General features: G+C 46.1%; 10 protein-coding genes and 2 non-coding genes across 12 annotated transcripts; 5 read left to right on the top strand and 7 right to left on the bottom strand.

Annotated features, from left to right (window-relative positions):
- Positions 1–6,341: 6,341 nt before the first annotated feature.
- Positions 6,342–6,614, bottom strand: F5J12DRAFT_700339 (uncharacterized protein; the record flags this gene model as incomplete). Its single annotated transcript, XM_051740496.1, has 1 exon — positions 6,342–6,614. A coding segment is annotated over one exon (273 nt), but the record flags the coding sequence as incomplete, so codon positions are not given.
- A 15,629-nt stretch (positions 6,615–22,243) lies between these two features.
- Positions 22,244–23,056, bottom strand: F5J12DRAFT_782145 (uncharacterized protein; the record flags this gene model as incomplete). Its single annotated transcript, XM_051742683.1, has 5 exons — positions 22,244–22,415; positions 22,448–22,575; positions 22,658–22,818; positions 22,840–22,882; positions 23,009–23,056. The coding sequence occupies 5 exons, from the start codon at positions 23,054–23,056 to the stop codon at positions 22,244–22,246; spliced, it is 552 nt and encodes a 183-aa protein (XP_051601249.1).
- Positions 23,057–30,526: 7,470 nt separating this feature from the next.
- On the bottom strand, positions 30,527–31,573 carry F5J12DRAFT_782144 (uncharacterized protein; the record flags this gene model as incomplete). The annotated part of the gene is made up of 4 exons (XM_051742682.1): positions 30,527–30,736; positions 30,819–30,908; positions 31,085–31,390; positions 31,433–31,573. 4 exons carry the CDS (start codon positions 31,571–31,573, stop codon positions 30,527–30,529), a joined length of 747 nt encoding a protein of 248 aa, XP_051601248.1.
- A 4,360-nt stretch (positions 31,574–35,933) lies between these two features.
- F5J12DRAFT_782143 (uncharacterized protein) lies at positions 35,934–37,214 on the bottom strand (the record flags this gene model as incomplete). The annotated part of the gene is made up of 6 exons (XM_051742681.1): positions 35,934–35,982; positions 36,100–36,205; positions 36,259–36,405; positions 36,742–36,900; positions 36,958–37,152; positions 37,178–37,214. 6 exons carry the CDS (start codon positions 37,212–37,214, stop codon positions 35,934–35,936), a joined length of 693 nt encoding a protein of 230 aa, XP_051601247.1.
- Positions 37,215–38,282: 1,068 nt separating this feature from the next.
- Positions 38,283–39,789, top strand: F5J12DRAFT_782142 (uncharacterized protein; the record flags this gene model as incomplete). Its single annotated transcript, XM_051742680.1, has 10 exons — positions 38,283–38,285; positions 38,454–38,579; positions 38,605–38,634; positions 38,717–38,735; positions 38,787–38,829; positions 38,984–39,051; positions 39,127–39,245; positions 39,288–39,311; positions 39,399–39,420; positions 39,662–39,789. 10 exons carry the CDS (start codon positions 38,283–38,285, stop codon positions 39,787–39,789), a joined length of 582 nt encoding a protein of 193 aa, XP_051601246.1.
- A 1,025-nt stretch (positions 39,790–40,814) lies between these two features.
- On the bottom strand, positions 40,815–40,887 carry F5J12DRAFT_t98. Its single transcript has one exon. It is a non-coding gene; the product is annotated as a tRNA-Phe (tRNA).
- A 393-nt stretch (positions 40,888–41,280) lies between these two features.
- Positions 41,281–41,353, bottom strand: F5J12DRAFT_t97. Its single transcript has one exon. It is a non-coding gene; the product is annotated as a tRNA-Phe (tRNA).
- Positions 41,354–42,079: 726 nt separating this feature from the next.
- F5J12DRAFT_719152 (uncharacterized protein) lies at positions 42,080–42,697 on the top strand (the record flags this gene model as incomplete). The annotated part of the gene is made up of 1 exon (XM_051741153.1): positions 42,080–42,697. One exon carries the CDS (start codon positions 42,080–42,082, stop codon positions 42,695–42,697), a length of 618 nt encoding a protein of 205 aa, XP_051601245.1.
- Positions 42,698–42,827: 130 nt separating this feature from the next.
- On the top strand, positions 42,828–43,693 carry F5J12DRAFT_719052 (uncharacterized protein; the record flags this gene model as incomplete). Its single annotated transcript, XM_051741147.1, has 2 exons — positions 42,828–43,176; positions 43,245–43,693. 2 exons carry the CDS (start codon positions 42,828–42,830, stop codon positions 43,691–43,693), a joined length of 798 nt encoding a protein of 265 aa, XP_051601244.1.
- A 17,137-nt stretch (positions 43,694–60,830) lies between these two features.
- F5J12DRAFT_935082 (uncharacterized protein) lies at positions 60,831–61,954 on the top strand (the record flags this gene model as incomplete). The annotated part of the gene is made up of 3 exons (XM_051749604.1): positions 60,831–61,183; positions 61,366–61,483; positions 61,516–61,954. Exons 1-3 carry the CDS (start codon positions 61,126–61,128, stop codon positions 61,952–61,954), a joined length of 615 nt encoding a protein of 204 aa, XP_051601243.1. The 5' UTR covers positions 60,831–61,125.
- Positions 61,955–63,083: 1,129 nt separating this feature from the next.
- F5J12DRAFT_45553 (uncharacterized protein) lies at positions 63,084–63,782 on the bottom strand. The gene is made up of 5 exons (XM_051739520.1): positions 63,780–63,782; positions 63,625–63,729; positions 63,488–63,568; positions 63,371–63,431; positions 63,084–63,328 (listed from the first exon to the last, which is right to left on the bottom strand). The coding sequence occupies exons 2-5, from the start codon at positions 63,637–63,639 to the stop codon at positions 63,198–63,200; spliced, it is 288 nt and encodes a 95-aa protein (XP_051601242.1). The 5' UTR covers positions 63,640–63,729; positions 63,780–63,782; the 3' UTR covers positions 63,084–63,197.
- A 93-nt stretch (positions 63,783–63,875) lies between these two features.
- F5J12DRAFT_891776 (uncharacterized protein) lies at positions 63,876–64,725 on the top strand (the record flags this gene model as incomplete). The annotated part of the gene is made up of 3 exons (XM_051747523.1): positions 63,876–63,994; positions 64,047–64,077; positions 64,354–64,725. 3 exons carry the CDS (start codon positions 63,876–63,878, stop codon positions 64,723–64,725), a joined length of 522 nt encoding a protein of 173 aa, XP_051601241.1.
- Positions 64,726–70,672: the final 5,947 nt, after the last annotated feature.

The raw sequence follows: 70,672 nt of genomic DNA, 5'->3' as shown, positions 1-70,672 counted from the left end.
ATCAAAGAGTTGGATGTCTGAATGTATGTTGACCTTACTGTTCAACAGTGCTTTAAGGTTGATGAACTTTCTTCAATTAGTTTATCACATTCATTGGCTGCAAGCAAAATCCATCAAAGATCATTGGGAAGAAGAGGAAGAGCTCATAATATCAGAATTTCAATGGGCTATAAGTTTCTTCAGATTTCAAGCAAAAGAATGGCATAAGATACAGATGGGAAGCAGTGCTATTGGAGCTCCTGGGGTGTGCAGTGTTATGCAGTGAGGCAGAGGATGATGTATTCAAGGTTGGCCTAAGCATGCCAAATGCAAATGGCAGGCCATGAATGTGACTGATATTCAGTTTGTTCTGGAGAAAGATTTGTAGTTAAATGTTAGCTTAATGTGAACCTGCAGTTTCCATTCCCTGCCCTTGCATTCTGCCCTGTAGCTGATGGGCAGGTCAGCAGGTACTTTGCAGGAGATGTCCAGTGGCAAGCTAGCCCATTCATTCACCTTTCACATGTTTTATTTCCATTGTGGATATGTCTGGTATGACATGAGTATGTATATTGTTTGTCTTGAAAGGCTCATGCATCCATGGGCTGAGATGAATGGCAACAAACCATTGTTGGGAAACAGAATACTCATTTCTCACTACAGAGGGTGAATTGGTCACTAGTGACTGGCTGAATGCCCTTGGTTGTATTTCCATCTGCAGAGAAATATTTATCTGCTCATTTGCCAAGCTTCCACCTATCGAAATACATTGGCTCCTGCAATAGCAGAATGCAATGTTTTCCCTGAATTGAACCTTGCAAATCTCACAATCCACTCATTTGCACATGTCCCACCTGTGGGCATACCTTGGATCCTATGTTAGCACAATGAGAATATTGCTTTGCATTTGCATCTGATGACCAATTGCTCTCAGCCTTGCATCTTGCACAGTCCACTCATTTTGAAGGGTTCCATCTATCAGGATCCATCGAATGCCATGTTAGCAGGTCAAGACAGTCCATATCAACCTTGCATATTGCCCAGGCTGCTCATTTGGAAGGGTTCCATCTATTGGGATCCATGGAATGCTGTTTTCACAGGCTGACATCTTTCTTTGCATCATTATCCTATTATTAGCCATTATCTTGTTTTGTAACTCTCAAGTGAATGCTGTAAATAGCATAGCCTGCTCATTTGCCAGGTGTCCATCTATTCAGATTCATCAGCAGGCCATATTAGCAGACTCAGATGTGTTGGCCAAATCAGACTATTAATTGCATTTGTGTCAAATGGCAGGTTGCTATTGCATATTGCACAGTCTGCTTCATTTGCAAAGGTTCTGTCTATCAGGTTCCATCAGCTCTGGTTTTAGCAGAATGAGACCATCCTGCTATCTCATTTTTTAAGTTTCAAGTTAACTATTCTATGTCAAAAAGCCATGCATTTGCTAAGCTTCCACCTATCAGGATACATTAGCAGTTGTTTTAGTAGAATGAGATTATCCTTCACAATTCTGTTGGCTGTCTAGCCATTATTGTCTTTTTCTCACTCTTAAATAAAGGTTGAATATACAATGCAGCATGAGTGGTCAATTAAAATGGAAATACAAAATGACATTGTATGTACCATGGAGGAGTAAAATGATAGATGGCCTCGTTCACCCTGCTGTCCTATCTGCCCTTGTCTCATCTGCCAGAGGCCCTAAGAGATTCAATGAGATCATCACCCAATGCTCATCCATATACCCAAATATGCAGAGCCTCTAGCTCACTAGCCATCCTGTCCAGCAGTCTGCATGGCTTTGTCCTGTTGTATTTGGAAATCATACATTCAATCCTCATAGTATTGGTGGTGGGCCTCAGCATCACAGAGTTGATGTTCCAAATCTTTCGATTTGCTCTTTGATTGTGTTGGACATTTGTGACACCTCAGTGCAATTGGGGCACAGATAGGTGATGGTGTGCTGGGAGTTGCAGTGGTTGCAAGTTGGATGGGTGCTGCTGTTGTTGATGGGTGGGTGTCTGCTTTGAAAAATTGATTAAATGTACCAGCTGCCATAGATCCCTCTACCTCCTGTGCAATGGATGGGCCAGCCTCAACAATCGAATCCACTCATACAGCAGCTGGGATTGGGCAGCAATTCCTGCATTTGAATGCAGGAATACAAATCTCTAAATAAAATTTGAGTCAGTGTAAATACATGAAATTGTGAACATACTGAGTGAAGATCCCTCAGGGATCATCTCTCCCTGGTTGGAGGGCCCAACCCCAGTGTTGATGGCTTTGGAAGCCATCAAAATGTGTTGCTTTGGGGGACATTCCTTTGGACTTTGGGATTCTTGGGCCTCCATTGTCAGGGACAGACTTCAAGCTTGCTTTTTTCCCCTGGCTCATGATGGATTCCATCGAGTTGGAGCAGCAATCCCACCTATGGCATGGCTACATCAAATTTTGCGACCATCACATGGGAAGCAGGACTTCCTGGGGTTCTTGTAGCATCAGACCTTGCGTCTGCAGCACGAGTTGCAGGAATGGGGGTTGGGGGAAGGTGTCCTTCTGGCAGCTATGGCAGTGGGACCATATGGTCCATCCGACAGTGGATGAGGCTTGCATTTTGATTGGCCTTGAGTGGGAATGTCTTCGTCATCATCAGTTTCCGCTGTTGCCTTCCTAGAGCAGGATTGATGTCTGGATTGATGGGATGTCTTTTTCATGGAAGCTTTGCACTTCTGCCTGCCTTGCACTGGTTCTTCCTTGTCATCCTCCTTCTCTGGCACCTCATCTCCACCCTCATCATCCACCTCCATCCTGTGCAAGCTATCTGATATCATTTGCTCCACCTCTGCCTCAGTCACTTTCCATTTTCCTTTGTCACTCATAGGCATTTTGGTTGCTTGAGTGGGTGGTGTTGGTGTTGGCACAACATGGGACATAGGGAGGCCCAACTGGTGGTAGTCATATTGATGCTCAACAATGTTGAGCCACTTGTGGTTGGCAACATCAGTTTCAGAAGGGGATAGGGCAGTCTTCCACTCAGGCCACAGGTGCTCAATCAAGCCAAGGTCTTCATGCCACTTTAAGAATGTGTCAATGCTGATGAGGGTCATCAGAATCTTATCCATCCTAGTGATGAGGTTGCATACAGCATCCTGAATGCATCAGTTAGTGAACAAAATGTGATGATGCTATGACACACTAGTTCATCATTTATTGCCTTGATGGCACCTCTCCACTTCACAATCTTGTCCACCTTTCCCAGCTTGCTGCTTTCTGCAATATCCTTGAAGTAAATTTGAAGGATGCAGTTGGCCACAGCATTGAGCTCAGGCAATTTCTTGAAGAGCTTGTGAGATGACAATGACAACATGTTTCTGATGACAAGATGATGGAGTAGTTTGATGGTGAGATTGGTGATGGTGATTGGAGAGTGGAAGAGTCAGAGGTTAAAGATGGACAACAAGATATGTGGATGTCACATTTTTTATCCTGCCTCTGAATGATTCCTATGGCATGATGGCAATACTGGTACAAGTCAATAATCCTGAATGCATATATGAAGCAGAAGCTCAGATAAAAATATGATGTGTTGTTCTGGAATCGCATTGCTGTTTGTTTTGCATGTTTCCTGTCTTCTCCAATGGCAGAGCCTGGCTTGCAGCTACATAGACCAGTGCCTGAGATTCCAACTAGATAGGCAAATTGTCCAATGTGAAACACAATTTATAGTGGGAAATTCAGATACTCTATAGTGTGAGAGGTTCCACTTTCTTCATTTCTTGTCTTCCTGGGCCTGTCTTATATTGTGACAGGGGGATAACCCAATATGGATAGGCCCATCCATTTGTGGTGAGCTATCTATGATATGACAGATTGGCCTGCCTTATGCAGTGCCAAGGGTTTGTAATCCTGTGATGGATGGATTGGCCCATGTTATGTTGTAACACTGGTTTTTGTTTTCCCTTACCTGCTGCCTGAGAATACCATGGATGGGCCTGTCCTTATGTAGATCCCTTTGATCTCCCTTTCTGCTGCCTGAGAATGCCTTACATGGACCGTCCTTATGTAGATAGCTTGGATCTCCCTTGCTGCTGCCTAAGAATACCATACACAAACTCATCCTTATGTTGCAACAGGGGTGCATCTTGCTAGATGGGCCCATCCATTTGTTGTGATGATATACATGATACTACTGAAGGGCCTGTCCTTATGTTGTGACACTATTAGATGATATTACTGACAGGCCCATCCATATGTTGCAACAATATAAACAATACTACTGAAGGGCCCATCCTTATGTTGTGATGCTATTAAACAGCATTACTGATGGGCCCATCTTTATGTTTCAACAGGGTACATCTTACTGGGGCCAGGCCCACCCATATGTTGTGACAATATAAATAATACTACTGATGGGCCTGTCCATACGTTGTGATGCTATACATGAGATTACTGATGGGCCTGTCTTTATGTTGTAACAATCTAAATAATATTACTGAAGGGCCTGTCCATATGTTGCAACTCTATTAAATGATATTAGTGATGGGCCCATCTTTATGTTTTGACAGGGTACATCTTGCTGGGGCCAGGCCCACCCATATGTTGTGATGCTATGCATGAGATTACTGATGGGCCCATCTTTATGTTGTGACAATATAAATAATATTACTGAAGGGCCTGTCCATATGTTGTGTCTCTATTAAATGATATTAGTGATGGGCCTGTCTTTATGTTTTGACAGGGTACATCTTACTGGGCCAGGCCCACCCATATGTTGTGACAATATGAATAATACTACTGAAGGGCCCATCCATATGTTGTGACTCTATTAAATGATATTAGTGATGGGCCCATCTTGATGTTTCAACAGGGTACATCTTACTGGGGCTGGGCCTGCCCATATGTTGTGACAATATAAATAATACTACTGAAGGGCCCGCCCATATGTTGTGATGCTATACATGAGATTACTGACAGGCCCATCTTTATGTCTTGTCAGAGGTACATCTTACTGTGGACAGGCCCATCCATATGTTGCATAATACTACTGACAGGTCCAACCTTATGTTGTGACTCTATTAAATGATACGAGTGATGGGCCTGTCTTTATGTTTCAACAGCAGGACATCTTACTGTCAACAGGCCTGTCTATATGTTGTGACATTATGAAATGACATTACTGACAGGCCTGTCTTTATGTTGCAACAGGGGTATGGCTTATTATGAATGGGCCTGTCTAGATGTTGTGACACCATAAATGATATTACTCCCAGGCCCATCCATATGTTGCCAACTTTGTGTTCTAATCATAGACAGGCCCATCCTTATGTTGTGACCCTCTCCATGTTATGATAGGCAGGCCTGCCTTGATGTTGCAACAGGGGGGTAACCTACCAGGATGGGCCCATCCATGTCTTACAGCAACTCAGTATACTTAATTGGTCATGGGCCCATCTAAAGGTTTCAACATCCTTACCCACTGTGGGCCCTCCCATATGTTGTGGTAATGCACTTACAGGCCTGTACATATGTTGCTCTCACTTTAGTCCCTCAGGCCTGTCCATGTGTACTGGCTAATCTATTTAGGCAGGCCCATCTTGGGGTCTATATGAGTGTTGGTGTTTTGGCACACAGGCTGCCCATGTGTTCTGACTAAATGTGACTACACTATGTGAGTTGGGACACTACCATCTCCTCTATGTCACCAGGAAAATCACACAGGTGTGAGAGGATGGAGACAAGGAACATGAAGCAGAGAGTATTGTCCTATTAAAGAATGAACTGTTGAGGGGCTCAAACACTAACAACACCACAAGGTATATCAGCAGTTGGTGTACAGGACTGAGAAGGTGATCCTCTAAGTGCATACTCCACATCCTGCTGGGGATGGAGTCTATGTCATGTTGGGGATTCTCCTTGTCAAGTGTGGGGATTCTCCATGTCATGTTGGAGATTACCCATGGCCTGTGGGGGTTCTCCATGTCAACTGTGGGGATTCTCCATGACCTGTGGAGATTCTCCATGTCAGGGATGGGGATTCTCCATGCCATGTTGGGGATTCTCCATGGCCCACTGGGGATTCTCCATTCCATGTTGGAGATTCTCCACATCAAAGGTGGGGATTCTCCATGGCCCACTGGGGATTTTCCATATCAAGTGTGGAGATTCTCCATGTCAAGTGTGGGGATTCTCCAAGAACTGTGGGAATTCTCCATTTCATGTTGCAGATTCTCTATTGGCCATGGGGATTCTCCAAGTCAATTGTGGGGACATGACCTATGAGGAGGAGATTCTTCATGGGCCATGGGGATCTCCATGTCAAGGGTGGCAATTCCCCATCTCATGTTGGAGATTCTCCAAATCAAGCTAGGCTTGCAGTGGTCAATGTGAAAGATCTGAATGGCATTGTGAATGAGATGATACAAGTTGACAAGCATGTAGTAGGGAGTAAGGCTGCCTATGCAAGGGACAATGGATGTCTGAAATGCATGATGATGCTGAATGAGGCAAGCATATTCTTCACCAAGCTTTGCTTTTAACTCCAGGGAGCTTTTGTCAATACCAATCTGCAGAACTCCAGCAAGGAAGCCACCCTCCTTGTCTGTAACATCAACACAGTATTTGTGCTTGAACTCCCTGCAAAATGAGGTAATGTCCAATGGTGGAAGCTGAATGGTATGCACTTTCCTTCCACACTCTGCTGCCCAACACAGACCATCATCTGCAAGACAAAGATATATGATGCTTTTGATCCTGTAGTGACCATCTGCTTGACATTGTTGTCCTCCTTCAGGTGCTCCTGCATATATCAACCAGAATGGTCATGAGCAAGGATAAATTCACACTCAACCACACTTCTGAAGGATTCTAGGTTAGTCATGCTGGGCCTGGCCTTCAAGTGGTGATGATATGCATCATCAATACCCTCCTGGATCCTCTGCTTCTTTTTTGCTATATATGCACTCAGTATCACTGTTGAATAGCACCATTTCTCACTTGCTGTGGTGCATTCAATTTTGATTGCATTAGTATGAACAATGAGCCTGGACACATTGTGAGGGGCAATGAAGGATGTATATCAGTCACAAAATCACAAAGATAAAGCAGGGGTGATTCTCCAATTTATAGACATTCAATATATGTATACAAAGTCTACTATCTCTGTCATTTTAATGGCAATTTCACTGGTGAAGAGGGCAAATAACCATTTTCAATGTCCTGAAACCATTCCTCACCCTTTGTGGATTGCTCCTCATCTGCTTCCTGCATGGAATATTCCTCTTGCAGTGCCATCTCTTCAATGGATAACAATAGGTTATTATCACCTTCTGACATCAACCCCTCCCTATCAGAGTCATAGTCTTTTAATGATCCATGTGTTTGATCCTCTGCTGCAGATATTACACTGGGATTGTTAGCAGCAGCAAGGCAACCTGCAATTTCCTCTGCTCTGGGTCTCCAAGGTCTAGATGAAATCCATGCATGTGGAATATGTCAAACCTTTGCCTCCCAATTGACATATACTTCCACAAGGTGATCCCTCAGTGATTGCAGGTGATACTTGTAAGATTTGTCTAACTATTGTGAGATGGTGACAAGACAATGACATTTGAACTCACCTGCATGTTCCACCTGGACACTCTGCCACTCCACAGAAAACCATTCCTGCAAGGCAGAACACTCTCTTGACAATCTTCTTTCTTCTTCATTACAACAATCAACTTCTAGCATGAGCCTTATTCCCTTATGCACAGCTTCATCAGCAAGCCAAGATGGGGGATTAGCACAACCCTCTGCAAGTCCCACATCCTGCCAAATATCACTGTCAACCTCCAGTTGAAAAATTCCCTTAGGAGGTATGGGGAAAGGGGAAATTGCACCAGGGGGTGCTTTCCCAAGTCATATCATACCCATAAGCTCATCACAGAGGGTGTTGTAGTTAGTGACAGTTTTGATATGGCAGGCTCTCATTGTTTTATGGATGACTTCACATGTGACTGTAAATTATTTTCTACCACAGATGTTATTGAAAATAGCAGGCAGAAAGAACACCCTCTACTCACCATTAACAGAGTTCTTGGATGACCATTCTAGCTGCTCAAATTCAAACTTGCACTAACAAAGGCACTCCCTAATTCAAACTTTCAGTGCCTGTGCATTAGTTTGGGTTTGGAACCACTTGTTGTTCCTCAGGAGATAGAGGTCAGTTTGTGCTGAGACTCCTAATGCACTTTTTTTGTCTCAAAGCCTGAGTTGCCTTTGAGAGTGAAGCTTGTGCTGCAGTAAGTTGTAAATTGAAGTCAATGATGTCATTGACACAATCATTGTGAAGATCCATTTCCAGCTGATCCACATGGCTCTGGTGGTTCTGAACAGATTTTTCCAGGGCAAGTACAAGTGCCAACTGTTCAGCACCCTTCTTCTTTGACTGCCCTATGTGTGTATGGTGAGCAACATGATGGCATACATAGGAAAAAGACTAACAAGGTAGAGGCTGAGTCTGTGAGTGCACCTGTGCAGCCCACTCCTCTTGTAGAGTCTGCATGTCAACATGCAATGCATGGAGGGCCCCCAAAGCCATTGTTTTCTTGCTTTTGCAGTGGGACCACTTTTTGTTCAGCCACTGGCCAAGAGCAGGAAAAGACTTCTTGTCAAAGTGACAAATCTGATTATCAAGAACAAATAGCCTCTGATGGTACTAAGGAGGAAATTAACATTGGAATCATATTACAGGAAAATGAATGCTTACACCAGACACTTGGAGGATAGGAATGAGCATCCTCACTGATGACTCCACTGATATGGAGTGGGAGAAGTCCACAGAGAAGGTGCACTGATGAGAGGAGACCAAGTGGAGGGAGAGGGAGTGCAAGGCAGAGTGCAAGGCCAAGTGTGAGGAGGCCAAGCAGCAGAGGGTGGAGGAGGAGCAACTGGAGGCAGAGCACAGGCAGAGGGAGCAGGAAGAGGCTCAGAGGAAGAAGGTGGCAGAGGAAGTGGCTGCAAGACAGAAGGTGGTGGTGGAGGAGGCTGAGAGAGAGCAGCAGAGGGCATTGGAAGAGAGGGCCCAGGCCGGGTGGAATGAGGCCACCCAAAGGTGTGTAGTGGACCACTGTGAGTCAGGCAGAGCTGACTCATAGTTTATTTTTTACAGGTTATGTGGTGCCATCTATGATGCCACCACTGCCCAGAGAGTCCCAGGGGCCTCTGTGGTGGTCACTGTGTTGATGCACATTAATTATATTTCTTACACTGGTAATATCTTACATAAGCACAGTCATTTTGGCACATTGTTTTTCCTTCATGCACCTCAGTCTTCTCCCAATAGAAGCCCGAGTGTCTTCTTTTGTTAGTCTGTCACTACTTGGAAACACCCCTTCAGAAGGTTATGAGCCCTGCTCAGCTCTAACCACTGCAGTTTTAATTCCAGTCACTCTCTAGTTCTACAAGGTTGTGCTAAACAATGTCAAATCCAACTCCATCTATCTCAGTTGGTCCTCAGATGGGCCCTTCTACTGCTACAGTCACTACTCTGTCATCATCTAGCAAGGTTGCTGCTCCCTTGAGTCAGCTCTATGATATTCCATCACTTGCAGATGATGGAGGAAACTTTCAAATGTGGAAGTTTCATGTACAGAAGGTTCTTGAGATCCGAGGCCTGTGGGAGGTGGTTGGTGGCTCAGCCACAAAGGCTCCTGATGCTGCCACTCACCCAGACAAGCATGTGGAGTGGATGATGAAAGATAGGGAAGCCAGTGCACAGATTACCCTGACACTCAAGGATGAGCCTCTGAGTGGGGTCATGTATGTGAAAACTGTGTCAGAGACCTGGAAGCACCTTAGTGAATGGTATGAGTGCAAAGGGAAACAGACAATTGCCTACCTCATTGGAGAACTTTTTCATGGAACCCTTGTTGATGATAGCCCAATGGAGACTCAGCTAAATGCAATGCAACAGAAGGCACTCATACTGAACTTGCTTGGACAGACTCTCAATGAGTCACTGGTTGCAATTGCGATGGTGATCTCCTTACCTGCTTCATACTCAGTCCTTTGAACCATTCTCATGTCAACAAATGACAAGTTGACTGTGGACTCTGTAATCTTGCAAGTCCTCATAGAGGAGAGGATGCACCAGGACTTGCAGGATCACTCAGCCAGAACTGGTGCAAAGTCAAAGTCTAAAGGGAAAGGGAAGGAAAAGTCAAAGACAAAGTGCTACAACTGCAAGGAGTTTGGGCATACAAAGAACAACTGCCCAAGCCTGAAAAAGAAGGCAGATGACAAGAAGACTCCATCCTTGTTGGAGAAGAAAGAGAAGGGAGCAGACAAGGCCAATATCACAGCAAAGGTCACCCAGGTAGTTGAGGATCCAGCTCTTTGGCTGTTTGTGGCACATGTGAGTCCAGAAACCAGCCCCTCAGAGTGGGTGGTAGACTCAGGTGCATCAGCACATATGTACTGCCAGCAGTGGTGGTCTGCCACATTTAGGGTCTTGGAACCATCACAACCAGTCATTATTGGTGATGGGAGATCCATCATGGCAGTAGGGAAGGGCTAGATCAAACTCAACATGCAGGGGACTGACAGTGGGGGTGGATGAACTATTCTACAGGACATCTACTATGTTCTGGCCTTGGACACAAATCTGGTGTTGGTTCCATTCCTCATGTCTAGAGGTCTCCAGGTGACATTTGAAGGAAATGTCTGCAAGGTGCTTTCAGGAAACATGGTTGCAGCAGTTGCAGAGAAATGCAAGTTGTTGTATGTCCTGGACACAACAGTGGTCTCAGGCAGTCACTCTGCTTATATAGTCAGTGACCCAGAAAGACTCAATGCATCAGAACCACTTACAGCCCTTGTGAGCTGTGTTGTCACATTGAAGGTGTCTCTTGCCACCTGGCACTACTGCCTTGGACATTCAAACATCAGGAATGTACTGAAATTGCTGGATAAGGATATGGCTGCTGGGATGGAGATAGTGGGACCTTGCAGTCATGAGACCAATAGCTGCAAGGGTTGCCTTTAAGGGAAGCAACATCAGAATCCTATACCACAAAGGTCGGATGTGGAGAACCCAAAGGTTCTGCATTGGACATACTCAGATGTCTATGGTCTGATGGAAACTCTTGCACATACCAGACACAGGTACTTCATAACTTTCATTGATGGGAGGTCACACCATCTTGTGGTCAAACTACTGAAGTCAAAGGATGAGGTCCTTGGAATGACCAAAGAATACTTTGCACGAGCTGAAGCCAAAACTGGGGAGAAGGCAAACTACCTTCAGACAGATGGTGGAGGTGAGTATTGCTCATGAGAGTTTGATGCCTACTTGAAGTCAAAAGGAGTGCATCATGAAAAAACCAATGCATACACACCTCAGGAAAATGGAGTGTTGGAGCACATGAACTGTACCTTGGTCAAATGTGCAAGGGCCATGCTAAGTGATGCTGGACTCCCCAACAAGTATTGGGAAGATGCTATACTACATGTGACCCATATTCTAAACTGACTGCCTACATGAGCTATCCAACAGCAAGTAACTCCATATGAGGCCTACACTGGAAATAAACCAACCATCTCCCATTTGCAGGTCTTTGGATGTGTTGCCCATGTTCATGTTCCAGAGGAAAAATGTCAGAAACTTGATGCAAAATCACTTGAATGTACTCACCTCAGGTTCACAGAAAATCACAAGGCCTATGTGTGCCTGCACCAAGCAAGCAGTCAAATCATTGAGTCTCAGGATGGTGTGTTTGATGAGGGTGATGGTGAACAGCCTACTCATGTCACATTTGGTTGGAGTGAGCTGGTAGCAAAGGAAATGGTGCAGTCAGTCGCAAACATGCAGACAACTGGTGGGCAAGTGCAACTTACCACACAGGAGGACAAGGGAGGCTCAGACAAGGTGGGGGAAGTGACAGATTGACCCTAAGTTGAGTCTACAGGTCCAGCATGGCAGTCTGATGCCACAGGGAGCCAGGGAGGTGCTTTTATGGGTCATGATCAAGGACAATTAATGCTCAAGCCCACAGAGGCTGAAAATGAGCCAAGTCAGGCAGATGAGCAAAGTTCTGGGGTAGAAATGCCTAGACCTCGCCCAGAAATCTTCCAGAGGGTGAATCAAATGACAGTGAGACATCCTATGATGTACAGAGGTCCTCCAGTGCCATATCCACAGCCAGTACCACCTGCTGAGGTCAGGAGATCCTCTAGGGCCAGAAAGGCTCCAGTTCAAGATGACAACCCAAGATATTTTGTCAATGCTTACCAGAGGTCGACATTAATGAGGGAAAAGGGCCAGGGGAATGCCAAGAGAGATGATGGAAGGGCAGTGGTTCATGGTGGGGGTGTGGCTGAGTGTGAGGTTGAGGTGCAGCAGTCAGGCAAAAGCACTGACTCAAATCAACAAGACCACACAGCTTACCAAGCAAGTTCTGCATGCAATGACAAGTCTACAATGTTTGAGGATGCTGTAAATTGCCCTGATGGCAATTGTTGGTATGCAGCAATGGTAGATGAGCTGATTCTGGCTTTGCATTCCCTTGGTGGCTATATCATTCTGAGGAATATGCAGCAGATTCCCAAAGATTGGAAGGCAAGGGATTGTTTTCCACAGCCTGGGATTTTTTTAAGGTATGCTGCTTATTCTGATCACTGCAAATAGTTGATGATGGCCCAGGGCTTATGGCCATTGCCTGAGGCGCCAATCACAGACCATCTTGATGGCCATATCAAGGAGCAGGTAAACTACTGCATTGAAAATATTCAGAAGTATGCTGATGTTGTCAATGGTCAGGGTCAACAAATTGACCATTTCTATGCTAGGTGGTGGGCATTGCACAGGTTGTTGGGCATGCTGCTTCAATAGTTTACATGTTTTTGACTGTGGAGTTGGTTGAATATACATTGCTGTGAATGTTGATCATTTATGAGATGCTGCCCATTCACATGATGTCTGAACCCCTGCCCATCCATGTGATGTCTGACAATCTGCCCATATGATGGCCTGAGTAGGTTTATTTTTTTTGCAGTTTATGATGCACACCCTTTTGCTCTGAGTACCCACCCAATCTATGATGTTGAAGCACCTGCCCATTTGCAAAATCTTGGCAACACCACCCATCCAAAGTTCAAGAGCCAGCATATCCTAATAAAATACAAGATCTGCATCACCTACTAAATCTTACATTAAATTTTGCAGCTTCAAATCAACAGTTCTCCAGTTGCAATTGGTCTAGGTAGTAGGTTGTCCATCTGCAGTGATTGACACATGGGAACATGCACCAACTGATGTACATTGGCACACATGTAGTATGCCAGGCATGCTCTGTCACTGTCTACAGCTCCCACCCCATGCTCCAATGCTGAACCTGAAAATGCAATGATCATCCCTGGGTTGTAGTGCAGCTGCAGATTCAATGTTGGAATGACAAAGTCCAAGGGCAGGTAGTCACCCACAGTTACCAGCATGTCATACCATGGATCCCATCCATTGATATCCCTGTGGTAACAAGTTGCCCAATTCACCATCACAGACATGCTGCTATACATGGAGCTCATATCTGAATCCACCCACTGTTCTGCCTGCTTGCCAAGGCAGATCAACACTTCCCTGCCATCTGCATACATTTGTGGATGGATGACATGCAGGATTGCAGATAACAGGGTATTGGTGTCAGACATTTGGTTGACCCATTCCCTTGTAGAAGTGTTTTCCATCCTGGATTTGAGCAGCTGTGAGGCTTCCAGGAAGCCATTTTGGGGCTTCAAGACAAATGAGGGCTTTATTCACAAGGAAAGAAATGATCACCCACCCCATGACCCTGTTGAAACCATGTGGGTGACAGGTTGATGGCACCTTTCAACTCAGCATTATTGTGGAAATATGACTTGTCTGTTTGCCATGCCTGTGGGGAAGCCTTTATGCTCTCCTGCAGTGGTTCCCTCAGAAGATGAAGGCAGTTCCATACATTGGCCTGCCATTGCATTAAGTCAGTAGAACATGAGATTCTGCATTCCCTTACCCTTCTTTTTGGGCTGAGAGCATCTGGCAAATACCAAACATGGATGGTGTTTGAGTTGGTCACCAGAATGGATGGCTCAGTCACTTCCATGTATCTCTCAGCAGCTTCTGCATTGCAGGTTTTTCCACCCTGATTTTTCCCAACATTGACTGTGGAAAGATGAAAACTTCCATCACACCATTATGATGGACTTACTTGGGCAACAATAGGCCTGTGAGATTACTGATGATATGCAATCTGCTTCACATAACACTGGAAATGGAATCAATATATCTGGAAGGGCATGAGGTCTGCTGAATACCTCCTCTTGAAATCTGGCTTTCATGTATGATGCAATGCAGTCTGTTAGTTCCATTTGCCATCTGTGGGGGGTTTTAGACATGTCTTGCATAGTATTCATGCTTGGGGTGGATGAGGTCAGAGTTGTATAGTGGGTGAGCCACTTGCAGCTTGTTGGACAATTATGGCATGTCAGGACACTTGCCTCAATATTTTGCTGTGATCTGATCAATATGTTGTGACACTATACATGCTATTGGTGTTGGGCCCATCTTATGTTGCAACAGGGGTGGATCTTACTAGACAGACCCATCCTTGTTTTATGGTGATATAAAAGATATTACTGAAGGGCCTGTCCATATGTTATGACCATATAAATAATACTGCTGAAGGGCCCCTCCATATGTTGTGATGCTATAAATGATATTACTGATGGGCCCATCTATGTGCTGTGATGCTGTAAATGATATTACTGATGGGTCTGTCTTTATGTTGCGACAGGCATACATGTTGCTATTGACAGGCCTGTCCATGTGTTGTGACTGTGTAATTGATATTACTGATGGGCCCATCTCATGTTGCAACAGGGGTGTATCTTACTAGATGGGCCCTTCCATATGTTGTGATGCTATAAATGATATTACTGACAGGCCCATCTTTATGTTGTGACCCTGTAAGTGATATATATTGAAGGGCCTGTCTTTATGTTGTGACAGGTACATCTTACTATGGACGGGCCTGCCCATGTGTTGTGATGGTATAAATGGTATTGCAGAAGGGCCCATCCATATTTTGTGATGCTATGAATGACATTACTGATGGGCCTGTCTTTATGTTGTGGCAGGGATGCATCTTACTAGATGGGCCCATCTATGTGTTGTGATGCTGTCAATGATATTACTGACAGGCCCATCCTTATGTTGCGACAGGCATACATCTTGCTATGGACAGGCCTGTCTATATGTTGTGACAGGGGTATATTATCCCAAAGACAGGCCCTTCCATATGTTGCCAACTCTGTAATCTATCATAGATGGGCCCCTCTTTATGTTGTGACCCTATAAAGCATATGATGGGTGGGCCTGTCCATATGTTGCGACCTTCTTCATGATACAATACACAGGCCCATCCATGTCTTACAGTAGCTTAGCATACTTACTTGGTCATGGGCACATCTATATGTTGCAGCATCCTTACCCTCCACAGGCCCTCCCATATGTTGTGGAATTGCATTTATGGGCCCATACATATGTTGCTCTCACTATAGGCCCTCAGGCCTGTCCATGTGTCATGGCTAATCTATTTAGACAGGTCCATCATGGGGTCTATATAACTGTTGGCATTTTGGCACACAGGCTACCTATATGTTGTGACTAAATGGACTACATGGGGTCCCCAACTTCTGAAAATCCAATGGTATATTTTTTGACTTCACATGGGAGTTTGTTGGTGTCCAAACTGTCCTCCATCATCTTGTTAGAGCAGCATGAGGGGCAGGGTGAGCTAAAGCACAGGGTAGGGCAGTTTGAGTGCATAAGGATGAGTGGAGTGTTTGGTCAGGGGGATGTTTCCTGAGAGTTAACACCCAGATGATTCTGATGTCATATGCAGAAGGTGTCATTCTACCTCCCCTTTCCTCTATCATCTGCCCTGCCCCTTTCTCCCCCTGTACCACTCACCTGCTGTCTGTTCTCCTCCATCCCCCCTGCCTTTCAAGGAATCCTCCTGATCACCTAGGATTCCAATGCAAGTGCCATAATTGATGGTCTCAAGTTGTGTCACTCTATAAGAATGGCCTCCAACTTGCCATGGCCTGGGAAAATGGGTCTATTTAGCCTGGGGAAAGCCCAGGTTCACCCTGGCAAGTGGGTCTATTTAGCCTGGGGAAATCCCAGGATCAACCTGGAAAGCAGGTCTATTTAGCCTGGGGAAAGCCCAGGATCAACCTGGAAAGGGGGTCTATTTAGCCTGGAGAAAGTCCAATTTGGACCCCAGCTACCTGTTCATATGATGTATAATATATATATATTACAGAGAAAACATTTTCTCCAACCATATTAAATTGCTGTCCTGGAGAATCTCCAGGAATGGTGGTGGAGAATCCCCAAAAGTTGGGAATTCCCACCAAAATGACACCTATTAGGTTAATACTTATATCAAAATCTCCAGACCTAATAGGTCTCCAAGGGGGGTTGACTGAAGTGCTTTGCTTTCCTCAGGAACACAACCTTCAAAGGTGCACATGTGGCCAATGATCACAGCAGAGGGAGTGGCTAGTATGAACTTCTTTGCTGAGATGGTGGCTCTGACATTCTGCAAATGCTGAAGGATGCAGTTAATGACTATACAGTGATTCCAGATAAACTTCTGAATCCCAGGGTTCTCTGGGATAGTCTCATAGGAACTGTCTGCATGCTGATAGCAGGTGGTCTTGGGTTTTATGGGGATGTCATCTATGAAGGGTAGGGTATGATGCAGGATCTCATCTTGGAGCACAAATGCAGTATCTCCTTGGTATACCTGTACTGCATTTGCATGGCCTTGTGGCAGAGTAGTAAGCTGATGCAGTCTGAGCAGGGTACCAAAGGTGGTGAGGTCATGGGAGTCAACATGAAGCACATGCTGGTCATACCTGGAGTAGAGATCCATCATTGCATATACTGCATAGCTGGCAAAGGATTCTGCAAGATGTTCTACAAAGGGTGGGACAGATGTGTTGCAAATGATTACTGCATTAAGGGGCTGTAAGTCATGCACAAGACAAAGAGACTTTCCATCTTTCTTTACTATGCAGAACCAGTGAGAGCAGTAAGCTGCTGTAGAAGGCTCATACATCCTGGACTTGATGCAATCTTTAATCATGTCAATGACCTGGGCATGAATCGCACTCAGGATTGGGATATTCTGTTGGACCCAAGGTGTGTGTGGAATTGTGGGGATCTTTACAGGTGGGAGTAGCATTCATCTAGGTGTCCATGTTCTGTGATGTCCCAAGTGAATGTGGGCCCATGGACCTCAATGAGCCAGGTTATGAGTTTGTGTTCTTCTGGCCAAAGCCAGCCTGCCAGATCAAGATTGAGCTCCATGGCCCTTTCAGCAGTGAAATGAATGCCTGGAGTGAAGTCTGGCAGGTGCATGGGTAGTGGTTGGAGGCCAGTGAGTGGATTGTAAGGCAGACTGTGCATGATGCATTCTTCCACCATTGGGGCAGGTACCATCCAAACCTTCTTGGCAACTGGCTTGTACACTGGAGTGCAGAGTACAGGGTCCAGTTGGTAAACACTATTAAGGGCAGCTATAGCAGAGGGGTTTAGTATTGTCTGAGTGGAGGAGAGGAAAGTGAAAGTGGGCAAGGGTATTCCAGTGGGTATATTCTGCAGCATGGGTGCCACAGGTGAACAGAAGTTCATTGAGGTGAAGGCTAGGGAAGACAATGTGGGACTGAGGAACAGATAACAGCAGCTGAATAGGAAACAGGATGTCTTAGTAGGCTCTCCTCAACCATTTGGTGGAGCATTGATATTCAAACACCCCATTTGACAACACTCTGGTGACTCTGGCAGTGCTTGCTGCACTTAAATTGTGGGCAACCCTTGCATCACAGGCATGTGGGCAGAGTGTACTCATGGCCATCATTCAGGTCATGGAGAGTGATCTGCTGCCTGCTATCAGGATAGTCATTTGTTACCATGCTCATGAGGCAGATGAATGGATGTCCAAGAAGCATGTTGAAGTTGGCATGTTCAATTACCTGGACCTGGAGCATGACTGGCCCAGCTCTGAAGTTGAGTTTCAGGTTCTCTAGAATGCCTACAGTAGTGTCTTTAGACATGTTAGCAGAGGTCATAGTCATGAGATGGTTACTGCACAATGGCAACCCAATCTTTTCCCAGATGTGCCTAGGCATGGCAATGATCTCCAAACCAGAATCAAGCACACAGTTAATTGTGACATTGGTCCCAGGGACCTTGGCTTTGATGCAGCAGAGCAGTAGGGTGTGGTGAGCCACAATGAAACCATTGTCACCATGGATGATGCAATCTCTGTATTCACATGTGGTTTGGTGAGGGTTGTGGCCAGTCAGTTCATTTATGTGCACTCCCTCATCATTGTCACTATGAACTACCTCAATCTCATTTGTGGTGATGTGTTTCACCATGGTGATGTCCCTGAACTGTTTGCAAAACTCAGGGGCTACTGTGAATAGTTCCTTGACAGGCAAGGCAATGCTGGTTTCTAGTACATGCTCCATGATACACTTGGGTGTGGCTTCATCTTCAAGTGGAAATGAGTAACAATGTGGTTCTGGTTGTGGGCTGGAGCTGGGTATGATGTTTGTGATGGAAAAATCACTGTGGGTGCAGGATCCTTGCATGCAGGTGTCAGAGTGGGATTAGTCAGAGGAATATATGGTTTCACAGCAGTGAATGTTGGTGCAGGTGCAGAGGGCTTGGATGCCTGGTGAGTGGCATGTGAACTTTGAACACCAGGGGAAATGATTTCCTCTTCAACAGTGGCTGTGTGAGGATCTACTCATGGAGGGTTGGGCAGACATGCTGTGTGTCATGCTGTAATCTCTACCTCATCAAAGCAGGCTTTCTTTCCACAGGACACAACTGTGCCCTTGTTACCTTTGTCTGCCTGATAGGTAGCCCAAGCTTGGGTGATGTATGCCTGGAAGCCAGGGTCATCTAAGTCAGCAGCTGATTCATCTACATCCTGGATGGTGATTAGAAAGGCAGACAGCTGAATCTCCAACTGCACATTGACTTTGGGGTGGGCAATGCAGAAGAGGTTAGCTGTGCTCTGGAGAACTGAGTTGCATGGGGCAGCAGGAGTCACAGCACATGCACTGGCCTGGTCTCTGTCAGCCATGATGCAGTCAACAGCTTCTTTCAGTGAGTCACATTCAGGGAAGCATGGAATTTGGCTTCCATCTGCAAGATAGAGATGGTTGTCTGTACCCCTCATGATCTTACTGGCATGGATATAGACTTTGACAAGCATGCACATCCTCATCCAGTGATTGGGGTCTGTGCAGAAGCTGCAGCCAGGTCTGTGTTGCTGTGGTGGGTGCTGTGTCTGGAAGTTGTACTCTTGTTTGATGACAGTACCAGCTGGTGAGGGAGTTGGAGCTGGTGAGGCTGCAGCTGCTAATGTTGGCACTGCACTTCAGAGAGTGGATCCCATCAGGAGCAACTTGGCAGCTTTGACAACTTCTGCAAGTGAGTAAGGGTCATCTGGGTGGAGGTCAGTGTGGACTATGGAGAGTTGATGATAAATGTGACCTGTGATGACCCTTGGAAAGCCATTTAGGAACATTGAGTCCTGTTCTGTCTCTGCAAGCTTTTTAGTGTTAATGAGGAGGGCAGAGATCTTAGCAAATTTCCACTGGTATTCTCTGAGGTTGTCCTGGTTTTGCATGGGCTTGGACTGATATTCTTCAATGAGGTACTGCAAATCTGGACAGCAGTAGTGGTCATCACCTTCACAGCCAGGGTACAAGCCTTTAACAGTGACTACAAAGGCATCCCAGTTGGGAGTGGCTTCTGGAGGTGTTTGCCAGACCTCAGCTTCTTCAAGGTCAGCATAGCAGATTGCAGCTCTAATCTTGCCTTGGTCATCAAGAGCTGTGAGAGTACTGAGGAAGTCAATGTCTTCAAGGTAGTGCAGAAGCTGCATGGGGGAATCTCTGCTAAACTTAGGTGAGTTTTGTGTACTGCAGAGCAGCATCTGAAATTGGGGATTAGCCATTGGTGTGTTCACTTGTGGCAGCAGTGCTGGATTGGTAATGGGAGGAATGGGTATTGGCTGCAGATGCAGAGTGGGTGGTATGATGTGCAAGTGTACTGGCAGAAGTGTCAGCAGGTTACTAATTGGCTGATGGGTGGTCTGTGACTGAGTGAGTGGTTGTGGCAGTGTGGTGGATGGAGCAGGCATTCTGGGTATAGATTCAGAGGCATCAAAGAGATGGGAAAAAGAGGGCATTGGTGATGAGGAATCAGATGATGTGACAGGTGTTAAAGGTGATGGCAGGGTTTCAGGTCTTCAGGGAGTTGAGTGGATAAAGCCACCAGGAAAATCAGGGGCAATGAGATCCAGGTGATCCAATGTGACAGATATCCAATCTGCTGAAATATCAGGAGTGATCACAGGTAGTACCCACAGGATGTCAGCAGATAATTGCACATGATTCTGTGCTTTGGGTGAAACTGGGTGGAACAAGTCAGAGTCTTCTGACAGGTTCAAGTTGTGGAAGTGAAGGCATAAATTTTCTAGTTCAGTGCATTCAGTGGTGTGCCTGAGCAACCTTCTGGAAGCAACAGCAGAATCCCTTGTGGTGGGCTCAGGTTGTAGGAAAAGTCCAAGTAGCTGTATAATACAAGCTAGATGGCTTAGATAACAACAATAAAGTGAAGGGAAAAAATTGCTCATCCCAAGGGATTCTGGACTGTTGAGATGTCATATACCAAGAAACCCACAGTTTGGTCTTATGTCCAGAATGCCAAGTCAATGCCAAATGCTGAAACAAACTCTGTTCCTCACTATACTTTTCTAGTTAGCTTTTGTACTGCCCTCACTTGTGCCAAGGCAGTGTCTGTCTTCAGCTCTCAGGCACCTGCCTCCTCACTTGACTTTTAGTTAGTTCCTGGCATTGCTATTTAGTCCCTCACCAGTAACCCTGGCCTTTGGGTTGCTGGTCTTCTGTATATATACTCTACATACATTGTACTTAGTTCCTCAGTTTGAATATCAACCTAGTTCACCCCCTAAGCTCCTAGCTTAAGCCCAGGATGACTCTCAGCTTTCACTCCTGACCCCCCTTGGCTTTCTTTGACTTCAACCTGGCTTGCACAAGGGTCTAGCACATGAGCTAAGACCAAGGGTTGTTGCACCCAGTGTAGGGGATGTAATTTCCCTACCAGGGGAATTGCCTTATTTTGCTCATTTACTCCATTTTCATTCTAGATACTTTTTTCTATGAGTTGCACTTATATTTCGCATTTTTGGTTGCTTAGTCAGCAGTAGTGCTACTTGTGTATGGTTTTTTCCTTTAAAAATAAGAGACAAGTTACCCTAAGATGAGAGATGAGCCTGAGCAGGTCATTCCCTGCACCAAGACAGCCATAGAAACCTTCAGATGACTACCAGGATCCAGTCCCAGGCTATAGAAGCCCCTTTTGGCCTACTCTCTCCCCTCAGATCTCATCATTCTCTCAACCTCTCTCTTAAATCCTTTTCCTACAACTGGAGCCCACTGCAAGGGGCTTCTGTCTTAGCCTGGCACCCCTCCCCAACCTTCTCAGATTTGTTTTTGCAGTTTCCAGCTTTGTTTTTGCATTTTTCAGGCTCAGTTTAGCAGTTTCACCTCTCAGTCTTGTGTTCACACTTGCATTAGTCACATATTCATGTTTTCTTGCTTGCACGCATTTGCATATCAACTATTCACACTCGTATAAACTCCTGAAGTCATGCTTGGCCTCAAATCCCATGTCAAGGGTCTCCTGAAGTTCTGAGCTTCTCTGGGTGCCCTGAGGACCTTCGAAGCTGTTTTGATGACATAATCGACTTCTGTGATGGATTTGGGCTCTCAGATGGGCCCAAGCAAATCAAGTTTGCTCTCGAATATGTGCCTTTCGAGTTGGCAGACCTCTGGTCCCACTTCGTCAGTAGTAGCAAAGGAGATTTGGCTTGTTTTACCTCTGAAATCACTCAGCTGTACCCAGAGCTGGAGGAGTCCTGCAGGGACTGGTCTTTCAGACTTAGATGCACATTCAATGGCTCAGACACTGTCTCAATATCTTCTCTGGGCGAGTATGTTTGCAGTTATTGTCATTATTTGGCATTGCTTGTAAAGCAGAAGAAGCCATCATCCCATGTAGCTTGTGCTTTTTTTGATGGGTTCCCACCCACATTCAGATGCGAGGTGCTCAAGCATCTTGACTCCCCAAGTCAAAGGGTTACTGTATCTGGAAGAGCAGCAAGGCTGACAGTTCACATGCGCAGCCACCAGGGATTTTGGACAGCCATACATCCCACCACTTGTATTTGTTCTGCTTCTTCTGTGGACTTCTGGGCCATATTCGGGCAGGTTGCCATTCATTCAAGTTGTATTTAGCTTCAGGAAAGTGTCTACTTGTAAACAGTCGTGTTGTTCTACCTACAGGTCAGGAAATCCCATGTGAAGTTGCCGGATGAACTCTATGAGACTGTCTTGACAACTGGTCTTTGTTGACAAGCCAGTTTGAGGCTTGTATGCACTCATTGCCTGCTCACTTGCTTTCACCCACAGCTGCACCCTCTCAAAGCATGTTTGACACACCATTGCACATACCCACTCAGACGAGCATCATGTATCCTCAGTCCCTACCTACTGTCCGGCCCGAGCCAGCAGTACCCAATCTGCCAGCCATTTCATCTTGTCGCTCGTCAGCCAAGCACTCTCGTAGCTCACCGCACGTGCAGCCACAGTCGAGGTGTCCATGTGGCCGAGGCCAATCGCCCTCGTGTCCTTGTTCACGTTCGCACTCGCAGACTTGAACAGGTTCGTACACACGTTCGAAAGATGAATTCATACTGGTCCAGTTGTATGCCCACAGCTTGAAGCAGTATCACACTCGAAGGCGCTTATATTCATGTTCAACCAATGGCTCACCCCCTTCTTCCTCATTGTCGTCCTTGCACTCATGCTCTCGCTCACACTCGAGGAAAGTGCATTTACTCACCTGCTCCAAGCCGAAGCGGTCATGTGCCCTGGCACTCTCGAAGAGCATGTTAATGCTGCGTGTCACACAAATTCCATTATGTTGTTTTTTACTTCTTTTGCTTATGCATCTTACAGTATCTAGTATGGATCTACCTACATCGTAATGCGGAATTTTTGGTACATTAGATATGTTCGAATTTTCTTGTTTTGCCCTTCATCTTTTACCCCCCCCAGGCTCGAGTCCCCTGCAGAGCGCTGTTTAGCTTTGCACCTGGCACCTTCCCATGCTCTACACAATGCCTTTCATCCGCGGATACAGTTCTGACCAAGCCACCATCAACACCGCTCGTCACTTGTCAAGGTGAATACTACCTCCCTCATACCGAGCATGTGTCCAGCGCATATCTCGCTCGTTTTTGTGTTGCGCCTCACGATTTTTGGAAGGCTTGTACTACTCGACATCAGCTCTCTGTTGGTACCAAGCTCGTTTACATGCGCCCTGCCATTCAGGAGATATTTGTGTTTTTGTGGATAGGTCCATTCTCAGGTCCTGTGGTCGTATCTCGCTCGTTTCCGCGTCGCACCTCTCGCCTTTTGGGAGGATTATAGTCCACGACGAATTCTCCATGTTGATATCAGGATTGTTCTGGTAGGTGCAGTAGCTCTGGAGATATTTGCATTTTTGTACGAAGGGCCATCCTCGAGGTCTTGCCGCAGTAGCTCGCGCAGTTCTGCGCCGTTCCTCTCGCTTTTCTTGTCGTTCATCCCTCTCGCTGAGCGCTTCCTGGGGACACCTGCTTTGTAAGATTCCGCGCAACCGTTGTCGAGATATCAGCATTTTCATACCCAGAGGGTTTCAGAATGGTTTGGCATGTAACTCAGGATCGGGTGGTCCAATCGGCGTATTTCTGCATTCTCCCTGTTCTTCCGGAGGTCCCCTACTGCCTCCTAGAATTTCGTGTTGATCGTCCCAGCTGTTGTTGTGCGAGTTGGCCCCTTCTCCCTGCCCTTGAGGTCCTCTCATCATATCTTGTGCATATCTGAGCACTGCTCCTCTCACTTTCCCGGAAGTCCATTCCCCCTGCATGGACCTTTCTGTGGATGCCCCTTCTGTCAAATTCTGTGCAGCTATTGTCGAGATATGCTGAAAAGACCATAGAGCTCAAGCTTAGGCTGGCTGTAGCAAGATTCACATTCATTGATGGGGAGTGAGCCATAGTGAGCAGGATGCATGTGACCTTCTTCATCATACTGAGGGAGAATGAATCCAATGGCAACATTACTGGTGTTGATGGAAAGAATGACTGGCAGGTCAGATGAGTAGTCAATGGGGCAAAGGGCAGGAGTGGTGTCATGCACCAAAGGTGTTTGGTAACATGGACATGGATACTGCTGATAAATGGAGATGAAGACTAGAACCCTCATGTGAAGAAGGACAGCCAGGAATGTTGGCAGTCATCCCTCACATAAGAATGAGTTGTCAGTACTGGAAAAAAAAAAGAAAGAAAAAGAAGGAAGCAGGTTAAGTGCCAGTAAAAATTCTCAAGTGCCCATGTATGGCATTCTGGTTTTTGACATATCTCCACCATTTCCACAGATACCAACACCAGTCCCACACTCATGTATAGTGCTCAGCCATGCAATCCTACCTTCCAAAATTGGGAAGGATCTGCACACTCCACATGTTTCTACAGCACTCCCTCCAACAGACACTCATTTCACTTGTCCCCTTTGCTAGGGACAATGGCTATGTATATCTACCAGGAGTTCCTACCAGCTTCTGTCCTGAACCATCCTGGTACATCCCATCCTTGTCTGCCCCCTCTCAGCCCATCCAGCTTGGACAGTGCATTCTTTTTGTCAGTGTGACCTCTAGGAGGACATTCTTTGGTTGCCTCAGGTCTGTCATTCAGTTAGACAGGTCTTATGTGGTCATTTCAGTCTCTCTGGTCCAAGAAGCATATGGATCCTTCCTCCCTGCTCCCTGCAATGTCTTCATACCAATCTTGTCCTTCATTCTTCCAAAATTGCAACAGCTACAGTATAATCTACTGTTCTCCACTCTCCCTGATCACATCCATGATGAGTATGATGCACATCTTTCCTTCTTATTGCAAGATACAGCAGAAGACACTCCCCCTTCATCCTCTCTTCCAACAGAGTCTCATTCATGAAGTTTTTATTTGCTTCACTGAGAGGACAGTTGGGGGAGAAGGTTGTGATCCCCTATGCTCCTGTCACCCCACAGACCCCCAAAGCTTGACCCCTTTCTGACACCTGACTCACCCTGTCCACTTTTGGATGTACTATATTGGCATCAGATCAGCACTGCCTCTCTGTCATCCCACCTTGGCCTAGATGTGATCTCTTTGAGATGTGACATGCACAGCCTCCCCCTAATGCAATCCCAGTGCATTTTCCCAGTTTCTGACATTACTTGACTCATATTTTGAAATTCTGACTGTCCTTGACTCACCTATTGCTAATACTTACCAATTTTTTGCCCTTGCTTACTGATTCTTCATCTCTTGGCTTACTTATCCTTACCAATGTTCACCAATGCTTTCTAAGATGATTGCCCACTACTTACATTCCTTACTTATCAGTTACCAATCACTTACCAAGCATTTACACCTTGTTTTCCATAGGCAATGCCCCTGTACTGTATATAAACCACTGTACTTAGATAGCAAAAAAAAAAGGGAAGACATTAGAGCACCCTTCTTGCTCACATTTTATCATCTCTCAGTAAATTCATTCATCAGCTTCATTAGTTGAGACTTTATTAAGGGTCTAACTATCATCTACTTCACCTATTGTCATCTATCATCAAGTATCTTTGCATCTGGACCTTCCTGGGCTCAGATTAGCTTGGGACATTGAATTAAGTTGTCATCTATCCTTCTGTAAGCTGACAGCAGTCTACCCCATCACATCCTCTTGCATTCCTGCTCCCTCTTTGTCAGGAGCACCCCCAACCCTCAGCACTCATCTTTGAGTGTTGTAGCTTGCAAAAACCCATCCAAGTAACAGGTTCTACCATCTAGGTACTGCATAGGCACACCACCACTTGCTTTCTTTGTCTTTTGTGTTGGTTTTGGTTGGTTTATACCACTGAACCACACTTTGACTCACAATGGAAGAAACAGCAAGCTTCAAGGCATCAACTGCATCTTGCTGGGGCTGACCCCAAATAAACAGAGCATTCTTGTGATAAAGGTCAATGAGTGGGTGAGCCAACTGGGAGTAGTTCACAATCCAGATATGAACAGTACCACAGAGACCTAGGAATGAGCAAACATCTTTGGGTGTAGTGAGTGTTGGCCAGTTGATGAGAGGATGGCATGCTTGACCAAGAATGATAACACAAGGCTGGCAGATCTGAGATTTCATGCCAGAGAATGTTCTGTCAGCATGAGCAAACTGATGCATGATTCTATGCACATCTGCAGCATGTTCCTGAATGAAGTGACATATGCTGGGATCCTTGGGTAACATTTCAGCATTGCCATCAGCATCTTCACAGCAGGCTGCAGGACCCTTGACAGGCAGGTCATAGATGAAAACATTGGCAACATGAGAGATTTTGTCCTGTAGAATGAAAGCTGTACAATTCTGAAATTCTGATGGCAAGTTGGTGTAGCCTTGAGGCATGGCAGTATGGCACAGTAAGCCAAGAGGCATCATGAAGGACATCAGATCTTGGTGATTGGGATGGAATTGACATGCATCAAACCCTGAAAATAGATCAAAGACCATGTAGCATTGATGACCAGCAAATGGCTCCACAAAGTCATCCAATATTGGCAGAACACCAGCATCTTGAATGGTAACCTTATTCAGAGGCTGTAGATCATGGACAATGTGGATCTTGCCATTCTTTTTCATAATGCAGAACCATTTGGAGTGATAGGATGACTGAGCTGGCTCATAAAGACCAGCAGTGATCTTCTCCCAAAAAGCTGTATGACATGTTGTAGGAATAGGTAATGAGATAAACCTAGAATTAGTAATAGTTGATGGGCAAGTATATTGCTCAACCCTAAAGGGAGGTTCTCACTGGAGAAAAAGAAGTGTAGTAAAAATGTGAAAAATGCGAACTAAAAAAAGAATAATTAGCTCAGTGTAGGAAATGTCCGAGTAGCTGTATAATATAAGCTAGATGGCTTAGGTAACAACAATAAAATGAAGGGAATGAATTGCTCATCCCAAGGGATTCCTGACTGTTGAAACTAGAAGGCAGGACTCAGCACTTTGTAGCAGTAACAATTTGTGATGTGTGTGACATGATCTGCAGTGTAGTACTGGCAATGCAAGTGGTGCAAGCATATGTGTAGTTTGTGTGCAGCAGTAGGTGAGACATGCAGTGTAGACAACATGAAAAAGAAACTCATAGTGACCTTCTGAGTGCCAAAAGGTATCATTCCATACCTAAGTACAGGGCTTTATAGTCCAGGCAAACCCAGAACCTAAGTAAGACAGGGTACAAGCAAAGGAAAGCTGCACAACAGTGCATAAACACAAGACAGGCCTGAACACAGGCCTGAATAGGGGCTGAGGGTATACTACTAGCATAAAGGGAAAGTGACTGTGGCAAAAAGAAAAGAGTCCAAAGAAAGGATGAGACCAGAGCACAGTGGCCACAGGTACAGCATTGTGTGAGAGGGAGCAGGGGCATGGGAAGGTAGTGAGGTAGGTGGGAAGACAGCACATGAACAGCAGTGGATGCAAGTGGTCTGGGGACATATTGATAGTCATGGAACAGTCAATGATAGGGGCTTATGTGTCCAAGGAATGCAGATTCCTTACATTGGTCTGTCCAATACCTTCTGCCAGTCCTCCTGGCACTTTGGGTACTCTGCAAAGTAATAAATCTGACCTCAAAAACTCACTGAAATGTGAGACTAAATCACCCTACTGCTGAGGGCCTCTGACATGGGTTGCTTCTATGGTAAACTGAACTCATGCAAACACAACATGCATGCTTAGCCAGCAATGTGGCTGCTTGCCACTAAGTCCAGTGGTACAAACATGAAAACAAAATGCAAGAAACAAAACAAGTCCCTCAACCCCAAGACTCCTGACCAAGACAAATTCTCCTAGGGAACTCAAACTTGTTCCCTGCATCTGAGGGGTGGTTTAGAACTTGACTGTCCTTGGTTGCTCTCCTCCTCACACAGATGCCCTCATCCTTGCACTTGCTCCCCTTGACCTCACCCCATATCCTCACCCTCAAACTCCCTTGACTTCACCATGCCTCCCTCACTCTCTACTCTCATGCCCTTTGAACACAACCCTTTGCCCTCTAACCTTCTCACTACTCAAACACAACTCTCTTCTTTCCCAAGGCCTGCTCCTGGCCTTGCAGAACAACCCTCTCCATCTTCAGAACTTCTTGCCCCCAGATGCAACTCTCTTTGCCCACAAATGCTACCTGGCCTCAAGCACTCCCCTTGCCACCTAAACTTCAAACTAAACCACAACAGAAACAAACTCTGGGCAAATGAACAAGTGAGTGATAAATCAAGTGCAGAGTAGAGCAGTGACTGCTCTTTGAGGCACAGTCTTGGTGTGAAATGGTAACACAGTGTAGCACAGTGCTGTGGCTAGTACAGCAGGGATCAGCCCTCTACAAGGCAGCTCAAAGATGAACAGGTACCTGACAAAAACCTCAATCAGCCATGTATTTACTATCCTTATAGTCATAAGTGCTTTTGAATATTGCTTGTCCTTAAGGCGACTTAGCACAAGGAAAAATGCAGAAAACTCAAAACTAAACATTGGAGTGAGTAGAATCAACCCAAAAGTTAGTACAACTCAGTTGAATGACATCACACAAAGTAAATCTTGTATTAATGAAAACTATATATCAATACACTCACCAGGACTTTCACTTCATCCATCTGTCCCATTCCCATTTTGACAGCCTTGACTCTCTGTGCATGTGCACACTTGATTTCTCATACCCTGTCTGGTATTTTGTCTGGTGGCCAAAGCCCTCATGCTAAGTGTCACCAAGCAACTTTGAGTCATCCATTTTTGTTTGCTACTTTTTTGACCCTGGACACAAAGGACACTGACATAGTATATGTTTGATCTAAAATACAACATGTCACCTTTCATCTGTAGACTCTTGAGCCCTCCTCAATGATAGGTCTTTTGTTGGAACATACTGCTGTTCTGTACAGCATGTACTGCTTACATAATATTTCCATACATTTTAGCCACTTCATTTTTCCTTGTACCTCAGACTTTGTCCTACTTCGAAGACTGAGGTAATGTTTCTTACTGGTATTATACACCACTTTTACTTACCAGCTTGAGTAGTTTTCACACTCTAGGTTGGTTAATAATATAGACTTTGTCTAACTTCAAAGACTGAGTTTTCACATTCTAGTTCACCCTGCAACCTCAGTCCCTTCCCAAAATCTTTGACTCTGATGGGTGTAGGTGCTAATTTCATTCAATCTTGGTTGTCAGCCTTTGACCTCACAGTCAGGCAGACAAAGTCTTGATGCTAAGCACTGATGGACAGCTTTGAGCCATCTGTCCCTGTTGATCACCTTTTCCTTCACACTAAGGTGCCTGTACTTCCCAGTAGATGGTGTTCAAATTGAAACTAAACAGAGCACCTTGATTTCATAACTCTCCCCCCTGAGTCTCTCTCCCAGCACTGTTGCTCTCAGTGCTTCTCTCACCTTGGGGATTCTACCCCTTGGGAACTGATCTTTGATTTGTTTGACACCAGCCCTTTGCTGGTAGCTGACCATTTGCATTTGAACTCATTGAATGCCCAAACACTGAATACTTGTAAGTTATCATGAAAACAAAAAGAAACAAAGAGTGCTCAGGCTCCATGTAAGAATCCATGTCAGCTTGAACATTCTGCATGCGACTCCATCATTCCAGCCAGCATTGCCCTTCTCCAATTTTCATGGCTCTGATGCTTCCAGTGTGCTGCACATCCTCTCAACTACTTGAACTTGCATCAGCTTCATATTTCCTAGAGCCTTCTCTGCTGAGGGTGGATACTTCTGCACTAAGACAACTTAAAGGTTTGTTATGACCTTGGCACAACCTAGAATAACATAGCTGTAAGTAAGATGCAATAAGGCCAGAGTAAAAACTTGAGTTCTTGAGCTCTAAATGTGAGAACAGGTCTCGTTGCAAGTATGTTGTGAATGCCCATTGTACCAGTAGCCATTGCTTCGCTCTGAACATTGTCGTAGGTACTCATACTTTGCTTGTTGTGACACTGCATGGAGTTCCTCATACACTCCTGTGTCTGCCTCATCATAAGAAGGATTGCTCCCCCCACTTATCATAGCCTTCAACCATGCTGACCTTGCACAGCTTTTCTGTATTTCAAGTTTTGTTGACATGTAGTATTCGCACTACCCTTCACTCATCTTCATTTGGAGATCCTTTCCCCATCCAAAGTTGTCTGTTTTTCCTAGAGTAGCCAGGTTGTAAGTATAATAATATAAATTCAAAGCCAAAATTCAAGCTCCCAAGTGTGGTAACCAAGATTCTCCAGTCATCCCCCTGACAGGAGTTCAAACCACTTAGATAGTCTTGCCTGTTGCATGGTCGATTGAACTGGTTCATGGTTTCTCCACTCTGCCTTCGCAATTTCACCAAAGAGCAGTACTTGGTCACCTCCTAGCACTCTGCTCCCAGAGGGGGGCCAAGGTCTTTCTACTTTGAATCTGTCTTGTACTTTGTAGTCTTTCCTAGAATAGCAAACCTGTAAGTGAAGCCTCATAAGAACAAAAGGGGAGAAGGAGTTCTTGGGCTCTGTGTGCGAGCCTGCATCGCCTCTAACACACAGTGCATGTTCTTCGTTTGTTCAACCACCCCCCAGAGCTTCCATCACATCTCATAGTCTCTTGTACTTCTTCGCAGATACCAGGTTTCCACTACTGTAACATAGTAGTAAGCACAATGACATAAAACAGAAAAGAAAGGAGCTGTCAAGCTCCAGGCTTGAATATACTATGCCTCTCCTCAATCAAATGTCTGCTGTTGCTTCAAATGACCACTGCTCAGTCATTACTCCCAAGGCTGGTAGTCTGCATTCATACTTGTCGCATACTCCACTTTGAGAACAGTTGATAGGGTACTTGAGTTCATGTGGGTTAAATGGAGTGTTGAACATGGACAGGATGGACCCAGCATTGGGCATGGGTGTGACATAGGGACCAAGCATCCACATGGAGCTGCATGTCATGTGGTGAAATTTAGTTGTGGCACATATGGGAGAGAGGGCATGATGTAGAGATTCATTGAGTGTTGCTGTCATGCACTCAGGGTCTAGTTTAGGTTCGCTTGATGTGGTAGGGGAGCAAGAGGGAGGAGGGACAAGACTGTCCTCCACAAGCCAGTGTGCATGTGTGACATTCTCAATGTAGGTACAATCAAATAGATTGTTATTGTCACAGACCTGGATGCCAGTTTGTCTGCACTGATATGCTTGGTATGAGCCAGCCATTGTCTGATGGCCTCTGGGCCTGAATACCTCCTGGGCATCATTATACACATCAAATGGTCCCTTTGGAAAGGGCACCTGCCCATTGACATCCATGATGTCAGTGCCATTAAATATGATGCTTGCAGAAATCATGTAGATCAGCCTATGGACACCAGCTGCATTGATGATGGCTTGGGTAGCTTAAATGTTGGCCTTGATGTAGATGAAGGGGTCTTTTGTACCTCACTGTAGTAAGGTATTCCATATGATATATGTAACACCTGATTCCTTCAATATATCCAACACATCCCATTCATTGGTGACCTTTGCCCCACAAAGTGAGACACCACTGTGTCTCTGCAGGATATCCAACATGGAGACATCACCTCCTCTCACCTGCTGTTTGACAACATGTTGACCCATAAAACTGCCTCCTCATACTGTAGACATCTTGGAGCTGGAAGATCCCTTGAAGGCTTGTAGTACTTTGTCTTTCCTAAAATGATGTAGCTGTAAGTAAAGTGCTCCAAGGAAAAAACTAAACCCCAGGCTATTAAGCCCACTCAGCATGGTCTCAATACTTCTTGCATGTTGCACATCTCATTGTGACTTCCAATCTCACTGTTGTGTTGCTGCCTGTATTAACTCTCATGTGCCAGTCTGATGAGTTGCTTCAAATTTGTTTCTTGTGGCTTTTTGCAGTCATTGTACTTGTAGTGCTGTAAGGTGACATGGGCTTCTTTCTAAGTTGTCATTTGCTATAGAACAAAGTACTCATAAGTAAAAAGCTGTGAAACAAATATATAGACTTGAGCCATCAGGCTCCATATCCATGCTCATTGGATGTTGTATCCTCAACAACTGCCATTGTAATTCAAACTGTATCTGTCATGCTTGTCTTGTGGTACTTCTGTGTGATCTTTGATCGCAGTTCCTTGTAGATTCTTGAGTCACAATCACCAGAACATCAGTTGCACTTCATTGCAGGTGCACATCTTCCCTTGGGCATTCAAGTCTGGCAGTCTCTGTTGCTTTTGCTCACTGTGGTGGTAGCTTCCACATGATACCCTGTAAACAGTTGTATTCCCTAGAATGTCATAGGTGTAAGTAAAATGGCTTAAAGAGAAAACTAAAACTTGGGCCTTTGAGCCCAGTCAGCCTGATCTTGAAACCACTCACATGTTGCACATCTTGCCATGACTTTGAAACTCACTGTTGTAGGTCAAACCATATTCATCACATTTGTCTTTCTGTAACTTGTTGTGTCTTGTCCTCTGAACTGTCATCTACCCTAGAATAATGTTCCTGTAAGCAAGGAGTGGTGCAACTTAAACAAAAACTGGGGCCACTGCACTTCAAGCTCATGAACACATCTCCACAAATGGACAGCTCCATCAACTTCACATGTTTCCTGAGCACTGTGAGTGGTCACAATACATGGTGAGTAGACCATGGTTTGAGCCTGAGCACAGCTCACCCAAGAATAGTGATGGTAACCTTGATGCAAACTGGCAGCAGGAAGTTCTTCTTCTCATACACCATTCAAGGTGTTCATGTCACCTTTACCTGGCTATTGCCCACATGTCAAATTCATGGAGTCCAGGTTTGAGACTGGACCAGAGACCGAAGCAGGTGCAAGGCCAAAGGGTCAGGAACAGGCAGGGAGCAGAGGAACAGAGGTGGACTGGTTGGACTTAGTGACTGGTGGCACAGCACTGTTCCCTTGTGTGGGTTTCAGTCTGAGTCCAAGGCCAAGGTGGGGTTATCAGAGTGAACTTAGTTGATTTCAGACTGAGGAAGTACAGGCTGAATATCTAAGAGTTTATATACTAGAAGTAGCAATAGTATGGAGACCAGTAATGCTGGTCTTGCAAGGATTGCTAAGGTGATTGGTAAGAATGGTATTAGTAATGTATGACAAAGACAACTGGAGACCAGGACAGGGTATGAGGGTGGACTGGGGACAAGGCCAGGTCAGGCTTGACCAAAATGACACACACCACAAAGCAGTGTTAACTCTGCTAGACCATTCACTTCAGTCACCCCCCCAGGGGACCTATGAGGTTCATATATTCTTATAGATGTATCCACCTAATAGGTGTTGACCACCTGGGTATTCTCAGTGACTGCTGGAGATTCTCCAGAGCAAGGTGTCAGACATGGACTTTCTCCAGGATTATTACATCTATAACAGAGTGCCTGGGGTCCAAATGGGGCTTTCCCCAGTGGGTTAATAGACCTATGTCCTGGGTATCCTGGGGGATTCTCCAGCCTAAATGGACCTGTTGTCTGGGCAGCCTGGGGGATTCCCCAGCATAAATGGACCTGTTCCCAGGGCATCCTGGGGGATTCCCCAGCCTAAATGGACCTGTTCTCTGGGCATGCTGGGGAATTCTCCAGCCTAAATGGACCTGTTCTCTGGGTATCCTGGGGGATTCCCCAGCATAAATGGACCTGTTTTCTGGCTATGGTTGGGGATTCCCCAGCCCAAATGGACCTGTTCTCTGGGCATGCTGGGGGATTCTCCAGCCTAAATGGACTGGTTCCCAGGGCATGCTGGGGGATTTCCCAGCCTATATGGACCTGTTCCCTGTACATCCTGGGGGATTCTCCAGCCTAAATGGACCTGTTCTCTGGGCATTCTGGGGGATTCCCCAGCCTAAATGGACCTGTTCCCAGTGCATCCTGGGGGTTTCCCCAGCCTGAATGGACCAGGTCCCAGGGCATCCAGCCCAAACAGACCTATTCTAAGATGATCATGGGAACCTCCAGTTCAAATAGACTACCATCACAGCATGAAGGATCAATCAAAATGATTTGGAGTCTCCATGTTGCTTGTCATGACCATGACACCAACATAAGCCCCTAACACCTACTCTTCCCTCTTCTGACATGTTCCTGCACTTCTCTGCCCTCTTCTGATGTGTTCCTGCACTCCTCCTGACACCTCTCCAAGGTCTCCTGGACATGTTCTGACCAATTCTGCTCAACTCCACCCTCAGGCTGGTCACATGGAGGCCAGACCCTCATCTGTGCCTCCTCCAAGGCCTTGTCAGACTTGCAGCCCTGCATTCCAGATAGGGTTCCACCCTCATGTCAGTTTTTCTCTGTTCTTCCACTCATTCATTATTTACCCTCTCTTCCTCATTGTAGTAGTTTCCTTGTCTCAGTTAAGGTCCCCATCATCCCTACCCTCTATCCCTTGTGTTGGAGGGACTGCTAACCTGTTATACATGTATTGGTTTGCATTCTGCACTGCACTGCCCTTGACCTACATCATATGTAAGGCCACATAGTACTCTGATGTAATCAGTACAAATATCAAATAAAGTCCCCACCTCTGACTCCCTCTCAGTTCCCTCTAGAGTTTTGTCTCCACTCTCTCTGAGTCTGCTCCACCTTTGAAATATGAGGGCTGAGCTCATGCAAGGGGGCAGCACACTAGCTGAATCCAATGCTCTCTTGTCCAACCTCCAACCTCCAACTCTGACTCTGACCTCTGCCTCCAAAACTTCCCTCCATACCCTTCCACTCACTATTTGTTGAATATAATATCTCACCACCCAGTGGTTGGATTTGCTTTGGATTTTGACTGCTGTACTCTGCAGCCCAACCTGCTCCTACTCCACCCTAAGAGGAAGTCAGGGGTGTTGTGTGACCTTGACATGGCTGACAGGAGTGTGTATCATGCCAAGTACCTATTTCCATGGCATTTGATCTGAGCACTCTATATAATATGTGAAAAAGCATGGCCATAGACCACTAAGGAAAGATTGGTGACATCTGATGGAGGGAGTAGAATATACCTGGTGATGGTGATTGCCCAGGCACAGCAGACATACTTTCACCATGCTTTTCATCATCTAGTGGAGCCTCAGCATGGTAATCTGCACCCATTGACTCACTCAGGAAAGGAACAGTCAGAGCACAAAGTTCATCAGCATTGAGGCATTTGACATTGAAATCTGGACCAACAGCAGGGACTCCAGCAGGCCAATCAGTGATGGTATACTGGTGAACATACAGCAGATCAAGCAACAACTTCCAAGAAACATTTCTCTGGCCTCATGTGATACCATTCTCTTCTGTGGCAGCACTTCAGAGGATGAATATGAATCAAATAGATTTATTGATGTATGGAATTTATGGAGTATGATTGTAGGTACAACTTGCCAATTGCAATCATGTCTGTATTCTTGAGGTTTTAATCCCAGTGCATGGTCATAATGGGGTTGTGACAGCACAATAAAGTCAGGAAGAGGCACTGAAGCAGCAGAGTTAAGGATTTTATACCAAAAGAAAAGTCAGTGGGCAATTGTACATGGTATATGTTATACATACTTGATAATTGTGGACAGGTATTCTAATAATTGTGTTATGTCAGTCTGCCTCTCACTTGCAAGCTGCATGAGAAAGGAGGATCCAGCAAAAATTCCTTGGGATTGGCATGCAGCTTCATCACTCCCACTATAAATTACACATCTGAAGACATGTATGCCCTCCACATTGCATCAAGTTTGTGCCTGTACAAGAGGTTATTCAAGAAGCAAATGATCACAATGGTATTACCCACCCCTTGTGTAAAGGAGTCATGGCCCACCATTGCCTTTGAACTGATGTCTTTGGACCCACTGACACACTCACTCCAATACTTCTGGATCTCAGCCCACAGTTGAGGATGTTTGTCCTCATCTTTATGGTCCTCATAGTGCTTGGTGTGACACCTATAGTAGTCTTTGGTTTCCTCTGCAATTGAATCAATGTGGAGTCAAAACTGCAACAAGTTAGGATGTACTGACCTGCAGATGCTTTTGGATTGGTATGTGCATACCAAGCCTGATGCATGTTCCACACAGATTCAGCACAAGTTGCCTTTGTGGTAAGACCAGCAGCAGCCATGATTGACCCAAGAGTCTTGCCATACTCATCTGCAATTGCCTGGGCCTCTTGAGTGGTGTGCATGCCAAGTGCCTGTGCCTTTCATATGGCTTCCAAGGGAAGCCACCCTGGTTTGAAGTGCAGTAAGCCTGCTTCTGCACTGGATGCATCCTCACATTGACTGAGGTCACTGGCTAGGGTAGGTACAGAGGGTGTGACTACTACCTTGCAGAAGGCATGATGTCATCCTTTGGGTTTCCTATGCATCCTGGTCATCTCCAAGCCATCAGGGAGGTCTCCAGTGTCACTAGGTCCATCCTCATCTTCAGAGGATGTGTTGGCTAGGGCATGAGATTTCCCTTTGGCTTCCCTACACCTCCTGGTCACAGAGCTGTCAGTGTCACCTTCAGTATCAGCAGCTCCTTCTTCTTCTTCTGATGAGGATGGAGAAGGGAGAGGGGGTGTGGAAGGATGGTTATCAGTATCATAATTGCCAGCACAGATTTCTCTCAGGGTTTGTTTGCATTTAAGGTCATGCCTCTGGTCAACTGACCAATCACTGTCTATTCAATGACACATGTAAATTATGTGAATAATGCAGTTTAATCAAATAAACAAACCTGATGCACTTTCATGCTCAACATCATCATGACAAATGGAGTCCATCATATTTTCAACAGCTTGGCGACCATCATGATCCACCAGGTTCTCTGAGACCAGATCACCTTCAGCTTGCACCATACTCTCAATAGCTTGTTCATCCTCTTCACTGTCATTGGGGTAACAGCTGGTGGTGACCTTGAGAAGGAATACAGCTACATACATAGATCACACACTTACACTTTTTGCAACCCTGCTCAGCAACTATATCTTCCATAGAAATGATGCCCAATCATAGCTGCTCAAGGGCAACAGTGTGGTCAAGCTTCATACTGTTCTGGAGTACAACCTGTCTCATCTGGAAGGAGTCAAGGTACTGATCCTTGCATTCTTTCTCTGTCAACCCTTGCGAAGAATTGTGACTTGAGTGCGGTTGGAGAGGGGGACATCAAGCTACAGAGCTGGATTCATGGTTCTGAAAACAGTGGTCAGTAAGCAAAAAAAAAAAAAAAAAGGTAGTACTACACACTGGGCACTCCTCACCATCCCCTGACATTGGCTCATGTGTTTCAGAAATCATATCCTGATTTCCACCTCACACCGATGGAAAGAGTTGAGACAGTTGTACACAAGACACAGGAAGTAGGTCTGTACTCATGTTTGACTACCCAGTGACAGGCCTTTGCACCATGTGAAGGTTGGGCTTTGGTGGATGAAGTGACAGTAGGATTGACTCTCTTTGACCTCTGGGCACCAATGGGGAGACCAACTTCAAAAGTAACAGCAGATGACCTAGTTGCAGGTGTGATGCATTTGACCTGGTAGACACATAGTCAAACTGTGGGCCAGTGGAACTGTGGAACATGTAGTCACCACACTCTTTGCTGATGTGAAATCAAGCGAGATGGAAAGGAAAAGATGTTCAGGTAAGGAATGACTAGGTAAGGAAAGACTGGGTTCAGGCCAAACATTGGTTAGTGGACAATTTATGATCTTGCACAAAGGGTTACACACCTGATTTGAAGTGAGTGAAGAAAAGAAGGCAAGGAAGAAGAGAAAACAGAGGATGAAACATTCACTACTGAGCTATTTATTTGGTCCTGGAAGAAGCCTACACACCTAATTCACACTAGCACCCTCACTTCCTTCTAGCTTGCACAATCCTATTGAGAAGGGTCAACTGAATGGAAATCTGGCATTCAGGGCAGAGGAAAAATGCAGCATGTCAACTGATAGAGTAGGACTGTCATTGTCATTGTGAGCAGAAGATGTAATAAAAACAAAAAGTTGATGTCAAACCTACAGACAGCAGCTCAAGGGTGATATATTCTTTTGACAAATAACCATGGTAGGTGTCAGTGAACAGTTGATAACAATACAGGTACCTTGGAATACAGATGAGATCACTACAAGAAATTAGGTTCAGGGAGCATTGACATTAAACCTTATTTTGACATCTATTTCATAACATTCATAGATTCAACAAAAGATTTAAACATACCTCCTTGGACAACAGTACCAGATGGAGTGGGTAAGGAATGAGACAAGTGCCAATGAACAGGGTAATGTATACCTGGTAATGAGAGCGGGTATATTCTTAGATCCAACAAACAGAGACCACTACACATACCTGATGACAATGGTGAACAAATTTGACAATGATACAGGTACTTTGGACTACATACAGCACAGAGTTGGTGAGGAATGGAAGGAGATCATTACCAGAAACTCAGTTCTGGGAGCATTGACATCAAACTTTATTTCTGCAGTGATTGACAGGTGCTAGCAAATGAGATGGGTACCTAGGGATTATGAGAGGCTGACCACATTCATAAATCAATGTAAACAGACCACAAGACATACCTGATAACAGCAGTAACTGTAGATCAAGAGTATGTAACAATATCCATAGCTCAGACTATGATAGCAGTTGGCCAAGTGAAGAATGAGGCAAGTACCAACTAACAAGATGATTTATACCTAGATATTAGAGAGGGTGATTGGATTCATAAATCTAACAAAAAGAGACTGACACATACCTGATAGTGATGATAAGTCAGCCCAACACCTGATGACAATAGATGTACCCCCAACTGCAATACAACAAGGAGTGGGTGAGTGAGGAATGAGGTGAGCACTGATGGAGATAATTTGTACCTAGATATTAAAGAACATGATCAGATTTGTAGGTCCAATGAAATGCAAAGGTAGGACATACCTCATAACAATGATAAGTGAGGATCAACAGTCAATAACTATGTATCTACCACAAACTGCAATTCAACAGAGTGGGTGGGTGCAGAATGAGGTGAGTGGTCAAGTGGAGATGAATGAGATAACTTATACCTAGATATTAAAGAGCATGATCAGATTTGTAAGTTCAACAAAAAGTGACATTGGCACATACCTTATAATCATGATAAGTGGGGATCAACAGCTGATAACAATACACCTACTGCAGACTGCAATAGAGCACAGAGTGGGTGGGTGAGGGACATGACAAGTATGGACAAATGAAATGATTTAAATCTCATAGCTGATAACAAGAGTTGCAACAAGTACAGATTTGAATGAGATGATTGAAACCTCACATCTGATAATGATAATGAGTCAGGATCAACATCTGCTAACAATAGACATACCTCAGACAGCAATACTAGGCAGAGTGACAGTGACCCAGGAGAGAAACAAGATCAGTGCTAATGAATGAACATAGGTGTTTAGAATCAGCTGGAGGGAATAGTGCTATAAAACATACCTTTGTGAGTAGGAAGGAGAGGATCTGGGGTGAAGGGCAAGATGAACTCCTCAAGGTCTTGAACCCCACTAGCAGTGCAGTGGTGCTGGGGTGACCTCAGTGATGCAAAGTCAACAGAGTATGAACTGCAGCAACACAAAGTCAGCTGCAGCTCTGAGTGAGCAGCATGGAGCCAGCTCAGGTTCAGCCAACATGTCCAAACTTGAAGCATAGAGGCAGCAAGTGGGAAGATGATGATGGGGAGGTGAGAGGATGACAGTCATTTGTAACAAAGCACAGAGCTGCTGGGCACTGTGCAGCTGGAACATGGTCCTGTGACTTAGGTATTTTTGCCCTGGGAATTCTCCAGGCTATCACATCAAACATTGCTATCAATATATGTACGTAAGCATAATAGGTAAATCCCTACAAACAAACAAATACTTATGATTTCCTGACCACAACTACTCTTCATCCTACTACCCTTGCCTTCCTCACTTCATCACTCAGCACCTCTGCCCTCAAGGTTTCAAGTCCCTCCCCACCACATGCATCTTCTCCCATTGGGTTCAAGTTGGCTTCATGCTGCTCATCTTGACCTGAAGTTGACTTTGTGTCACATTAGGTTGCACTCTGTTGACTTCACATCACTGAGGTCACCCCAGCACCACCACACTGCTTAGTGGGGTTCAAGACCTTGAGGAGTTTGTCTTGCCCTCTACCCCAGATCCTCTCCCACCATCATCCTTCCATTATTTTCTTGTATAAGGTGTGTGTTCTATACATCCTATTCACCCTGTTGTTCACCCCATTGTTCATTTCATTGTTCACACTGCCATTCATTTTGCCATTCACCCCACCATTCACTTTGTCATTCACCCCACTGTTCACCCCATTGTTCACCCTGCCATTCTTCCTGGATCATCTTCTACCACTGTCATGTTCTGATTTTCTTTCATAAAAGGTGCATGTCAATTACATGCCATTCACACCATTGTTTACCAAACCCTTCACCCTGGACCTTCTCCTACCACTGTCATACTCTTATATTCTTTATAAAGGTGCATGTTGTTTACATGCCATTCACCCTGTCATTCACCCTGCCCTTTATCCCAGACCCTCTCCCTGTTGCAATAAATGCGACCAGACAGGGGATTGAACCCTGGACCTCCCAAGTTTCGACTGGGTGCTCTAACCACTGAGCTATTTGGTCAAGGTATCTAGGCTTACTTGGTGTGGTTTAACCACCAAGTGCTAGTAGGGACTAGCGTTGCTGAGTGCTGGAGTACTACACCTGCAACAGCCTCCCCTAATCCAGTGCACAGCAACAAGGCGCAAGCGTGGGAAATCACTGCCTAAAGTGGCAACTGCCTTAAGTGGTAGGTCTTACACATGCTGCCTCCTGCAAAGGTCTTAGATGGCTCAGGGGCCATTCTGCCTTAATTGGTAGGGCTTACACATTGTTGCCTCCAGTAAAGGTCTTACTGAGGCACAAGTAGGTCTTAATGGGGAAATCCCAGCTGTGGGAATCCATTGCCTTAAGCAGAAAGGACTTACCAGGATATTCCCACAAGCGCCCGGGGCTCATAACCTGTTGCAATAAATGCGACCAGACAGGGGATTGAACCCTGGACCTCCCAAGTTTCGACTGGGTGCTCTAACCACTGAGCTATTTGGTCAAGGTATCTAGGCTTACTTGGTGTGGTTTAACCACCAAGTGCTAGTAGGGACTAGCGTTGCTGAGTGCTGGAGTACTACACCTGCAACACTCCCACCTCCAACATTCATTTGCTTTCTTTCACAAAGGTGAGTATTTAATTACATGCCTTTCACCCTGTCACCAACTAATCTACACATGATCTGTCTGTTATTCCTTGCAGCTCAATTCCAACACAAGTGAAAATGTCCTGGGGGACTGCACTTGCCCAGTTCAAAGTGTTCACCCAGCCCAGTGATGGTATGTTCCTCTACTTTTGTGTTTTCCCAGAGCTTACTTACCATCCACAGCTAAAATTACATCACTGGATGCACAAGTGGTCACATGCAAGGACCACTGGGTGAGCATGTTGCCCAATGCAGACTTCATTCCAGAGCTGTACATTTTCAAAGAAATTGATCTTTGTCTGTGTGCTGATGGTCAGTTTGGCCTTGTTGATTGCTTCCAATGGCCTCAAACATATGAAAAACACTACAAATATGTTGTTTGCATACCTTGAAAAAATACAGTCCCTACTCTCAATATTGCTTGGTTCACTCTGACATCCATGGATTTCATCCTTCCACTTGGCTCTGTGTATCTGGTGGGAATGCTTGAAGGGGCAAAGGTCAAGGCCTTTGAAGAACTACTTCAGCAACTGTGCAGCTGCTATCACCCCCTCTGCAATTGACCTGTGGGTCAAGACCTTATGACCCAACTAGTGTGGTTGGTTCAACACAAGGTTTTGTGCTTGCAGCATCACCCCCTTTTATTCCAAGACCTTGTCATTTTTGTTGCCCAGCTTCAGCACAAGTTGCTTGACATTTATGCTTTGCTCGAATACATTGAGATCCTCTACCCACTTCTTTCATCTCCCTGCTCAAAACCTGTACACACCTGGATGGGGTGCTTTACAAAGGATACTGCCACTTGCAAAGCACTATATTTTGCTGGGGTGCCAGTCTGGCTTGTATGTACCGAGGCATACATCCCCCCTGATATGAATATCAAGGAGCCTGTGAGATTGACATGCCCTGAAGACATAGTGAAAGCTATGTATTTGGAAAAGGGGGTAGCTAAGCCATTCTCATCAATCTACCATGGTCCTGGCAGTCTCCTGTGCCACATTCACACTTGCAGGGACTATGAGGGTACATTTGCAGAGCAACCAGAGCCCCTGCAAGAATCATTTGCCACATCCTCATCGAACCCATCTCCAAGCACTGGGAAGCAATCAATGAAAAAGCAGACAAGGGCTGCCAGGGAACAAGCGACTGCAGGCCCCTCCAGAGGTATGTACCCTAATTTTCTTTCTGCTTGTTCCTGACCAACTTGTAGCTTCGCACCCCAAACAATCAGGTGGTGGGGACTCAGTGAGGTGGGAAGAGCCTGATCTTCCAGAAATTCCCAAGCCCCACAGTCTGTTTGCATTGGCTTGGAGGAAAGCTTCAAAGGATATGTCCAGAGTCAAGTCAGGCATTGTGGACCCTGGTTATCGCTTTCTGAAGCCCACACTGTTGGTCAATGTGACCACCCCTGAACGAAAGAAGATGTACATGTTGAATTGGCTCTCTGCTCATCTGGCTTGGATGAATCGAGTTGACATTTGGTCTCTGCAGAAGAACCCTTCCCCTCAGATGTGGAGTCACTTCCTCAATGGTACTGACACAGAGCACTTGCCCTCTGGCACCCAGAGGGCATCCATGAAGTTGGCAGTTCAGGAAATTTTGGGGGACATCATTCAAACAGCTCATGATGATCCTGTTCATATGTTGGAAGAGATTGAGTGGAGGGGAATGCAGGTTAGTATTTCATCCTATTTAGATCTGTTCTTTGTACTTATCTTGTGCAGGTCTGGGCTTCGAGCCTTTCAGACCCACCCCTTCATTTCACACATTCCCTTTTATGGGAACTCTATGAACTCAACTTCTGCTATGAACTTCATGCACTCAATCAGGCCCTTGTCCCACAGCTTTGGCCTGATAGCCTAGATAAGTATATGTGCCAATCACTTCTTTGGTCTATCTTCCCTGTTGGATGTGGTCTTTCAAGTTGGTTGGTGCCTCTTCCTCAGGAGCTGTGTGATTTAGGGTTGACTGCTAGTGAGATGGAGGTGGCATTGCCCTATCTGAACAAGTTCTGTCAGTTGCTATCTGCATGGCCAGGAGCGCCCTTTCATTTGAAGTCCCCAATCAAGCTGGATGGCTCTGGCAACCAAGCAGCATACAAAGCCTTCATCTTGGCTTGTGAATTCTACATCCAAACTGCATTTGATTATCTTGGGTGTCAACCATTCCTCCCCCACATTTTTACCTTTGTCTGACATCCTCTGCCACATATACTTTTTTTTTCTGTCCAAATTTGTTTAGTATGAGTATGTACCATGTCATAAAGAAAGCTGAATCAATTCAATGATTCAGAATGTTGCCTGTGACTGAACCTTAATCTCACACTTTGTGCTCACTGCTTTTTTTTTTTGTTGATAGCAACATGTTATTCACTGACACTCCCACTGCCAGGCAAGGAATGTTCCCATTCCCCTTCACTGCTATTGATGCTTTATCTGCATCAAGGTCTGCACCATTTAATTCTTTGAGACTCATTCTGCTTGGTATGTATGACATCTTGATAATGGGGTTCCTGCTCACTGTGATGTTGATAGCAACTTTTGTCTTTAACTGCTCAAGACTTGTGCTCTGGTAAGTAGGATCCTACTTGGTTGTATGTGGTGATCTGATGAATTTTCTGCATAGTTTTTCCCTTCCAGAGGTTCATCATCTGGTCAAAATCTCCTTGGACTGACACCCCCTGCTGACTTCATGTCATGCTTTCCACCACCTGTTGACTTTGAGTCCCAGGTGTACTGCTGTTGGCTTTGTGTCACAATTTCCAGAATGATCTGAGATGGCTGTTTGCTGTCCAAGGCCTCAGAGGCATTGCAATGCTTCACCTTCTATGAGTAATTCTAATATTGTGAGTTTTCCCTGTCTTCAAGCCTCATGTTGTGCTCATCAGTTCTCTACAGGCCTCCTCCACTTCATCTGTCCAAGTTGGTCTGGTACCCAGTGTACTCACTGACCATCCTTCATCTTTGTCTGGTAATGAGCCATCACTTTGTACTTCTGGCCCTTTGGTGTGTGCAATTTCATTATGGTATTCTTCATATCATCTTAGCTCCCCTACAGGTCTTATCAATGTTGTCTGCCTCAACCAACTGGCTGCCCAATGTAGCCACTCCATCATCAAACAACCAAGTGTCACTTGGTATACCTGCCCCTTCAGTATGTTCTGATCCTATGTCTAAGAGGTTACACATGTTTATTTTTGGGTAGAATATGACACAGTCATTGTTTGTCCCTCCTCCCCTAGCTTGTCAATGCCACCCTCTTGGTATGAAAGTGCTGTACCTCCCTGCACCTCCACCTGTCTTTGTACTTCCAGGCCACCAATGCCATGTTCAAGATACTGCTGCAATGCCACATTGCCCTCAGCACCAACCTGTTGATGTCTTCAATGCTGTGAATGAGCTCAAACTCAGTGAGGTTGGCTTGCCTTCATGTCTGAGTGGTTCACAGAAGTGTGAGAACCAATGGTGACAGTGGTCACAAGATATCATTCCAGCACTTCTCAGGCCCTACATGTGCTATCTCGAGGCATCCCAATCCCTCCACATGGTGGTAGATCCCCCAGACATCCATCAATGTTGCACTTGCACAGTGTATCAACTCACTGTTTGCTGTCTCTTCTTTGACTGTATGTGACCCTTTTGTTGTTTGCTCTTGTGATGCTCATGTATACCCAGGTTTGGAGGATGTCAGGATAAGCTACTGTGCATGCACCCCAGCTCCTATATGCCTCATGGGCCATGGGTTATTGGCATCATCTCCTGTGGTACCTACTCTGGCAGTTGACCTTTGTGTACTGGAGTTTGTAAAGAAGCTCTTTGTCTGGCTAACCCCAAACACAACTGCATGGTGTGAAGCACTTGAAAGCTTCCTGGATGGTTGAGGGTATAGACTGCAGTTCAAGGTATGTTCTTTTCCAAACACCATCACTGGATCTCTGCCTTTGTCTTCACATCCACCCTGTATGCTACTTGTATTGGTATATCATCATGGTTTGAATGTACATGTACCCACACAAATATCTCTGGTGTAATGATGAGTGCTTATTCAAATAATCAGGACAATCTCCAGCAGTGTTTCAGTAATGCTTATCATTGGTATATTGTATTGACAATATATGTGGAGGACCATATTTCTGCTATGGTCTGGTCCTTTCACCCAAACTCCATGCCACAGCAAGATAGCCCCTGGCCAAGTGACTACCTATGTGCTTGCTGTCCTCTTTGCTTTGGGGGAGGTGACTTACAGAGCTCTAACCCTCCTCAGGATGAGTGAGTCAATGACAAGCTCATTGTTGCTGACTAGATGACTGAGACCCAATAGCTTTGACTGCATTATCTGCTTGGATGCATGTTTCACTCAGAAGAGAACCAACAAATCTGCCACTGATGACCCTCCCAATCCCACCAGCACTGTATTCATCCCTGAGTCAGAGGTGAAGGCCATGGAGGTTTTCATTGAGAAACAGAGATCCCTCCCAACCAGTCAACATCATTCTCAGACTCAAAACCAGCAGGACAGGTTGGAGGATGGAATGAGGGTACCTGCCTCTGTGTTGGATGGGTGTGGAGGTTCTTTCCATGCAGCAGATGAGAAGAGGCAAAAAGCTAGCACACAATTTTTTGCAGATACAGGGCTTATGGCTTTGTTGTGTCATCATGATTGTGTCCTCTGGTTGGTTAATATGACATCAGCAGGGGAAAAGCAACACTATGCCCTAGTGCTGGTGAAACATCTCTTTGACCATCTCCCTGCCAAGATGACTGTTGGCCTCTTATATGACATTGGCTGTCAATTGGAGTGTAGCTGTTGAAAGTGGAAACTCCTTGATGATGGGATGCTCTCCAGGTTGAAGTTTGGTATTTCTGTCTTCCATGCTTATGGTCATCAATGGCCATGCCAATTGGTATATCACCCACATAAATGTGTAGGCTTTGGCTTGTCAGATGGTGAGGGGTGTGAGCAACTATGGAGTGCCCTAAAAATGCTTATTCCAATTCTTTGAGTATCTGGGGTAAGCATTGACTCTTCTTCAAATATAATTCCAGTGCTCATTTTACCCTTAGTATCATCAGAGATTATTTGTCCTTGACAATCAAATTTGACACTTGGACAAGAAGTCTTTTGATGCATTTGGCCAGTGGATGAGCAGGAAATGGTCCCTCTGAAAAAGTAGGAAATTGGTGGCTTTGGAGGCTCTTCATGCTCTGCATGTTGACATGCAGACTCTACAGCATGAGTGGGCTGCACAAGTACATGCACAAACTCAACTTCTACCTCATTAGTCTGTTCCCTTTGTGTGTGTGTGTAATCATATGACTCACCAACCTGTAGGTCAGTCAAAGAACAAGGGTTCTGAACAGTTGGCACATGTTCTTGCTCTGGAGAAAACAGTTGAGAACTATCAGTGCTATGTGGATCAGTTGGAGAAGGATCTTGTTGATGATCATGTCAATGACATTGTTGACTACAATCTACAACATGCCACAGCAAAAGGGTCACTGTCAAAGGCAGCCCAGGCCCTCAAGAAGAAAAAGGCTTCATTGGGACTTTCTGCCCAAACTGACCTTCATCTGCTGAGGAACAACAAGTGGCTCCAAATGCAAACAAATGCACAAGCACTTAAGGTTCAGATAAGGGAACAACTTTGTCAGTGCAAGTTTGAGTTCCAGCAACTACAATGGTCATATGGGACCTCTTCCAGTAGTGAGCAAATTTTAATTTCTGGCTGCTATTTTCAATAACATCATGTAGAAAACCATTTACAGTCACATGTGGAGTCATCCATAAAACAATGAGAGCCTACCATCCTGAAACTTGTCACCACATACAATAATCTCTGTGGTGAACTGCAGAGTATGATACAACTGTGTAAGGCACCACCTGGTGCCATCCCTCCCAATCCCATACCTTCTAAAGGTATCTTTTAGCTGGATGTTGATAGTGATATTTGGCAGGATGGTCTTGAGGAGCTTAGTGCTAGCACCCCACATTGCCTTGCTGATGAGAGTGTGCACAAGGGAATCAGGCTGTTGTTGGAAGTTGATCACTGTAATGAAGAAGAAAGAAGGTTGTCAAGAGAGTGGTCTATCATACAGGAATGGTTTTCCATGGAGTGGCTGAGTGTAAAGTCTGCTCTGGAAAATGTGGCAGGTGAGTGCAAATACCATGTTTATGTCCCATCTCATAGGGAGTTGGATGAATATTACAAGTATCACCTGCATGCCTACAGGGATTCCATTGTTGCAGTATATGTCAAATGGGAGGCCAAGGTTCAACATATGCCATATGCATGGGCTGCATCTAGGCCATGGGGACCTACAGCAGAAAACATCAGGGAGTGCCTTGCTGCCACACATAATCCTGGTGGAACCCATGCTTCAGAGGATCTAACAGCACCAGTATTAGAAGAGAATGACTCTGATGAAGGGGATGTAATGTCAGAAGGAGATGATGAGCTGTTGATGGCCATTGAAGAGATGGAACTGAGGAATGTCCCACTGAGCAAGCAAATGAAGGGGAATTTACAGAAGATGAGGATTGGTTGGAGGACATTGGAACTGGTTATTTGCCCTCATCACCATTACAGGTGCCATCAAAAAGGTGCAGATACTAGATGCATACCTAAGCTTCATCAATAAATAGTTTGTACCCAGAGAAAAGATATGTATGAGTAATCTACATTCAATGTTACCCTAAGGCACTCTGTGTTATGGTCACCTGCAATGCCTTTGGCCTCCTGCTGGGTCAAGCATGATGATTGATTAAACTGACAAGAGAATGCACATAGTGCATTGGAAAATCCCCAGAGTGGGTGGGAGATTCCCCAGGACAGAACTTGGAGAATCCCCAGTATAGCTTGGAGAATCCTCAGAGTAGGTGGGAGAATGCCCAGAGCAGGTTGGAGAATCCCCAGTATACCATGGAGACTCCCCAGAGTGGGTGGGAGAATCCCCAGAGCAGGTTGAAGAATCCCAAGCATTGCCTGGAGAATCCCCAGCAGTGCTTGGAGAATCCCCAGGTCATAGCTTGGAGAATCCCCAGAGTCAGTTGGAGAATCCCCAGCAGTGATTGGAGAATTCCCAGAGTGGGTTGGAGAATCCCTAGCATTGCATGGAGAATCCCCAGCAGTGCTTGGAGAATCCCCAGAGTGGGTTGCAGAATCCCCAGCAGTGCTTGAGGAATCCCCAGGACATAGCTTGGAGAATCCCCAGAGTTGATGGGAGAATCCCCAGCATTGCTAGGAGAGCCCCTAGAGACAGGAGTTGGCTGGGAAATTCCAAGCATCTCCTGGAGGATCTGGTGCATACCCTGTGGATCCCCAGAGTGGGTGGGAAAATTCCAATGGCACCTGGACAATCTTTGACTTGTATGCAATGGCCAAGACTGGAGATCACTGAAGACTTGGGAAGCATGGTGAAAGTATATGACTGCTGTGCCTGGGCAATCTCCATCACCAAGTATATTCTACTCCCTCCATCAGATGTCACCAGTCTTTCCTCAGTGGTCTATGGCCATGCTTTTTCACATATTCATATTGTATATAGTGCTCAGATCAGATTCTGTGGAAATGAGTACTTGGTGTGATACACACTCCTGTCAGCAACCTAGAGACTCCAAGTCATTTTGATTGATCCTTCATGCTGTGATGGTGGTCTATTTGAACTGGAGGTTCCCATGATCATCTTGGAATAGGTCTGTTTAAGCTGGATGCCCTGGGAACAGGTCCATTCAGGCTGGGGAAACTCCCAGGATGCACTAGGAACAGGTCTATTTAGGCTGGAGATTCCCCCAGGATGCCCAGGGAACCATTTCACCCATTCTTGGTCATTGAAGCAATTCTTGCACTTGCAAAGACTTCAAACCTCTTTGAAATACCTAAAAAGGTCAGACGTGCACCCCGAGAACCATGGTGCATCCCTCAAATGCCTTGGTGGCATTCCCTCGAGTTCTTCTGGTGCATTCTCATGGCTTCTTCGCAAAAACTTGACTATTAGTTTCCCTTCAGATTTGCTTCTTAGCTCAAGGGATCTTGACTTTGTTGTTCACTCAACATTTGCTGCTCAAAAAAAATAGTTCTGAAAATTTCAGAGTTCCTGAGTGTAGACTGTAACTAGAATCAAGACTTTAAACATTTGGCTTGTCCAACCTAATCCAGAAAAAATTTCATACAGTGATAAAGAGGTGGCTTCTTTCCCCAAAATGAACAGAACCCCCCTTGCAGTGGGCTCCAGATGTAGGAATAGGTAATGAGATAAACCTAGAATTAGTAATAGTTGATGGGTGAGTATATTGCTCAACCCAAAAGGGAGGTTCTCACTGGAGAAAAAGAAGTGTAGTAAAAATGTGATAGCTCTATCTGTCCAGTACCTTCTGCCAGTCCTTCTGGCACTTTGGGTACTCCCCAAAGTAATAAATCTGACCCCAAAAACTCACTGAAATGTGAGACTAAATCACCCTGCTGCTGAGGGCCTCTGACATGGGTTGCTTCTATGGTAAACTGAACTTGTGCAAACACAGCACACATGCTTAGTCAGCAATGCAGCTGCTTGCCACTCAGTCCAGTGGTACAAACATGAAAACAAAATGCAAGAAACAAAACAAGTCCCTCAACCCCAAAACTCCTGACCAAGACAAATTCTCCTAGGGAACTCAAACTCATTCCCTACAATGTTCTTGTATGCCAGGGGGAATTGGAATGTTACAAAACTCCCATGGTTCATGTGGCAGGACAGGAATGATGTAAGGGGAAAAGTAGTCAGAACAGAAGTTTCCTCTCTCTGATTCATCAAATGCCAAGGTGCACTCATTAAGCTTCATCACATGCAAAAAAAGTTTTTCCTCTTCTGGCCAGAGAAAGCCATCAGCATTAATTTTCATGGAAGTGAAGCACTCTTGAGTAAGCTTCCTTGTGGGAATGAAGGCAGGCAGGTGACAAGTAAGAGGTGTGAGTGATGTGAGGGGGTCTTCTGGAAACTGGTGATGGACTCAAGCATCTTCTGGATAGACTCCAGGCACTGGCTTGACTTTATGATCAACATGCTTGTATGCTCCATACACTGGCTGACCTGTTTCATCAGCTGAGTCCTCTGTATCTGTAACAAGGCTTCTTCTAAAATGTAGCAAATCAAGAAAGTCAGATAAAGAATAGTAAAAGTGAAGCTGTTTTTTGGTTTTCTGAATAGGAGGTGGATCTGGTGCTTTCAAAGGATTAGATAGCAAAGAAGAGGAGACATCAAGATAAAAGGAGCTTTAATCTGAAACTGAAGGAGGCATAGTAAGTGGTGTTACAGGAGTATCTGAGCAAAGAAATGTCCATGGGCTTAGGAGTTTAACTACTTCTTGGTTGAAGTGAGCAGACAAAGAACAAGAGAAACTAGAAGTATAAGAGGGGACATACAAATAAATCTTCAAAGAGCTCAAGAAATAAATGATGAGATATGGGAGAAAGTGGGCAAACACACCTGAGAAGATCATCAGACTTTTCTGGAGTTGAACCTGAAGATGTGGAGGCAGGAAAGTGCTCTGGGTATGAAACTGCTTTGAAAGGGGGAGGATGAACTGAGGCTGAGGCAAAACTGACTGCCCTAGCAAGGATATGAAGCAAGGATATGAAGACTGGACTCCTGGAATAAACCTGGGTCCTCTTCATCCACATTACCTGACTGATCTTCTGCAGCCTTTTGCAAATGAGCAATCCATCCAGTAGGGGTACAATGCATGACAGCATTGCTGTATGGCTCTGGCATGGCAACTGACTCTTCTCCAACAACAGCATTAGGCACAGTTTGGGGAGCTGGAGGTAGCAATGGCATGGGAAGAGTTGGACTAGATGAATGCTGATGCCTGTGCAAGTCATCATTGAGTTGTGCAGACTGAAGCAAGGATGGGCTAGGCAGATAGAAGCAAGAGCCAACACTAGTGTTGAACATATCAGAGTCAAGTGGCAAAAGAGTTGTGGGTATATCCAGGGACAGACTGGACAAGTGGTGAGACATGCACAACTCATTGACAAGTTGTGTGGGCTGAGAGTCATAACCTATATCCAAGGATGAACTAGATGATTGCACATGACTGCACAAGTCATTGTTGAGTTGTGCAGACTGATGACAGATGGAAGGAGTGGACACATGTGGATCCCTGCACAACTCATCAATGAGTTGTGCAGACTGAGAGTCATGACAAGCATTATGGGCATTAGAGGTGACTGAGCTGCAACATGAAGTATTGAAGATGGAGAATGTAGCCTCAGAGTTTGGAGTGACAGTGTCTCTACTGAACAGATGTGAAGCCTGGTGGGAACCTTCAGTGGGTTCTTCCTGAATGATAACTGGAGCTGGGGACAGGGGAGAGGGAGTCTGAGGCAGAGCAGTAATACCATTAGGAAGTACATGTGAAGCAGGTAGACTTGAGTCAGATGGCAGGTCTGGAGGTGGAGATGCATTGCTCTGAGTTGGAGATGGCTGTGGGAGTAAACAAGGATAGAATCTGATGTAGGCAGATCCTTCAAGCTCATGGTAATGCTCAAGTGGGGCAGGAACCTGTCAGACCAAGTGAGTATGCAGCACAAGGAAGTCCTGGAAGTATACTCCTGATTCATCAGTACCTCTTTCTCCAGCAAGTACATGGTTTGAGCCAAGATAAAGGGAGGACAGATGGGGAGTGCAATGAGCAAGGCTAGTAAGAAGTGAGACAAGTGACTGGCACTCTTCTCTCCTGATTTGGCAATGAATCTGAGCAAGGGTAGAATTATCCTCCAATCCACTCAAGTCAGCAGACTGTAACTCCTGGGCAAGCTGATTGACAAACTCCAAAGGAAATGGACTGGTAGGAAGTGGGAATGCTTGGACAGGAATGGGATGGAATGCAGGAAAGGCTGAGGCAATATCAAGCCCATCTGGGGGTGACTCAGGATACAGCAGGGTGGAATCAAGTGACTGAGGGGGTGACTGTGAAGTTGACAGGGGTGGAGCAAAGACTGTGGGTGAAACATGATGAGGGGTACCAACTGTTGCCTCCCTCATAAGTTCATCAGCTTCTTGCTGAGGATAGACAGGCTCTAGAGTTGCCATAAGTGTATCTGCAACAGACCCAAGCTGACCTTCAGTAACACACATCTCCAGGGGGCAATCTGAATCAGCTCCAAAGACAACATAGGTTCCAGACTCTCTTTCAACAATGCTAACTGAGTTCCCAAGGGCCCAAGGATGACCAAGGAGGAGATCAAAGCCTGCATTAGTGTCTGGGGTGATGAATGGATTGGTCCAAGTCTTGGCAGCACCACAAAAGAGAGGGACATCTTGTACCAGGCCTTTCAGTGTCAAGATACCTCCTTTTGCATCTCACATATTGATGGTCTGTGACATATCAATGGGCATGTGAATGACTGACTGGGCTATACCAGCACAAACAACATTGAGGGCAGATCCAGAGTCAATGGCACCTGTTACACATCAACCATTGCAAGTCAGATTGATGGTGATCAGGGGACTAGATGTCAATGCCAAGTAGGAGGCTACAGGAGGAGTTCCTTCAACAGCTGTAATGGATTTGACAGGCTGAGCCAGGGGCTGTCTCTTGAATTGCATAAGCTCCTGAAGGTACTGAGAAACATCCCTAGATGAACCAATGACCTCCCCAACAGATACAGTCAAGGGAGTGGACAGAATGCACTCTACAATGGCTTTGGAATTGGCAGACTGTGAAAGCAATGAAGACAGAGAAGTGGTAGGAGGGGGCTTGGACTTCTTAGACTTGTCTGCAGAATCATTGGCTTGTCCAGATGGCTTTGGGACAGAGGCATCTTCCATGATAGCATCATCTCTAGCTCCATCAAAGGCAGGGGGATGACCATCAACTGGTACAAAGGCAGGAGCAAGTGGTGCTTTCTGGGGAACAGGGACAGATGAAGATGAAATCCTTGGCTCTTGAGTCTCTTTCTCCTTGCCATGTGAACAAGGTGGAATAAGGACACCATCAAAGACAGCCTTTCTCTTCTCTTTAGTAATCTTGTTGGAATGATCCACAGCAGCAATGAGAGGTTCTTCTTCCAACTCATAGATCTCAGCACTAGAATCTTCTTCAGCTTCTTCATGGATAACAAAGCAAACTGCATTGGCAGGCTGAGCAGCAGCTGGGGTGTGCTCATAGGCTTGAAGGATAGTCTCTTCTGCATTGTGATAAATGCACTGCCCATTAGGGTAGATGACTTGATGGTTTTCATGGCATGCCAAAGAACCCTTCTGAATGAGATCATTGATTGCCTGACAACTCTCAACACCATGGCCTTCAACACCACAGCCATAACAAGTGATGGTCCTTCTAGCAGGACAGGTCTGGGATGATGAAGTAGCAGCAGGGGCAGTGGATGCAGGAGTAGATGCAGGAGCAGGATGAAGGGAAGGGGCATGAAGCACCTTTGCAGCATCAGGATCCATCTTAATGGCTTGATAGTAGAGGAGGGAGTAGTCTGGGTCATTGAGTGACATATGAGAGAGGGACTTGACTAGGGTCTCAACCTCATCTTGCTTGCAAGCAGTAGGAATATGATCAAACCTTATCCTAAACCCTTGACCACTGCACCAATCAAGAGCCAAGGGTAAATGCTTTGTTTCATACACTTATAGGTTAGGGCCTAGGTTAGGGGATATGGGGCAGTATTGACTTTAGTGAAAAATATCCAAACATGCAGTCAGTTTTTTGAGCCACTGTATGTCTATTACACAACATTGGTGCAGGTGAAAAAGGCTATGGTGAGAAGAAAGGGGCTGACAGATTCAAGAAGCTGACATTGCCCAAGTCAACTCATGGAGAATCATGGGCACAATATCAACAAATAGTGTGCTCAGCTCTCTTCATTGGCATCATCATGTAGGATCAGGACTAGTGCAAGTAGTGAATCCCAGGCTGAGGAGCTTTGCCAACACTGCAACCCCTATAGGACATCAAGAATAACAACCATACCACACCCCTCCACATTCACAATGCCCTACATGCCAGTGAATGTAGGAAATTTAGCACTGGTCTACCAGAATTGGAAGAAAATGACACTGGAAATGAAAAAAGAGTTGTATATGCTGAGGTGCTGGAGTGGTATAAGGACATCACCTCAGTCAGGGTCATAAGCAGGAGCATGCCACAGGACTCAGGGGACTTTTGACAGTATACAACAGCTGTCTGGGAAATATCCTTGTAGGCATTGAGCTCAGTGAGTTTATACATGGTGAAGAGGGGGCTGAGGGGTGGGAGAGAATAGTGATAGTGGCTGAGGGCATGGTTGCTAGTTGAGGGGTCCTCCTGGTGAATTATTATGCAGGTGCTTGGATGTGACATATATTTCTCACCAGGTATGTAGCACATCATCAAGTGTGATTGAAAATGGGGTGGGTTAACATGCAGTATGTGGTAGTGTATCAGAGGACTTAGCAGGGTAAAATGATCATTGGAAAAATATGGTGTATGAACTAATTTGTGGCAGTACAACAGGAGGTATAGACAACATCAAAATACAATTTGAGCCATCATTCACTGGGTGAAATGGAAACAATTGCACCATTCATTGCCATGGACCATCTGACTCAAGTCCAATTCTATGCAACAGCCTCTAGGAAAGACTGCCATGGTCCACATTGAGTAAAATGGAGTCCTAAATGCTGGGGGGATCCAAAGTAGCAGTTGTCCCTTTGGGCCTTTGATCCAGCCATCATCATGCAGCTTGACTACTTCACCCAGCATACCCTTCTGGTGCATGGACCCATCAACAAGTGGAGTACTGTTATATAGTGCATGCAAGGGGTCAAATGAAAAGCAAATGGGATATCCCTTGAAACCTGCACTTCATGTTGAGTAAATGAGAATAGATAGAAGGTGGAGGTACATACCATCTGCAGGAGGGAATGGATGAAGTATGCTGGAGGGCTGGGATGCAACCAGTGTCAATATCTCATTCTCCCAGACCCTCACAGTGTTGTCATCTGAGCCTGAGACAATCCTCTTCCCATCAGGGGAGAATGCAACTGAATTGACTCCAGAAGTATGGCCCTCAAGGAGGTTGCCAATCTGCACCCCTCCCTCAACATCCCACACCCTCACAGTCTTGTCCTCAGATCCTGACACAATCCTCTCACCATCAGGGCAGAATGCAACTGAATTGACCCAAGAGGTATGGCCCTTAAGAGGGCTGCCAGCCTGCACACCTCCCTCAACATCCCACACCCTCACAGTGTTGTCCCAAGAGCCTGACACAATCCTCTTCCCATCAGGGGAGAATGCAACTGAAATGACCCAAGAAGTATGGCCCTCAAGAGGGTGGCCAATCTGCATACCTCCCTGAACATCCCAGACCCTCACAGTTTGGTCCTCTGAGCCTGTTACAATCTTCTTCCCATCAGGGGAGAATGCAACTGAATTGACAGAAGAAGTATGGCCCTTAAGCAGGCTGCCAATCTGCACACCTCCCTCAACATCCCACACCCTCACAGTGTTGTCCCCTGAGCCTGACACAATCCTCTTCCCATCAGGGGAGAATGCAACAGAATTGACATCAGAAGTATGGCCCACAAGAGGGCTGCCAATCTGCACACCTCCCTCAACATCCCACACCCTCACAGTGTTGTCCTCTGAGCCTGACACAATCCTCTTCCCACCAGGGGAGAATGCAACAGAATTGACATCAGAAGTATGGCCCACAAGAGGGCTGCCAATCTGCACACCTCCCCCAACATCCCACACCCTTGCAGTGTTGTCCTCTGATCCTGACACAATCCTCTTCCCATCAGGGGAGAATACAACTGAATAGACAAAAGAAGTATGGCCCTGAAGAGGGCTGCCAATCTGCACACCTCCCTCAACATCCCAGACCCTCACAGTCTTGTCACAGGAGGCTGAGACAATCCTCTTCCCATCAGGGGAGAATGCAACTGAATTGACTCCATCTGTATGGCCCTCAAGAGGGCTGCCAGTCTGCACACCTCCCTCAACATCCCAGACCCTCACAGTGTTGTCCCAAGAGCCTGAGACAATCCTCTTCCCATCAGGGGAGAATGCAACTGAATAGAAAAAAGAGGTATGGCCCTGAAGAGGGCTGCCAATCTGCACACCTCCCTCAACATCCCACACCCTCACAGTGCTGTCTGCTGAGCCTGACACAATCCTCTTCCCATCAGGGGAGAATGCAACTGAATAGACATCAGAAGTATGCCCCTCAAGAGGGCTGCCAATCTGCACACCTCCCTCAACATCCCACACCCTCACAGTCTTGTCCTCAGATCCTGACACAATCCTCTTCCCATCAGGGGAGAATGCAACTGAATAGACATCAGAAGTATGGCCCTGAAGAGGGCTGCCAATCTGCACACCTCCCTCAACATCCCACACCCTCACAGTCTTGTCACAAGAGGCTGAGACAATCCTCTTCCCATCAGGGGAGAATGCAACTGAATTGACTCCATCTGTATGGCCCTCAAGAGGGCTGCCAATCTGCACACCTCCCTCAAAATCCCAGATCCTCACAGTGTTGTCCCAAGAGCCTGAGACAATCCTCTTCCCATCAGGTGAGGATGCAACTGACCAGACTGCACCTGTATGGCCTTGCAGTAGCTGCTGTTCAACTGGCCACCCTTTCAACCCTCCTACAGCAACTCTAGCCAGCCTTGGGAATTTTGGCAAGAGCATCATTGATAACAATGCACTGGAAGGAATAAATGGCAATGCAGAAGCATAAAGGTGTGGAGTGCTGTGCACTATCACACTGCCAAAATTCCGAATCAACTCGACTCCATCTCCTACCAATGCCAATACATCCTTGAAGCCATCTTGTCCCTTCATTCTTATGTCAGATGTCATCAAACACTGTACAAAAGGTACTCACCCATAGCCATGTTGCAACAGTACTAAGAGCATCTACACCCTTCCCAACCATCCCCAGAAGACTTAATACCTCCAACCAGAATAGAATCTTTTCACTTCCAACAATAGCCTTCACCAAGCCCACAAGTTCCAAGTCAAATGCTGTCTTTTGCAGATGCTGGGCCCAGAATTGACTAGAGTAGGAGAGATGGTGTGGGATGCTCTCCTTGATTTTCTGCGACAGATCAGGAACTTCAGCATTTGCCAGGTATGAGCTTTCCAATCCACAGATGTTGAATCGAAGGTCATCACGGAGAATCTCCAATGTGGCAAAGGCCAGGTCATTTCCATCAGATGTGTCAATGAAGTAGACACCACTCCGTGAACGATCGATCAGGAAATCATAGAACGACGCATGTAGTGGTCGGACAGGAAAAGACCTATCTGTAATGCCACCCAATAGCGGGGCCATAGATTCAAGAATCGCAATTATGTCGTAGTGATCCTCCTTGCCAGGGAAGTGACTGCGTATCTTATTCAGAGTATTCAAGTGCGGAGGTTCAAGGGCTGACATGACCTGCTGCATCACGGAACGGAACCGTGTTAGCATGGTCCCGTCCTTGGGGATACTGTCTTCAAGAATTGCTCGGTACATGGCATCCAGCAATCCGCCTCCTGAACGAAGATTCAGGACATTGTCGACGCGTTCCTTGACTGATCCGTTCTTGACTGCACTTGGGTTCACGAATTCACAAGCCAGACGGGCCCATTCGAATAGACCCTCCGCTTTCTGGGAAATCGCATGAACTACTGCAGGCCCAACACCCCGAAGGTGGCCCACTTTTTTCATAATGTACAATCGGACGTCACGTTCCGATAACCCTGTAGAGACGTCGTCCAGCGAGGTCGACCTCACATGCTGAGGAGCATTGAGGACGTGCTCGATATCAGGCAATGTGCGGGACGTCACGAGAATGCGGACGTTGCGAGGCAGTTCAGCAGTTTGGGCTGACGCAAGCACAGACAGCAGCTGCCTCCGCGATGGTTCTGCCCCACTTTCGTCCAACGCGTCGACGACGACGAGTACATTCCCAACGATATGCCCCGAGATCTTTTGCAATGGTTCCGAAATGAGTCGCTTCCACTGAAGCACGATGTCAGAGGTAGTCTTGAGAACATCATCCTTCGCAACTGCATCCGCCAAGGCTCGCCGGAAGGCAGGATCACGCTCTGCGAGATCCCATGAAACTGTCTTGACTAACTGTTCTTCGAGGCGCTCGGCCTGCCAGTCACGAGAAAAGCAAAAACAGGACCCGACCCCTCCAATGTTCTTAAACCACAGAGCGATCGTGTGCGCAATGGCAGATTTCCCTTTTCCAGCTTGCCCGTGGAGCCAGAGGATGCGTGGCACATTTTCAGCGGTATCATAGATCCAGTTAATAATATCCGTGAGGATCTCCGTCCTGGTACCATCAAGGCATCTCTTGGTCCAATTGACACCCACGCCTCGGGCACGGGCGAAACCGTCCAAGTCCAGTTCTTCAAGTACGCGGAATGCATCGACCTGGACTCCCCGGTCTTCGTGGCGTCGGTATTGTTGCATCAAGTCGTCTAGCGCCTCGGTGTAGGCAATAGAAACATCGCGCGCCTCATATTCTACGTCCTTCCCTGATCACTTCCCTGATACCACGTTACATTAGCTCGGCTGGTGGGCAAGTGCGATTGACGTACAAAAGTCCACGGTCGCGGAATAATTCTTGACGAACTGCACCGCACCACTTGTCATGAGCGCTATCTTCGCGAAGGTTTCCCGCTTGCCCGAAATTTCCTTGAGGGTCATTTCTTCCGTGAGGAATTCGTACACCTTTCTGACTGTATACAGGAGGCTGGAGACCCGCTCATCTCGGGTCTGTTGAACCACAAACATCTATGTACGATTACGTAAGATGCGGAATGCATACAAGAGTGAGTACATACCTGAGAAATGGCTACTAACATTCCCAGCGCTATACGGGCGTATGGATGAATCTGGCACAGGCATGGGGTCATCAGATGGATGCAGAACAATAATTGCCTACCTTAGTAAGGGTAGTGACGGCTTGATTGAAATCTTTGAACGGTTTTAGATACGTATTGGGGAAGCTTTGGGTCTCGGCGACTGCGGTATTCGCACTAGTCGCAGGGTCGACACCCCCTACGCCCACATCCCTCACGGGACCCCTACCGAGGAATGTCGGCGACATGGAATCCATATTGCCGAAAGTTGGTTGACCGGCCGACCTCTGAGTCTGTCCAGCGAGCTTCCTTAGAGTTGTCGAAAGACTGAAACAGCATAGATTACATACTTTGTAGTTCGGAGCGACCTTAAATTGTCCGCTGTGTTCGTAAATCGCCCGATCAACATGGATGTCAGTGCTCCCTCCCGTGATGGGACTTGGGGAACTTGGCTCTGATGGATGAGCAAAAAACCCACATTGGCCCCTGAGAGGCACTGCCCAACGCTTGAATATCAGAGGATAAATGAGCAGTAGCCTGAGAAGATCCCTGCGATTGATTTTTGGCCGATTGACATACACCATCGCCAGAAAGGAGTGATCTGCATACCGAAGAAGCATCGAGGTCGGATGGATTTACAAGGCTGGTGCGAGGTTTCTTTGACTGCTTGCCGGTCATTACGAAGAAATGAGTATTTTGACACATACCATCGCTAGGAAAAATCAGACGACATACCGAAGGAGGAAAAGAGCTGGATGGGTTGGCAGAACTGGAGCGATGTCTCTTCAACTGATCGCTGTCCATTGATGTAACAATTGGGTGTATATTCCGTGTAAGGTTTGTGCGTTTGAATTGATGTTGCGAGTGAGGGAAAGACGAAGCTGAGGGAATGCTGTGGGCACGCTCGTGAGCGCCAACCGGCACAGCAGACACGTGGCAGCGCCCACCACTTGATGGGTGTGCCGTGAGTATCATGCAGACTTCAATCGTAGAACAGGAACTGACCTGACGATGCAGCACCGAATTTGTGCGGTCAGCATCGCTACTTCGTGCCTGCTTGCTGAGAAGCATCACATAGTGGGTGGTGTGCGGGATCACGACCTTGTTGCGCTACGCGAGTGAGCCTGAAGACATCACCATTCCCAACGGAGCAGCCATCTTCCTACGTCCGAATACTCACAGCCTCCGCCTACTGCCTCTGCGTTCCACGGCTGGTGATCGGAACACTATTGCTCTGCCAACTCACAACCCCGGCTTGCAGAAACCTTCGGGAGCCCCCTAATGCATCACCCGCGAGTTATCTGTCGTGCTCACCCGCGATGTCTCCACAGCTCCAATTCTTTAATTCGTTTTCTTCGGTCGCCAGTGCTGCTCGCTCCCCAGTTCCTCATCTTCACGCATTGTGAAACCATCTCAATCATCCTCTGAGCTTAGCCGAGGTACCTTCTGCTCCTTTGTATCAACCTCGGCTTAACAAGAAATGCGATTTTTAACAGTCACTTGAACCGTCCATGCGACGGGCATTCACCACATCTGTGCTCGGCATCCACACAGTCTATGCTACGCCGCAATGAATAAACCCAACTAAGGATAGCAGTACTGTTGTTGGGTATGAACAGGGTTTGCTGCTGTAAAATCTCAGACCGCAACTCAAATGCAGTTGTTCTACGATTTTGGTAGGGAGTGTCATTTGGCCTTCTTGGGGTGCCTTGCTATCTGACTGATTGCGTTCTCTTCCACTGACGATGTCAGCAGACACGGTACGATCGGCGACAAGATCATTCTCGCCATGTATCACTTCCTATTGAATCCATACCCTTCTACCCCCAGCGCTCCTCTCCTCACGGGTCGGTGGACAGACAGGCGTACAGTCAGCCGAGGACGGCTGGTTGCTTCTCAAACCAGCCCTCCCTAGAGAACTGGACATTTTATTAGCGCATTCGTGACGGCGTATTGCCAGACATTGACGTCGCAACCATGGCTGCGTCATGATTGAAATGTTTACTGCCTTGGATCCTGAAATTCCTAGGGGTGCCGTCGCCTGGAAACCACCTCGTACACTACTTACCGGAACTGATGCCGGCACCAGCCAACGGAACAACGATCACGATCGTCCTCGACAATCTCGCATATGGTTTCCATGCGATGTCATGACCACGCCCGATATCATCCAATGAAGCCTACCTCCACATTCCCTGTTTGTTCTGCTCATGCGTCTGCTCGAGGCATTCGACCATCTCCGGGTGGCACTTGTCAATGCAGAAGCACGCATCATAGGCGGGAGCGTCCTTATCATACATGAAGGTAACTGGGTACGTGCAGAAACGGCTGTGTGGAGACCAGAAGGCATCTCTGTATTGAACGACAAGCCTACCGCTTCTGACGAATTTGGCTTGGGTCGGAAGGAAGCCGTGGCCTTGTACGAAGAAGATGAAGATGAGGATAAGATCACTGTCGAACTAGACGAACATGGACCTCTGGACGGCGTTGTCGCAACGAGTCCTGTCGTCGAGTGCTTTGAAGACAACGATGACGAAGACGAGGCTGAGGAGGATGACTCTCCCCTGTTCGCACTCTCCTTGATAGACTTTGCACATACACGACTCGCGCCTGGATAGGGACCTGACTCGGGCATTCTGCTTGGTATGGCCACGCTCATCCAACTCATTTGCGAGCGGCAGGGTGCTGTTCAGGCATTGGATGGTGAAGTGTATATGTAAAGAAAGCTTACTGTCACGCATAAGTGCAAAACGCCGTTGCCATGGTATAACTGCATCCAGTGGATGCGGCGTTGAGCCGTACCTTATACCTCGTGGAAGGATACTTTCTAAAGAGTCTTAGCCATCGTATGGAGATGGTTGTACCTACTCAGACTATTACACCGAATCGCCAGAAGCTCGAAATATACAACAAGTCAGTATGGAACTGTCCTTAGTGGCCAGTCCTGGCACGATCGTCTAGCCTATTATGAGCTAGTAAGTGGAACAAAAAAACAAATACGGAGACAAGTCTGTCCAAAAAGCACCGACGTGAGATAATAGTCTGATCCATGGCAAGTCCGTATGTCCCCTAAAACCCCAATATTATCCAGTCTGAGCAGACCAACTACCAGCGGTCAGCCTGATGCTCCCATTGCTAACATCCGCACGCGCTCGACGTGTCCACGCACCTGGAATGTGTCCCATCCCCCACACCAACAATGGCAGGTCCGAACCCACCTCGAATCACTGACAACCACCACGATACCCTCCCTTGCCTTCGCAACTGACTGTGCGACTGCTTCTGTCCACACACGTGCTTCGCTGACGTTCGAAGCACGTAGTACGAGGATATCCATGCACCGTGGATAGGCACGGCGAACGTGGATGTGAGCAGTGTTAGAGCGTGTGGTTGCGTGACGGATGGATTTTGAGTTCGTGAACGGGGAGAGGCTAGGGGCCATGTCAGGCCAATACGGAACGGGATGGTTATGAAATGGTGGACTTGCCACGCTGTATAACCCTCCACCGCCGCTCTCGTTGAGAAGTAGGAGAATATTGCTCCATAGTACCCGTAGCACACGTTCTCACTTTGCTGTCGTCGGTGCGCCTTCTTCGAGGAGTTTTCTGGGAGCAAGATGGTGAATCGGAAGCGGAAGCTCAAGACGACTGAACAGGGGAAATACAGGGGAGATGTCAGGAGATATCTCATGTCGTCTGTGATGGAAGTAAAAGGAACGAGAAAACACGATACTCACTCCTTGCCTATCCTTAGCTCGTTTCTCACCTCACCAAACCTCGCCTGGCTCTCCCGATCTCGTAGCATCTCATTCCCCCCTTCCAATATTTGCTCCGCATACGCCAGCGCATGCCCTATTGACTCCTAACCCGCATGCTCTGTGGGAAGAGACAACGCCAGTCGCAGTGCAGAAAATAGGCCGAAAGTTAGTGCGAGTGGGTCGGAAAACTGCAGAACTTGTCGGATGAGCAGATGATACCGAGTTAGACACTGAACTACGAATCAGTGTTTGTCCTCTGGAAGGTAAATGGATGTACTTGGTGCCAGAAGGTAACTAGATATGTCGAGATTCCTGTCTGAGGGGTCCTCCCAGAGGCACTAGGAATGACTAGCGGTTAGGGACAGGTAGACTAGCAAGAAACAAATGACCGTACCTGTAGTTGAGCGGACAACTCTTGGTTGGTATCCCTGACCGATTGCAACACTTTCCCACATTGGCTGGATTGATGCAGTAGCTTCTTGTGATCAGTTAGTCAACGCGTTCGCCCTGTTATCCTGCAGCACCACGAACCAGATACACTCGCATTGAGGCGTGCGTGTTTCTAACAGGTTTCTTCCGTGGTCTACGCAGAGTCTGAATTCACGCTGTCGTTCCTCCGGAGGTAGAAAGAAATGCCTGGAAGAAGTGGGGTGAGCTGGGAGCCGGTCATATTTAAAAGAACGCGCCGTGTTCGTAAGAAGGATATCTTCGATATTGGGAAATATGACCGAAGTCGAATCTTCGCCAAGCATATCCATCAGACTCGAGTAGAAGAGCTTTCAATGTCCTACACTAGTCCAGCACCCGTAGCAACTTTCGAGGCTATTACCAACAACCTGTCGTCCCTCCTACGACCCCCATTCAAAGCGAAAGCCTCCACACTAGAAGCAACGCATGGGCTGTTCGTAAGACGACGCGCCAATCTGCAGGACCTGAACCTGACCGCAACGCAGAGAAAATGCTTTTGCAGAAGAACTACGACCTGTGAGTGCTACTAAGAGCAGGCGGTCCGCCATTGCGGCCGTCGACGTGCCCTACACATATACTAACAGAGTCCACAAGAAATTAGACCTCGATACCCGAATTCAGTCAACCAAACCACGATTGCACGCATGTGCGACAGTGCAGACACCATACCAAGGATTATGAGATCCAGGATGTGCTTAGCAGTGGTGATGGAAGTATTGCGCGACTCCCCAGGTGGGCCACATTTTATTCATGCCCCATTTTTCACACTGTGCCGTTCCCTTTTTCGCCTAGAGCTTCCCTAAAGCTACCTTTCCCGTCACTTCCAACAAACCCCCGTCGACACCCAGAAAGAACTCCCTAACTCCCGAAGTTACCGGCCTTCCTACTGCGAGACCTGTCGATGAGATCCTGCCCGTACATAGAATCAATGCTCTAACTCCAGAAGCTACCAACCTAGCCATGACAGCACTACACGAGACAGATATCCCTCCCATACCGGCACCTACGCATATACCCACTCAACCCCATCCCGGTACGCCTTCGTCGTCTTTCCCACCGCAACAGCTTCCCCAGGTCTCGTCCGACGACATCGAGGATGACGAACAGGAGGAACTTGAAATGGCTGACATCATGATCTCCATTGCAGACTCAGACTTGGAATGAAGCACTTCTAAGTCGCGTAATAGCACAAATGTGAACTCGAACTCAATACCAACGCGGCACCTCGAACGAGAGCACGTGAAAACCGTATGCTCACCTATGCGGCGTAGCACGAAGCGGAATATTGATGGGAATCAGGAGGCCACAGGCGAGGGGAATAGGGAAGAAGACGGTGAGTGATGTAGAGCCGCTACTGCATCTATGACATCAGAGGACATGTGTGCAATTAGCGGGGTAAAATGATCATTGGACAAAAATATGGGTATGAACTAATTTATGACAGTATGACAGCAGATATACCCAACATCTAAATACATTTTGAACCATCATTCACTGGGTGGAATGGAAACATTTGCACCATTCTTTGCCATGAACCATCTGACTTAAATCCAACTCTATGGAACAGCCTCTGGGAATGACTACTTTGGTCCCCATTGATTAAAATGGTCTCCTAAGTGTTGGGGGGATCCGAAGTAGTAGTTGTCCCTTTGGGCCTTTGATCCAGCCATCATCATGCAGCTTGACTGATGCACCCAGCACAGCATTCTGTTGCATGAACCCATCAACAAGTAGATTACTATTAAGCAGAGCATGTGAAGGGTCAAATGAAAAGCAAATGGGATATCCCATGACACCTGCACTTCTTGTTAAATGAAATAAGAACAAATAGAAGGTGGAGGTACATACCATCTGCAGGAGGGAATGGATAAAGTATGCTGGAGGGGTGGGATGCAACTATTGTGAACATTGCATTCTCCCAGACCCTCACAGTATTGTCCCCTGAGCCTGAGGCAATTCTCTTCTCATCAGGGGAGAATGCAACTGATCTGACTACATCTGTATGGCCCTCAAGAGGGCTGCCAATCTGCACACCTCCCTCAACATCCCACACCCTCACAGTGTTGTCCACTGAGCCTGAGACAATCCTCTTCCCATCAAGGAAGAATGCAACTGAATTGACTCCAGAAGTGTGGCCTTCAAGAGGGCTGACAATCTGCTCACCTCCATCAACATCCCAGACCCTCACAGTCTCATCTGTTGAGCCTGAGACAATCCTCTTCCCATCAGGGGAGAATGCAACCAAAGTGACATAAGAAGTATGGCCCTGAAGAGGGCTGCCAATCTGCACACCTCCCTCAACATCCTAGAGCCTCACAGTCTTGTCTGTTGAGCCTGAGACAATCCTCCTCCCATCAGGTGAAAATGCAACTGAATTGACTTCTGAAGTATGGCCTTTGAGAGGGCTGCCAATCTGCACACCTCCCTCAACATCCCACACCCTCACAGTCTTGTCCCTTGAGCCTGAGACAATCCTTTTCCCATCAGGGGAGAGTGCAACTGAATTGACCCAAGAAGTATGGCCCTCAAGTGGGCTGCCAATCTGCACACCTCCCTCAACATCCCAGACCCTCACAGTCTTGTCCTCTGAGCCTGAGCCAATCCTCTTCCCATCAGGGGAGAATGCAACTGAGATAACTTCAGATGCATGGCCTTGCAGTAGCTGCTGTTCAACTGGCCACCCTTTCAAACCCCCTATAGCAACTCTAGCCAGCCTTGAGAATTTTGGCAAGAGCATCATTGATAGCAATGCATTGGAAGGAATAAATGGCAATGCAGAAGCATACAGGTGTGGTGTCATGACCATGCATTCATCCTAAGTCCTCACTCACTCTGTACCCCTTTCCACTGGTCATTCGCTCACTCTGCACCAACTCCACCCACCCTCTGATGTTTACAGGTCATCTCTGCTCTGACTGCTGTCAGACTTGTACTGCTCTCCTACCAGACTGCATGGTGTGGGAATAGGCAAATAGAAGATACCTAGAAATAGAAATTATCAGTAAATGGGCAAGTATAGTGCTCAACCCACAAGGGAGGTTCTCTCTGGTGAAAGAAGTGTAGTAAAAATGTAAAAATGTGAACTGAAATGAATACTTAGCTCTGCCTGTCTAATACCTCTTGCCAGTCCTCCTGGCCCTTTGGGTACTCCCCAAAGTAATAATTCTAACTTCAAAAACTTGCTGAAATGCAAGACAAAATCACCCTACTACTGAGGGCCTGTGACATGAACTTGTTTTTTTTTGGTAAACTGAACTGGTGCAAACACAGCACATGTGCTTAGTCATCAATGTGGCTGCTCACCACCAAGTCCAGTGGTACAAACACAAAAACAAAAGCAAGAAATAAAACACAAATCCCCCAACCCCTATTTTCTTCCAACCAGGATGACTTCTCCTAGGGAACTCAAACTTGTTCCCTACATCTGAGGGGTGGTTTAGAATTTGACTGTCCTTGGTTGCTCTTCTCCTCACACAGACATCCTCACCCTTGCATCTGCTTCCCTTGGATATGGCTCCTCAACCTCTAACTTCTCAAACCTTGCACCTCCAAACACAGCTCCTTCCACCCAGAACCACCACCTGGCCTCTTGAACATGCACCCTGCTTCTTGAATCCCTCACCCTCCTTGCAGATGACCCATTCGACCCTCAATTACTCCACAGCCCCCAAGTTCCTTGAACTGAATGACCACAGAGGTAACTCTGAGCATGTGAGCAAGTGAGTAATAAATTGAGTGCAGAGCGAGTCAAAGTCTGCTCTTTGAGGCACAGTCTTTGCACAAAACAGTAATGCGGTGTAATGCAGTGCTGCAGCTGGTACAGCAGAGGTTGGCCTTTACAAGGCAGCTTGAAGACATATATGTACCTAAAAAAAACTCCTGCTCAGTCATGTATTTACCATCCTTATATGCATATGTGCTCTTGACTCCTGTTGTCCTTAAGACAATCTAGCACATAAGAAAAGTGAAAGAAAATTGAAACTAGATGTCAGGGTGAGTAGAATCACCCAAAGACTAGTGCAACTAGGTTGAACAAAGTTGCACAAGGTAAAATTTGTATTAAAGAAAACTATATATCAACATGCTCACTGGGACTTTTGCTATACTGTCCTCTTCATTCTCATTTTCACAGCCTCAGCCCTCTGTGCATGCATGCACTCAATTCCTTGTACTTTGTCTGGCACTTCGTCTGTGGGCCGAAGCCCTTGCACTAAGTATTGCTGAGTGACCTCAAGTCACCCATCTTGGTTCATTACTTTCTCAGTCCTAGAAACACAGTGTCTCAGTGTAGCATATGTTCGAAACAAAGTAAAATGTGTCACCTTGGATCTGTAGATTCTTGTGTCTCTCTGATAGACCAGTCTTCGACACCAATGGGTGTTAATGCTAACATCGCTTGAACTGAGCTGTCAGCCTTCTACCTCTAAGTCAGTTGGATGGAGCCTTGGTGCTAAGTGTCGATGAATGGCCTCGAGCCATCTGTCCTCATCAATTTCCTTGTCTTTCACACTAGGGACACTGTACCTCAGAGTAGCATACATACGGAGCAAAATAGAACCTATCACCTTGAATCCATGGGCTTCCTTGCTAAGCTTCTCTTCCAGTGCAGCTACCCTTGGGTCCACATCTTGTCATGCTCGTTCCAGCTTTGCACATTGCTCCTGTAGCAACCTTTTATGCCATGCGAGACCCCCAGTTTCTTCTTCGAGGGATTCTACTCTATGCAAACCAGCCACTGCTTTGTTCAATACCAACCTCGAGATGCTTTTGCAGTTGTGCTTCTTCTTGACCTTGAAAATCTTACTGTCATCCTTTGTCACCTGCCCCTCGCATTCCCTAACCAGTGTAGCATACCCAGCAATCTGGTCTTTGTGAGAGAGACTCCATGCATGAGTCTCTTTGGTTTGTTCTTCCTGGCTCCTGCTACAGCTCCATCTGGTGGTCTTCGCCTTCAGCAAACTTCGAAACTTGAAACAAAAATGAAACCCCAGGCCATCAAGCCTGGTCAGCACATCTCCTAAGTCCTTTGCATGCTGCATGTCCTCTCATATCATCAAAGTCTGTTGTGGTAGTTGCAAATGCGATCGACTTTGTCTCATGTAGTTTCGCATTGCTTCGTCATATCTGTCACTCACCGTTCCCAGCCTGCACATGTTCACCTCAGGCATAGCTTCCATTCTGAGTGAAGTGAATGACACCACCTTTGAACCTTTGCCCCACTTGTAATAAAACTGTCAGATCATGTTGTGTTGCTTTGATTCTTCGGTCTGTCATAGATACCAGATTTCCCTATAGTAACATAGCTGTAAGTGAAACAACACAAAACAAAAGAGAAAGAATGAGCTGTTGAGCTCAGTGCATGAATCTCCTATGGATCTCCTCTGTTGAACATCTGCTGTTGCTTCAAACAACCATTGTTCCATGGCAGACCATGGTGCTGATGTTCATGCTCCTGTCATCTCCTGTAGTGGTTTGTATGTACTTTGTGCTTCTAAGCTCGATTGTCTCTGCTTGTCCACAACATCTCCAACACAGAGCAAAACATCCTGGTACCTCTGTATGACATCCAACATGGGGAAGGTGTCTCCCCTTGCTAGTTGTAGGGACTCAGTTGTAGATTGTCTTGATCCAGATCTTCATATTGTAGGTGTGTCAATGCTCAAAGATTCATTGATACTCTGTAAAAAATTGTGTTCTCTAAAACAATGAAGTCATAAGTAAAGCACTTTGAAGAAAAAGCTGAACTTTGGGCCTTCCAGCCCACTTGGCATGGCTTCGATGCTCCTCACTGAACATCCATCTTGTCATGATTCTGAACTTTGGTATTGTGCTGCTACTTGTAGCAGCTCTTGCAAGTGAGCCTGTAAGGTTCCCTTGAATGCTTCTTGTCGGGAATCTCATAGTTGTTGTGGTTGTCCTGTCATGTATCAACACGTTCCTTCTTCAGTGTCATTGTCCACCCTAGAATAATGTACTTGTAAGTAAAAAGCTGCAAAACAAAAGTAAAAACCTGAGCCATCAGGCTTCATATCCATGCTTGTCAGATGTCATATCCTCAACGATTGCCATGGTAGTTCAAGTCGTAGTCTTTGCTCTTGTCTTGTCATACTTCATTCATAGTTAGCTGTAGATTCTTGAATCGCAGTTGCCAGTGCATCGGTCATACTTTGCTGCACACTCTTACTTTCCCTAGGATAGTGCAGATGTAAGTAAAATGTTTCGAATTCAAACTGAACCTTCAAGCTGTTGGGCTTGGTGTCTGTGCTCCTTGTGCCTTGTTCTTGTTGAATGGCAAATCATGCCTCACATGGCTGTCAATCCACATTGAGTGCCATTGTCATTGTCTCTTGTATTGTGATTGCTGTTCATTGTAAATAGCTACCTTCCCTAGAATGAAGCTGGTGTGAGTACAATGTCCCAAAGTAAAAATGAAAAGTTGAGCCATTGAGCTCATTCTGCATGATCCTGATGTCTCCCTTGTGTCGCACTTGCTCTTGCATCCTTGACAGTCGTTGTTGTAGATTGAACCATAGTCATCACACTTGTTTCATGGTATGTCTGAGTGCCTTACATTCATAGTCCTTTGTAGGTCCATGCACTGTGATCATGCTGAGTCATAGGTATCTCTTGCTCTTCCTAGAGTAGGATAGTTGTAAGTAAAATGCTATGAATTCAAAATGAAACCTTGGGCTGTTGAGCCCAGTACCCATGCTCATCATGCCTCATCTCTACCAAACAGCAAGTCTTGCCTTGTGTGGCCATTGATCAGCATCAAGTGCCATTGTCAATATCACTCATGCTCTTCATTGTGTACATCCATTTTTCCTAGAGTAGGATGGCTGTAAGTAGACTGCTATGAAATTGAAACAAAGCCTTAAGCCATAATGCTCAAAATCTGTGCTTGTCATGCTCTGTTTCCATCGAACAGCAATTCTAGTGACACATGGCCATCACTCCATGTCAAGTGTTGTCATTGTCATCTCTTGTATCATGCTTGTCTGTATGTCACCCACTCTTTGCAGCATAACCCAGTTCTCCCTAGCATAGAATAGATGTAAGTAAAATGTTCCAAATTCAAAACAAACCTTTGAGCCATTGGGCTCATTATCTG

The sequence above is a fragment of the Pisolithus orientalis genome (assembly GCF_024613125.1).
Source record: "Pisolithus orientalis strain OTSU chromosome Unknown F5J12scaffold_10, whole genome shotgun sequence".
NCBI classification, from domain to species: Eukaryota; Fungi; Basidiomycota; class Agaricomycetes; order Boletales; family Pisolithaceae; genus Pisolithus; species Pisolithus orientalis.
This window is presented reverse-complemented; position numbering and strand designations above follow the sequence as displayed.

Coding starts and splice junctions, on each gene's coding strand:
- F5J12DRAFT_45553 (XM_051739520.1), bottom strand. Junction 63,432..63,487: donor AGTTGTCCGCTCAACTACAG/GTACGGTCATTT, acceptor AGTCATTCCTAG/TGCCTCTGGGAGGACCCCTC. Junction 63,329..63,370: donor TAGTTACCTTCTGGCACCAA/GTACATCCATTT, acceptor ACTGATTCGTAG/TTCAGTGTCTAACTCGGTAT.